Here is a 64,712-nt window from a genome sequence, read left to right on the forward strand (position 1 = left end):
AGAGAGTTCCAATGCTGCTTCTTCCTCAGGGATGTGTTCTGGGTCTATATCCTGCTCCCTTGTTTCTACCACTTTATCCTGTTTCTTTGTGTGGACTGTGATGGTCTGTTGTTTCTGAGACATCATGGCATTGTTGTATTTAGATTTCTGTTAACTTTTCAGTCTTGCAGGTCCAGAGTGTCCTTGGGGCTGCTGGAAAGCAGAACATCTTCTTAAGCCCCAGGAATCTGTGAGAGCAGATTTAAATATCTTTAAATATCCAAAATAGTCAAGCAGCTTTTAAACATTCAAAATGGTGGCGCCCTCAGAACTGGCAAAAGTCCACAGCTCAGGTTGCCTTTCTCTTCACCTTCTCCATTTATTCCCCAGCCACCAGAGCATTACTCTGTGCAGACCCTGGCTAGCAGGGCTGATTTTTAGGTTAATTCTTAGGTCTGACCACCACTCAGGAATCTCCAAGCTGTCTGTGCTGTGCTGTCTGGATTGCTCAGGATTGTTGCCAGATCGCAGCTCAGTCTGTCTCCTTTTTTGGTATTTTCACACAAATTCTTCTGCTAATTGGGGTTTAGTCCACTTCTATATCCTTCCCTTCAAGGCTCAGGGGTTCAGGATTATCTTCTGTGTCTGTGTTAATTGGTTTCCCTTTGCTTTGTTGAAGAGGGTCTGTACAGTCTTTCTGCCTAGTCCGCCATCCAAGCCTCACTCCCTCCAATGCTAGTGAGTTTTGCCACGTGCCCCCCAAATACTTCTTTTTATATACTTTTTTTTTTGTAACTGTTTTTGTTTACACATAACTACCCACTGAAAACATCATACATCACAGGTTCAAACAAGGACAGCATCTATTAGTAGTTTCTCCACTGATGTGGTCACTGCACATTGTCCATTACTTGATTGACATCCCAGTTTTTAGAACCCACATTAACTTTGCTGAATGTAAGAAAAGTTCTGCACCTTTTGTGTTGTATGACATTGGATATCAGTGAAACATGACTTAAAGGGAAAATAGCTGTTTTCCATAAGATAACACTTACCAAACAAAGTTCTGATGAGTTATATATAAGTAGATCAAAAACATACACATTAAATTCCCTTTTAACTACACAGGGATTTGAAAAGTAAGGGGAAAGCTCTTGGCAAAATTGTTATGAGGTTTTTTGTTTTGTTTTGTTTTTGTTTTTAATGTTCTTACCAAATCCAAATCCAAAATATTTGAAAAAATAGTCTAAGATATTTGAAGAATTCTAACTGTCACCAGTTTCACCTCCGAAAACCAAACTCACTGCCACCGAGTAGATTCCAACTCATAGCGACCCCTCTTTGGGTTTCCGAGGCAGTAAATCTTTATGGAAATAGATTGTCCAGTCTTCCTTCCATGGAGTGGCTAGTGGGTTTGAACTGCCATCCTTCTGGTTAGAATTCAAATGCCTTAGGCACTGCACCACCAGAGTGCTTTCCAGTTCTACCTATCCCTCACTTTTATAATTTTACATTTAAGCATGGAATGTGGTAGAATAGCATTGAAAATAGGAGAAGGTAGGTTACTACGTAGTTGCTGCATATTTGACTGTATAACTAACTTTTTAATAAGTTTTAAATCTAGATTCAAAGCAAAGGATTTTCTTGGTGATGGGTATTCTAACTTCAGTTCATTTGTTGCCTCCCCAGTTACTAGTTGACTCACCCTGAGCAAGTAACTTAACCCTTTATGCTTAGATTTCCTTTTCTTTAAAATGAGCATTATTATATACTACTACTATATATAATACCCTAAAGAGTTTCAATAAGTACCTCAATGAATACTAAGTATTATTAAATACATTAGTTACAAAAGATAGTATCAGTACAGTACTAATTGTCATTGTGTCAGTTTGGACTCATGGTATTCTGGTTACCCAGTGCTATTCTGATAAGGGTATACCACAAATATATGTGGATGGCTTGAACGAACAAGAGTTTATTCTCTTACAGTTCAGGAGGCTAGAAGTCCGAGTTCAAAGTGCCAGGCTCTAGGGGCTATGTGAAACCCCCTCGACCTTGGGCTTCGGCTCTGCTCTTGCTCCCAGCCTACTGAAGCTAGAGGCATCTCTTCACTCAGGCAGCTACTGGCTGCTGAGGCTCACAAGCCCAAGGTCGACAAATAAAATGGCACTGTCCTGATGTTACCAAACCACATGACAAGCCATTAATTCAAGTACATTGTTAGTCCTGAGATCAGCAGAGCATGGCAAACTGCTGAACAATGACATAGCTACATGCAGGGTTCAAGTGTACCATAAACTAGAGACCATTGGCAAAGCTGTTTCTTACATACAGGAAGCAGACCACATAACCAAAGCAGCTACTCAGCTGCTCCAATAGATTCCTCCATGGAGTTAATTACCAATCTCATCATGGGGAGATGAAATAGGTAATCAGCTGCTGAGCCACCCAACCAGGCCCAGCCAAGTTGACACACAAACTTAACCACTACACATGGTAAACCCATGTGTGCCAGAGTAGGACTATACTTCATAGTACATACTTGTACTCTGTAGAAGTAGACAGCCAGACTTTTCTTCTGAAGTGCATCTGAGTGGACTGAAGCCACTAGACTTGTGGTTAGCAGCCATGTGTGTCAACCATTGGCACCACCTAGAGAATCCAAAGAGAAGCCATTTAGAAATAACTTTGTTTCTACAACCTTTGGAGAATTAGGAATGAAATGTCCAGACTCTAGTTATGGTACTTGGCTTCAGGGTCCCAGTTCATTGTTTCTAAATTCTCTACTTCCTTCTCTGCCTTATATATTTCTCTTTTGAGGTTGCCCTAAAATTTTGGCTCTTGAGAAAGTGTTGTCATTACTACTTCTATGACAGTAAGTAGCATCGTGTTCTATTCCCCTGATCCTGCAGCTCCATGACTTACAACATCACAGATCTCCATTCTCAATTCTCTCTATGCTCTCTCAGGGGAAGAGGGATGCATCACAATACCACTCCCATCTCCTGAATAAACACCCTCACCCTCTACTCCTTGGCCACCAGTAGAAGCATCAGGAGCAGGAAGGCATTATCTAATCTTGAGAGAATAGCTCTTCCCTAAGATGATCCTCAAAACTTATCTATGGCATTCATTAATTTATTTATCACATATATAATAAACATATAAAATAGCTTGATATATTATATGAATTACTACAATATTAATACTGCCTGTTAATCCAGTACTTGATTGACTTTCAAACCAAACCAAAACCAAACTCACTGCCATAGGATTGATTCCAACTAATAACGACCCCCATTGAGTTTCCAAGGCAGTAAATCTTTACAGAAGTAAATTGCCCCATCTTCTTCCAGCAAAGCAGCTGGTGGGTTTCAATCCCCAATCTTCTAGTCAACAGTCAAATGCCATAGGCACCAGAGCTCCTTCAAGATGAAGTAATTTACTCTTGCTGCTTAGAAGTTTGTAATCTAGCTGATGTGATGATGGACCATAAATCAGAATGCTGGAAAGCAGACTACCTTAATGGTGAACTAAGTGGAATAGGCAGCAGTTGACATAAACAAAAAAACACCAAATTCACTGTCGCTGAGTGAATTCTGATTTGTAGCAACCTTATAGGACAGAATAGAACTACTCCATGGATTTTCCAAGGCTGTAAATCTTTATGAAAGCAGATTGCCACATTTTTGTACTGCAGAGCAGCTGGTATATTTGGGAGAGGATAATAAAGTCTCTGTAAGCTGAAGGGCTCTATCCAGAAAGGTCTTGTGAAGACGTGGTACTTGAGAGCTACTCTTGTGAAATCATAGTTATTATATAAATGGAAGGAGAGGAGAAGGCAAGGGCATTCTAAAAAGTCATGAGGGCACAAGCTGAGAATGAATGGAGGGAATTCTCATGGGAAAATAATCAGACACAGCTAGCTGGAGAGAAAACATAGTAAGAAAATGCAGACTTCGGATTAATGTTTTGAGGATGATTTCTGTGTAGGGAATGCATACAAAATAAATCATACTTGAAGTATACACAGTTCTAGATGAAGCTATTGACTAGTGCTGAATAAGTAAGAACACCCAAAGGAAACTGGTGCACTGGAGCGGCGGCCAGATTTTGAGGACAAAGAGCAGGAGAGGAAGATGCTGGTATCTCTGGTTGTCTTAGTAAGATACAGCATGTGCTTGCCCCTGAATTTCTTATCTATGACATCAAATAATGACAAGTATGTAAACATTCCACAATAACTTGACTAGCTGATTGATCTACCCATCCCGCTGTCTCCCTGGTCAGCCTGAGAAATAGTGCTCCCTGCTCTTCCTCCAGCTCACCTCTTCCTTTCCTCCTTCCCTCTTCACTTATTTCCTTCTAAGCTCTGATCTTCTTTCATTCTTGGTCCATCAGCTTTATTTTTTTTAAGTGAGAAACAAATAGAATATTGGCAGTGTCAATTTCTTTGAGAGTTTTAAGAGAGGAACTGTTCCATTCCTCTCTCTTAGCTGGTATTAGCTGTCAGCAATCCCTGGTGTTCCTTTGCTCTTTGTAAGTGTATCTTCACAAGGATTATTCCTCTGTGTTTGACTCTGTTTATGTATTTGTTACCTTCATTTATAAAAAGTCACTCAGAAAGGGTTAAGGTTAACATTTATGCTACTCTCATATGACCTTATTTAATTTAACCTACAAAAAAAAAAATCTATTTCAAAACAAGGTCACATTCACAGGTACAAAAATTAGAACTTCAACATATCTATTTAAGAGACATAATTCAATCAATAACAGAAATAAGGAAAACAAACATGGCTATATAATTTTTCTTGTGACAATAACTGCTATGAAAAATATAAAACAGGACAAGGGTTGAGATAGTCATCATCACATGCCATGCTATCACTATAGTACCCCTTGCTTTGTTTTAGAAGATAATTCTGAGCTTCTGCTAATAATAAGGAGTCCCTGGTTGATGGAATGGTTGACGTACTTGGCAGCTAAGAGAAAGGTTGCAGAGTTGAGTCCACCCAGAGAAGCCTAGGAAGAAAGGCCTGGTGATCAATGCATGAAAATCAGCCACTGATTTAACAGGTATAAAGTGCCTTTCTATCCTGACACACATGTGTCACCATAAGTCAGAATCAACTCAGTAGGAGCAGCTGCCTTTAAAAAAAAAAAAAAAAAATTACTAATGAGGTCTTCAGTTCACCAGAAAATAGAACTAGAAGAAAGGGTACAAGATTGGCTCACATTCAATTTTTTTCTTTCTAGGAAAGATAACTGTAAAAAAGTATTTCAGTTCTATATAAACTCAGATATATATATATATGTGTATGTGTAAGTACATATATATATGTAAATGTGTGTGTATTGGTATCCAAAGCAAACCCACTTCCGTTGAGTTGATTTCAACTCATAGTGATCTTATAGGACAGAATAGAAGCACCCCATAGGATTTCCAATACTATAAATCTTTGTGGAAGCAAACTGCCACATCTGTCTCCTGCAGACCAGCTGGTGGGTTTGAACTGCTGATATTTTGCTTAGCAGCCAAATGCTTTAACCATTATCTATCTATCTACCTATCTGTCTGTCTGTCTGTCTACCTATCTAAGTACATTAAAAAAAAACACTCCCTGCTGTCATGTAGATTCTGGCCATATCTTGCCCAATCTTCCTTCCAAGAAGTGGCTGGTGGGTTTGAACCCCCAGCCTTCTGGTTATAAGTCAAATAAATACCTTAAGCACTATGCCACTAGAACTCCAATACACACATATACATACATAGATATACATACATTATACACACACACACACATATATATATATATATATATATGTGAACAATAACAATGTTTCAGAAATTGATCTCCAGATCCTTCTTCCTCAGTCTGGAAGTTCTGATGAAACCTGTCCACCATGGGCGATTCTGATAGTGTTTGAATTACTGGTCTGATTACTCCCACAATCATAGCAACATGCAAGCAACCCAGTATGAAAAATTGACAGACAAGTGGTGTAAGAACGTGAAAAACCTTATGAATAGCATCAGAGCATTGCCTTATATAGTGCCAGAAAATGAACCTATCAGGTTGGAAGGCACTCAAAAAATCACAGACATAGAGCTACCCTCTGTCAACCTTAATGATGATGAAGGAGTAAAGCTTTCAGGACCTTCATACACTGATGTTCCGTGACTCAAAATGAGAAGAAATAGCTGCATATATCCATTAATAATCCAAACATGGTATGTATGAAGTATGAATCTAGAAAAATTAGAAGTCATTAAAAAATAAGAGGGAATGCCTAAAGGTGGATATTCTAGGCATTAATGAGCTGAACTGTACTGTTATTAGACATTTTTAATCAGCTATCATATAGTCTACTACACTGGAAATGACAAAGATGAATGGTGTCACATTCATCATCTAAAAAGCACACTCAAGGTCTATTCTGAAGTGAAACACTGTCAGTGAATGGATAAAGTCTATATACATACAAGGAAGACCAGTTAATACTACTTGAAGTTATCCAATCTACAAAAGATTGGCCCAGCCCTGTTTCAGGAACTGTTCTAGGTAATGGGATGTACTTGTTTGATGGTCATCTCCTTGGACAAGTCAAAGGAGGGAGAAAGGCATTCCTTGGACTCTGAGTGTCCTTCATCTAACTCCATCCTTATAAATAGGAGGAGAAAGAGTTTCAACAAAAAAATGTGATTAAAGAGCAACAAAAACAGCCATTGCACACATATAATGCTGCCAATTAGATATTACAGAATTGGTCTAAGCCAAACATTTCAGAGCATAGAACAGTAAAATAGCTGAGCAGTATGAGAAGAGCAGATGTTTTTTTACCAGAACCAGACATCAAACATCTCAAGATATCTTTATCTTAATTCATCCCAACTCACTAACTAAAAAATCTCCAATCCATTTTTTAATCATTTTATCTTGGCATTGATGTTGAATCTATGTGGAAGATGAGAAAATTGTACAAGAACATAGTTTTCCTATCTCTTCTCATGGAGAAGATCAATGTGGCAAATCCTATTTGAAAACTTTCCTAGGTCTCTTCTTCACCTACAACATCAAAAGGAGTTATTTCTGTGTCACAAAGAACTAAACCTTCAGAAGTCTCCTCACAGATAGACCCTATGTAACTGTGTTTGCAAGAAGACGGAAGATAAGGAACAGGGTACTATCTGTAGTACATGGAAAATCTCATGCACTTCTTAGAAGGGTTGTGCCAACACTGACAATACCAAATGTGAAAGGGAAAATGAATAACTAAAACAATATTTGTACTTTGTGTCTGAGAAAGGCTTCCACAACATGTTTAACCTTAGAAACAGAGAAAATAACAGGCATTGAAACACTTTTCTAATCACTCTTTCAATAAAGTAAATGGCTCCTTCAAGAATACAAAGGGCTAATGGCACTTTAGAGAGTAGAGCAGTCCAGTTTTCCATTCAATGTGGTGGAGAGAGTGAAAAAAGGGGGGGGCTAGTTATATTAAAATCAGGTGAGCTCATACCATATCTACAGTGGGAGGCTACAGAAGAACTCCTTTGTCTTTTACAACAAACTAATGTATTAGTATCCTGAAGACGGAGATATATTGTTGTATGTCAAAGTCAGTCTAAATTTTTCTCAAAGGTCTCTCTGAGCCAGAGGCTGGTTTTCTACCTTTTGGGAAATTATTGTTTACAAGAAGGCACTGAAACCTCTGCTTAATAACCCGCCAAGCTACGGGCTGTGGTTGGTGGAAATGCTTATTTGTTGTGGGAAGCAAAACCAGCTGGGGTGGGAGTTGGGGGCAACTTTTGAACAAAATACTAACAAGAAACAGATCTGTGGAATCTGGTGAAACTGAAACTTTTAAATTCAAAGAAGATAATAATGAGTGAATGGAAAATAATCTTCATGACCTCATATTTTGATTTCAAGCACTGGAAATTCTTTTATGGTCTGGAATTGCTGCAATAGTAGTGGATAAATGTGCTTGATCGGCATTTGTTGATTGGAGATATTTTTTCTTTTAACCTCAGGTTAACTGATGGCAGAAAAAGACTTAGTTTGGGAAATTGCTTTTAAAATAATGATTTTAAGTGAAGCCTTCATCAACAAATACTGGAGTCTTTTGTTTTCAAGTGGGAGAAGGATAGCATAGAAAACAAGGAAGAGAACTATACATAGACATGGCTAGTTTCTAAAGCTTATGTAGCAGCTGAACTCGGCTTAGAGGATACTACACTTCCTAAAGAATATTTGGCTTACATTACAGAGGCAATATCATTGTAGATATTTGTCCAGTCATAGTCCACATTATGAAGGACTTTTGGCAAATGCAGGTGAAAAAAAAGATACTATAAATTGAAACTAGAAAGATAGCCTTTTCTACTTCTTGTCCAAACTAAGCAAGGTATGTAGTGTTTTTCTAGTTTCATAGGCTCCTCTTCTCTGGGTGGGTACTTAAGCAGAAATTTTAGTTCTTATCTGAAATCCTCTCTGTCCTCCATGGAAATTTATTGGACCCTTATTTTCCCCTTTTTTATCCATGTAAAACCTTAAGGAATAGTCTAGTGAAATTGCATCCATTATTTTTTTCCTAGTGAATTAGTTTCTGAAGAAAAAAATCAAGTCTCAAGGATCAATATTTAAGGATTCTATGAGCAAAATATTGATCAATGAAGGAGGCATCAGAAGAAGATGGAAAGAATAACCAGAGTCATTGTACCCAAAAAAATCGTTTGATGTTCAAACATTTCAGGAGGTAGCATATGATCAAGAACTGATGGTATTGAAGAAATAAGCCCAAGGTGAACAGAAATAATTCATACCACTATCTCCACTAGGCATTTTATCATATATTGATGAGTTTATTTCTTCCTTCACTTCCCCTCCTGCCTTCCATGCCCCCCACCCATGTTGTTGTTGTTGTTATGTGCCCTCAAATTGGACTCTACTCATAGCGACCCCTCCTTGGGTTTCCGAGGCAGTATCACTATGGAAGTAGATTGCCCCATCTTCCTTCTGAGGAATGGCTGGTGCGTTTGAACTGCCAGCCTTCTGGTTAGCAGTCAAGTGCCTTAGGCACTACGCTACCAGAGCCCCCCAACCATACCTCTGCTAAAATGTAATGTAGGTATTCGGTGGGCAGGTGCTTTGTGTGGTTTTTACCTTGAATAGTACTTGACACATAAAATGTGCTCAATAAATATATGTGGAAGAAATGGATTAATTAAAAGAGAAAAAGGACTTGGTTGGTGATCAGGAGCTGATGTTGGTACATATAGATGGCACATTCATGAGTCCGGGCAGTGAGAGGTTAGAAAACACTTAAGATAGTGACTATTTTTGTGCTGTTCTGTGCTCAACAGAAAAGTGAAAATACAATAGAAAGAAAGGATGACTGAAAGAACATGACCCTTCTGAAAATGGTCCCCTGCTTCTCTACATTTGATTTTGAATAAAGTGGCCAGAATAATCTCTCTGGAATGTATCAGATCATGGCACTTTCTGTTCAAAACTCATGATCACTCACCATTTCACACAGAATACAAGGTGTTGTAGTTATGATTGTATGTCAGCTTAGCTGGGCTGTGGTTTTGAGTGGCTTTACAACTGATGTAGGTATCCCCCATGATGAGATTATAATCACCTCCATGGTGAAATCTGCTGCGAGCAGCTAAGTAGTTAAAGCTGAGTTACCTTTGGGGTGTGGCCTGCTTCCAGTGTATATGGAGAAGCTTTAGGAAACTTCTCTAGCTTTTTGGTACATTTGGATCCTGCATTTGGCCACATCTTCATCTCCAGTTTTGAGACTTGACCAGTGGCCTACTGGGTTGTCTGTTGATCTTGGGATTATGCCATTTTACTTGCCATTCTTGTGTTTGTCAGCCTCAGCAGCCAGCAGCTCCATGAGTTTAAAGAAGCCTCTAACTCCAGTGGGGAAGCTCTGGTAGTGTAGTGCCTAAGATATTTGACTGCTAACCAGACGGCTGGCATTTCAAACCCACCAGCTTCTCCATGGAAGGAAGGTTGAGCAATCTACTTCTGTAGTGATGCCACCTTGGAAACCCAAGGAGGGGTTGCTATGAGTTGGATCTGACTCCACGGCAGTGGGTTTAACTATAGTGGTCCTGGAACAAGAGGCAGAGCTGAAGCCCAAGGTAGAAGAAGGCCCTTCATCCAGTCCTTTCATTCAGCACTCTGAATTCAGACTTCTAGCTTCCAGAACTGTAAGAGAATAGATTCCTGTTTGTTAAAGCCATCCACTCATATTTCTGTTATAGCAGCAATAGAGAACTAAGACAGATTTTAATACTGAGAGAGTAGGATGCTACTCTAATAGATATTTAAAACGTGGAAGCAGGAGTGGAGATCTTGAGATTCCTGTGCTGAGAACATTGCAGAGAGACCAGCAGAGACACCACAGCAGCAGAGCTGAATGCCTTTGGGCAGGAGGCTTCCTGGCAGAGTGGGCTGCCTTTGAGCACTAATTGGTAGAGCTAAAGAGCTTTGCAATAATTGCTGGAACAGGACAGAAACTAGGCTTTTTAGAGATACCAAAGAAATGGGAAGCAGAGCTGCCTCAGTTTCAAAGGGTAGGACCATGCCTCTAGGATTTCAAAGGGTGGAACCTCCACAACCTCCTAGATTTCAAGGAGTCAGATCTTCACCAACTTGGTTCTGGAGTATGGGACTGCTGTTCATGAGTGCCAGTGGCATGGGGCCATATTCACTGCTCAAAAGTGAGGGGAGTGGAGCTGCCACACCCAAGGGGCAGAGGAATGGGGCCTGCCAGGTCAAGGGGGTGAAGTCGCCACTCAGCTGTACTAGGAGACTTAGGCCACCCAATAAAGGTGATCTATACAGCTTCCAAGTTGACAATGGGTGGAATGTATTAATTAAGGTCGTGTGTCAACTTGGCACAAGACACAAGGTAAAGTCTACAATGTTCTACCTGACACAACCAGGCCTTTCTAGTCTTCCCTGATCTTATTTCCTAATTCTCTCTCTGCTGCGGTCAAACTAGCTGCTTTGCTACTCTGGAGACAGCAGAGATGGTCCCATTTCTGGGTCATTGCCCACCTCACTTCCTCTGCCTGGTAAATTCTTCCCCAGAGATCCACATGGTATAAGCCTGGATGCAGGCTCTACATGGCTGTTGTTGCTGTTAGGTGCCATCGAGTTGTCTCCGACTCATAGCAACCTTATGTACAACAAAACAAAAAACATTGCCTGGACCTGTGTCAGCCTCACAATCCCTGCTATACCTGAGCCCATCGTTCCAGCCTCTGTGTCAGTCCATCTTGTTGAGGTCCTTCCTCTTTTTTGTTGACACACCACTTTCCAAAGCATGATATCCTTCTCCAGAAAATGGTTCCTTCTGACAACATGACCAAAGTAGGTGAGATGAAGTCTGGCCATTCTCGCCTCCAAGAAGCATTCTGGCTGCACTTCCTCCAGGACAGATCTGTTAGTGCTTTTAGCAGTCCATGGTGCTCTCAGTATTCTTCACTAACACCACAACTCAAAAGCATCAACTCTTCTTAGGTCTTCCTTATTCATTGTCCAGCTCTCACATGCATAGGAAGCAATTGAAAATACCATGGCTTGAGGTAGGCACACCTTAGTCTTCAAGGAGACATCTTTGCTCTTTAGCACTTGAAAGAGGTCTTTTGCAGCAGATTTTCCCAGTGCAATATGTCTTCTGATGTCTTGAATGCTGCTTCCATTGGTGTTGATTGTAGAACTAAGTAATATGAAGTCTTTGACAACTTTCATTTTTTATCCATTTATCATAATGCTGCCTATTGGACCAGTTATGAGGATTTTTGTTTTCTTTATATTGAGGTTTAACCCATACTGCAGACTGTATTCTTCAGTCTTCATCAGTAAGTACTTCAAGTCATCTTCACTTTCAGCAAGCAAAGTTGTATCATCAGCATGTCACAGGTTGTTAATGATTCTTCCTCCAATCTTGATGCCATGTTCTTCTTCATATAGTCAAGCTTTGTGGGTTATTTGTTCAGCATACAGATTGAATAAGTCTGGTGAAAGGATACAACCCTGACACACTCCCTTCTTGATTTTAAACCATGCAGTGTCCCCTTGTTCTGTTTGAATGACAGCCTCCTTGTCTATGTACAGGTTCCCTATGAGTACAATTAAGAGTTCTGGAATTCCCATTCTTCTCAATGTTATCTGTAATTTGTTGTGATCTACAGCTTTTACATAATAAATAAAACATAAGTAAACATCCTTCTGGTATTCTTTGCTTTGAGCCATCTAACATCAGCAATGATATCCCTCATTCCATGTCCTCTTCTGAACCTAGCTTGCATTTCTGGAAGTTGTCTGTTAATATACTGCTGCAACCATTTTTGAATTATCCTCAGTAAGATTTTACTTGAGTGTGATATTAATGATATTGTTTGATAATTTCCACAGTCTGTTGGATCACCTTTCTTTGGAATGGGTACAAATAGGATCTCTTCCAATCAGTTGGCCAGGTAGCTGTCTTCCAAATTTTTTGGCATAGACAAGTAAGTGCTTCTATCACAGCATCCGTTTGTTGAAACATTGCAATGGGTAGCCTGTCAATTCCTGGAGCCCTGTTTTTCTCCAACCCTTCAGTGCAGCTTCAACTTCTTCCTTCAGTACCATTGGTTTTTGATCATATGCCACCTCCTGAAAAGGATGAACATCAACTAATTATTTTTGGTACAGTGACTCTGTGTATTACTTCTATCTTCTTAAGATGCTTCCTGCATTATTAAATATTTTGCCTATAAAATCTTTCAATATTGCAACTCAGGGCTTAATTTTTTTCCTCATTTCTTTCACCTTGAGATATGCTGAGAAATGTTCTTCCCTTTTGGTTTTCTAACTCCAGGTCTTTGCACATTTCATTATAATAATTGACTTTGTTGTCTCAAACTGCTCTTTGAAATCTTCTGTTCAGCTCTCTTATCTTGTCATTTCTTCCATTTGCTTTAGCTACTCTCCATTCAAGGGCAAGTTTCAGAGCCTCTTCTGACATCCATTTGGTCTTTTCTTCATTTCCTGTCTTTTTAATGACTTTTTGCTATCTTCATTGATGACATTCTTGATGTCATCCCACAATTCTTCTGACTTTCAGTCGCTGGCATTCAATGCATCAAATCTATTCTTTATATGGTCTCTAAACTCATGAGGAATATAATCAAGTTTGTATTTTGGCTATCTTGGACTTCTTTTAATTGTCTTCAACTTCAACTTGAACTTGCATATGAGCAATTTATGCTCTGTTCCATAATCAGCTCCTGGCCTTGCTTTGACTGAAGATATTGAACTTCTCTATCACTTCTTGTCACAGATGTAGTCAATCTGATTCCTGTATTTCATCTGGTAAAGTCCTTTTGTGTTGTTGAAAAAAGGTATTTGCAATGATTAAGTCATTGGTCTTACAAAATTCTATCATGCAATCTCCAGCATTATTTCTACCACCAAGGCCATATTTTCCAACTATGGTGAGTCTACTTTGTTTCCAACTTTTGTATTCTGATCACGTTTGCATGCAATCTTGATTGCATGTTTGGTCAATTTCAGACTGCAGAAGTTGGTAAAAATCTTCAATTTCCTCATCTTTGGCTTTGGTTATTGATGCATAAATTTGAATAATAGTAGTATTAACTGGTCTTCCTCATAGGCGTATGGATATTGTCCTATCACAGACAGCACTGTACTTCAGGATAGATCTTGAAACATTCTTTGTGACAATGAATGTCATGCCATTCCTCTTCAACTTGTCATTCCCGGAATACTAGATTATGTGATTATCTGATTCAAAATGGGCCAAACCGGTCCATTTCAGTTCACTAATGCCTAAGATATCAGTCTTTATGTGTTCCATTTTGTTTTTGATAACTTCCAATTTTCCCAGATTCATACTTTGTAGATCCGTGTTCTGCTTACTAAGGGATGTTTGCAGCTGTTTCTTCTCATCTTGAGACATGCCACATCAGCAAATGGAGGTCCCAAAAGCTTTACTCTATTCACATCATTAAGGTTGGCTCTACTTTGAGGAGGTAGCTACTGACCTGTCATATTTTGAGTGCCTTCCAACCTGAGGGGCATCTTCCAGCACTATATCGGACAATGTTTCAAGGCTATTCGTAAAATTTTCTGATAGTACATCAGACAGTGTTTCACTGCTATCCATAAGGTTTTAACTGGACAGTTCTTTGAGAAGCCTCTTCCTTCTTCCGAGTCTGTCTTAGTCTGCAAGCTCCACTGAATCCTGTCCACCATGGGTAATCCTGCTGGCATTTGAAACACCAGTGGCATAGCTTCCAACCTCACAGCAACATGTAAGCTACCACAGTATGACAAACTGACAAACAAGTTTGTCTCCCTTAGCTGTTCCAAACTCCTCCACTAACTTCCTGGTCCATGTGGTTAACTCCCTTAAATTTTAGACTTTTGCTGAAATGTTACATTAGTTAGGCCTTTCCTGGCCCCTTATGTAAAATTGAAAGCCCTTCCTCTCAGTACTTCTTCTTCCTTATTCCTGCTTTATTTCTCTATGAATGTTTATTACCTCTGACACATTCTCTGTCTTTCTTTGTGGGTGTCCATTTTTGGTCTCCCCCTTTAGAATGTAAGTCCCAAGAAGACATGGATTTTTGTCTTTTTTTGCTCACTATCATGGGTGCAAAACCTACAATAAAGCCTGGCATATAATTAGAACTCAAAACACATAAAAAAATGAGTGACTATGTGCATAATTATAATGAAATAAAGGAAAGAGTAGATCACAGGAAAATTTAATCCTGGAGAGGGTTGTGTAGGCATTTAGGAGCCTTCATCATTTAGGATGATAAATGCCTTTCAAGATATGGGACTGCTCCTCATAAATATTTTTCCACTCTAAAATAAATATGACCCCTATTAAGAAACACTACTCAAAACCATTCTCCTTCTCTACCTTTAAAGATAACACAAAGGAATGGTTATCACTATTGACTGTTTATTAATAAACAGGAAATTATTAATATATATATTATATATTAATTATATATATATATATATATATATATATATATATATATATATAATGTTTTCCTTCAGGGACAATTTAAAATTTATTTGAAAATTTATTAATATAGTTATAGTTTTATATAGTTATTTTATCAGAGAGTATCTTTTGTCACTTTATTTTCTATCTCCAAAAATGTGTTTTATTTACTTAGAATTTATTACATGTGAACATATTCTTCCTTCAACTTTGTTTAATGACTGAAGCTTATAAATGCAGTTGAAATGTGATTCTCATTTTCTTAGTCTTCTGTGTACCAGAACTCATTAAAAGCTCTGCAGCCATGACCTAGGTTTCAAAGAAGCCAGTTAATTCTGTTATTTCTACATTGTCCTATTTGATTTGCATTGAAATTACTGAACAAACTCAGGCCTTAGCATACCTATTTTACCCTTTTCTTCTTTCTCTATCATCTGCTTTTGTTTCCAAACACAAATAGTGTAGGAAGAAGCTGAAGACTATGGTGTTATTCTCCCAGAACTTGCATTCTTCACCTCATTCTTTTCCAAATAAGGGTGAAATCAGGACTAACATAAAAATTTCTCTCTAGGCAATCTAGAGATTGTCATGAGTTGACTATTCAGACTACGTGGATCTGTTCCCAAAAGCATATTAATTTAATTCTGATTTCAGCTACAGGTTTTTTAAAAAGTGACCTAGATGAAAGATGTTGAGAAAACAGGCTTTGTTAACTATTTCTGTTGCAAACTAATTCTGGTAGTACAAACTTGCTAGGGATGTGTATTCCATAGATCCCTAGTTATTCTTCAGGCTTCATGAAAAATTATAAAACCAATCAATTGCAGTCAAATCAACTCAGACTTATGACAACTCCTTGTAAGTCAGAATAGAACTATGCTCCAAAGGATTTTCAATAGTGATCTCTGAGAAGATTGCCAGCCTTTCTTCTGAGGTGTTTTTGGGTGATTTGAATTTACAACCTTTTAGTTATCAGCCTAGTTCACTAACTCTTCACACCCCCCAGGGACTATGAGAAAGGAAAAAAAAAAGTTTCTGTTTATTTTTGTTTTAAAATATTTTGTTAGTCATGAGAGCATAATTGTTACCAGTTAATACATCAAAGCAATTGTTCATCATTAATGATAGCGCATTAAATTACTCTTCCAAATAGACTTGAAAATTTTGACTTCTTTGGCCAATGTGTCAGATCTGATTAGATCATCATCATTTTTACCTCATACTGTGGCCATCAGAAAGATTATCATAAGCAGGGTAGTTATTGGCTGTTCAATTTGCTTGCTGTTGTCTTATGCTTTCATTATTAAATTATCTTGAATTTTGTTTCTACAGGAATTTTCTGAGAACAATTGTTAATTTTGTGAGATTTGGTAGTATCACAATAGTAATACTACTAATAAAACCAAACCAAAAAAAAAAAAAAAACCTCACTGCCATCCAGGCAATTCTGACTCTTAGTGACACCCATTGGGTTACCAAGATGGTAAATCTTTACAGTAGATTGCCCTATCTTCTTTCCTCAGAATGGCTGTAGGTTTGAACTACCAACCTTCTGGTTAGCAGTCAAATGGCTTACACACCACACCACCAGAGCTCCTTAATACTACTAATAGACTACTGAATTAAGTAAAACATTTCTTTGCCACTCTCTTGTCTTTATAATATATTCAGCTAAGGATATATGCTCAGAATACATTTAAAGTCATCTGAAATACTTTGTCCTTTCCTCTCTGTTCTCTTATTTCCTCCAGAAGTATTCATTTTTATTCTCTAAAATTTGTCATTCTATTTTTCCCTTTCTAAGTAAAAACTAGTAAGTATCATAAATGTTTATGTGTGTGGATGTGCATTACTTTCCCTAACATTGTCTTAAGAGCTCTGGTAGCATAATGCCTAAGGCACTTGACTGCTAACCAGAAGGCTGGTGGTTCAAACGCACCAGCCACTCCTCAGAAGGAAGATGGGGCAATCTACTTCCATAGTGATACTGCCTCGGAAACCCAAGGAGGGGTCTCTATGAGTTGAGTCCAACTCAATTTAACTCAGCAATCTGTCCAGAGAGGCAATTCTATGAGTTTACAGAAATTTCCCTCATTCCTTCTTCAATTGTATAGTTGTTCCTCATGTGGATGGACCTTTGCATCGTATGTGGTCTTTTGTTATTATAAACAATGATTCAATGGATTAACCTTATACACATGTCATTTCACTTTTGCCAGTGAATCCTTGGAATGAATTTCTAGAAGAGGAATCTCTGGGTTGAAGGGTAAATTCATATGTAATTTTTCAAAATATTGCCAGATTCTAGAAAGTATAGAATTTTCATATACTTTTAATTTTTAAAATGAAATAGGACTGTACCATTCTCATATACATATTATATTTAGGAAAAAAAAAATCATTTTTGAGGCAATAATTATCTATACTGTTTAATGTAATATATAAATACTCACTAAACAATTTTATCTAGTTTAGGGAAACCCATGTGTTCCTTGATCAGAAGGAAGATTGGGCAATCTACTTCCGTAGAGATACAGTCTTGGAAACCCAAGAAGGGATGGCTATGAGTTGAGATCTACTCAACAGCAGTGAATTTGATATTTTTGTTTTTTGTCAACTAATAAGCTATAAATGAAGGGAAAAGATCAGGAGCTTGCCCCTCTTCCATCAAGGGAGAAAGTTAGAAGTCAGAGAGATTCAATTAGGACTGGTGTCACATCACCAGTTTGTTGTGACAGAACCACTCATTCCTGTATTGTCAGTGCCACAGTGGAAGGATAATATATCAGGAGAAAGTTAGTGCTGCTTGGCATAATCAAGCCAAGGTCACTTTTTCACAAGGAACTAGGTCAGAGTCAGATGAGAGCCATGATAGGATTTCCTCACAAGAGCCTAGGCTGCTGTTTCAGAGAGAGCTCATGTCTGCCTTGTAAAGATGTATTAGTTTCTGATGAGGTCTTCAGCCATATAGAATAGGATCAGGGAATCCATTTGTGACAGTTAAGGTTGTGTGTCAACTTGGCTGGGCTATGATTCTAAGTGGTTTAGTGGTTATGATGTAGTCTTTCCCTAGGGTGAGATCTAATATTATGTAAGCACCTTTATGATGAGATAAGCTATGAGTAGTCAATCAGTTGAAAGGGTGTTTCCTTGGGGGTATGGCCTGCTTCTATTGCATGGAAAAGCACTGGAAAAGGTCTCTGGCTTTTTGCTTGAGATCATGCATCTGGCTCATCGTCATCTGAACTTGACTTAGTGGCCTGTTGTATTAGCTGTCAACCTTCGTATGGTTGCCTTCATAGCCTGTGAACCAACAGGTGCCATTTTACCTGCCAATCTTGGAATCGGCAGTCTCCAAAGCCACCTGCCTACTGTACTGCCTGCTGATCTTGGGTTCATCCCCCCTGCAGCTTCCTGAGTCAGGAGAAACCTCCAGCTTGATGTTTGATGCATTGACTTGGAACTTGCCCGTCTCCACAACTGTGTGAGCCCTTTTCTTGAGATAAATCTCTCTCTCTGGTTTTGCTTCTCTAGAGAATCCAGACACCATTTCTAAAACTTCAGAGATGTGCAAGACTAGAAGGATGGGACTTCATTAGTATTCTGTCAGACATAATAAATCTGAGGGGGAGCTTTAATTTGCAAAACACACATATACACATCTCAATGAATGGAGCTCCACCTCCTGTGGAGAAGGACAGAACTTCCAGGAGGCTACAAAGAGGAGGAAGTGATGTGAACAGGGAAGGAATGGCAAGAGAAAGACAAGCTGGGAGAGAGCTAAGGTGGGCAGGTGGGAGACTCTTTTAGAAAAGGCTTAAGTTAATGAGGCTTTCTCATTTTAGTGAAATGTAATAAGGGGGAATGTAAACAATGTCCTAAATTCTGGTTCTTCTCAATGGAATTGCATTGTGAGATCTACTACTGAGTCCAGTTTTCGATTTTACTAGGAAAAACAATTGAAGAAGTTATCCCCAGGCAAGGTCAAGCTACCATGGGAATCACCAGTGTTGGAGTGAATCATGGTTCAAGATAGTGCTTATTTACCAGAAATGCTTACAAATGTATCTCTTCAGGCTCTCTACATAGAAAGCATAAAAATATTTATGTTAGGTTGAACAACATGATAAACATAATTAATTCTGATGAACTGTACATGTGCAGAATGATGAAATGGTAAACATTTCGTTACATATATATATTTACCACAGTATAAATAAATAAATAATAAATTTGTGCTCAACTGCTGCAATTTTCCTCAGTCAGAACTTCTGGATATATTTTCTTTTCATCGTGTACCGGCTGAATATATTTTATATTGGTACCTCAAAACAGATTTTTGGAGTTCAGTGGAGGAAGGAGGGAAGATTGGGGAAGGAGACAGGGAAAGCAGGGAAAAATATTTTTTAAAAAATAAAAGAAAAATAGAAGCTGGTATGTTTCAGTGATGCATTAAAGATATAATCATGGCCGGTTTAGAGTAGTCCATGTCTTACCAAAATTATCCTGCTTCCTAGTGATGAATGTATTAAAAAACCTTATGGAAAATAGAAAACTCTTAGATATATTTTTTTAAAAAAGGCAATTAATTGTAACCATTTATTAGGAGAAAAAATAATATAGCAGAGCTCAAAAGCCTACCTTTGTTATGCTTCATCAGGACAGAAGATGAGAGATTTTACCCATGCATGCACCACTGAAGGCACTACCACAGGGTTAGGCAATGAATCACATTTAGTCAAATTATTTGTTTTTTTTTTAATATATTATCTAAGCAATACAGTGTATTTAAGACTAAATAAATATTTGAAACATATTTAGATATTTTAGAAACATTGGTCTCATATGGGTATCACAATTATTTCTAATTCTCAAAATATAGGGTACTACCATTCTGTTTGTCAAACAATAAAACACAAAATGCTATAATATGTAACCAAGCACCAGTTTCTCTTAGTATTTTTATTCTGCATGGAAATTTAAAGGCTGCTAGCACATGTAAAGTTAAGTGATCATTTAAAAAAACCATCCAAATAATTTAGTTCCTCAACTTTTTTTCTTTAATTAGCTGACAGTTTTAGGGAAAATGAGGAGGACCTAGATGAGTTAATTCAAAGTTGTTCTGTTCTATGGAATCCTCTGGCTCTGAGGAAAACTTTTCCTAGTCTAGGAGAGATGTGTGGGACAAGAAGGTCCATTTTTTGTGCTTTATATGGTTTTGCATATGATTTTTTTTTGTACAGATTTCTATTGCTTTAAAATAAGTTCAAAAATATGAATTTGTAAATTCCTTCAAACCTTTTTTGTTTGCATATGCAATACAAGTAAAGAAACAACTCTGCTAAAAGCAGATTATCACATCCAGTCAATTAAATGTGTCATTTGAAAATTTACTTATGGCTAGTAAAGGCACTAGCAGAGTTGTTTCTTTAATTATGTTGCACAACCAAACAAAAAGCTTTGAAGGAATTTACTAATTGATATTTTCAAACTTACTTTTAAAGAAAGAAACTCTGTACAGAAAAAAAAAAAAAATCATATGCAAAAATCTGGAAACCCAAAGGAGGTAACTATGAGTCAGAATCAACTCCATGGCAGTAGTTTTTTTTGCTTTGTTTTTGCCTTTATTAGCTACCAAAACCAAACCAAACCCACTGCCGTGGAGTCAGATCTGACTCATGGCAAGCCCTCCTTGGGTTTCTGAGGCAGCATCACTACGGAAGTAGATTCCCCAACCTTCCTTCTGAGGAGTGGCTGGTGGATATGAATCGCCCAGCCTTCTGGTTAGCAGTCAAATGCCTTAGGCACTATGCTACCAGAGCTCCCAGCTACAGGTGATATAATTTCAAGTTTTTAGGTATAACATTCATTAGTCTGGGAGAACTATGAATGTAATTTCATCAGTTAGCTTAGTAGTATGACCTAATAATATTGTTGAATTACAGATCATAGTCAAAAGAGGGAGAGATAATATTTTTTTATGTGGAAATAATTATTATATCAATATATTGTTTTTATCTTATGTACTATGCTAAATGGGAGCTCTGGTAGTATAGTGCCTAAGGCATTTGACTGCTAATCAGAAGGCTGGTGGTTCAAACCCACCAGCCACTCCTCAGAAGGAAGATGAGACAATCTACTCTCATAGTGATACGGCGTCGGAAATCCAAGGAGAGGTCGCTATGAGTCGGGTTGACTCAACGGCACATAACAACAACAACAACATGCTAAATAAAAATAAAACATTACTTTGGGAAGTAAGACACAATTGTAGTTCTGTTTACTAACTATATTGTTAATTTTAATTATGATGTAAACCAAGTGGAAAATATATTTGAGCAATATCTAGTCTAACAATAAAAATAAATAAATAAATAAAAAGGACTAACACCAAACACTTTATTTAATAAGTTCCATGGAACTGGTAAATGATGAAAAAAATTATTATTTAGGAAAATAGATGTAATATACAAGTAACTCATTTAGAAAAGTATGTCAACAGAATTAATCATTTTTAAATGCTGTCATATCTAGGGAGTAGCAGAGAATCCTAATGATTTGTGACATATTTTTATTGAACAGAAATGGTTCATTCTGTAAACCAAGTTGTTGTTGTTGTTGTTATGTGCCGTCGAGTCGGCCCCGACTCATAGCGACCCCTCCTTGGGTTTCCGAGGCAGTTATCACTACGGAAGTAGGATTGCCCAACCTTCCTTCCGAGGAGTGGCTGGTGGGTTTGAACCGAGTAGCCATCAATAATTTGTTCCATAGCCACCAGAGGGCACCAGTGCCTGCATCATGATTGATGTTGTTCTTGAACGTTGCCAAGATTAAAAATTAAAAACAATAAAATGGATAACTTCTAAAGAAATATATCTACAAGATGTAATGCCTAAATAATGCTAGATGTTGGAGAAAAAAATAGAGTCCACTACCATGTTTTTGGTTAAAATTAATTTAACACAGGATTTTATTTAGTATTTCTGAATCAGGAATTGAGTGGGTAAACCTAATACTTTTAACAATGAGTAAAGAGAGCATCAGTAAAGCCATTAACACTAGCAATTCATTTAGCACCGTATATTTAGCACCAAAACAGATATTGGTAGTTCACACTTAATAAAAACTTCGATTGTAAAGAAACCTCAAAATTGCAGCAAGGATAAGGTGGTTACAATATATTTCCAGCACCACTAACCAGTGAATTGTTAAACTCTCTAAGCTTTTGATTGACCTCTTATAAGTCAAACTTAAACCATGACATAATTTTTAGAAAATCATACATTTTACATGTGTTAAGTATGTTTTGGAAAATACAGTCTAAACTTGAATATCTTGCCCAAAACACACAATGACAATGTAGGAAAAAAAAAAAAAAAACCAGCATATAAAAGCAAAAGTTATTTTAAACATTGATAGAAATCTAATTTTACACTTCGGTAGGTAATGGTTTCCACACATATCAAGGTTTGCATCCTATGAAACTGTGGTACCTTGAGAATATTGTTACACAAGGACAATACATAGACCAAAGTGGAAGCATTAGTTTCTTTCATCAACTAATTCAAATTATCTATTAAGATTAGGCATTGATTTAAGAAACAAGATAAGAACGCGAAACATCTAAACTGGCTTGAAATATGTATTCTATTTATTTATGTCAATGTTATAAGTTGACTTAACAAAAACATGTATATTATTGTTGTTCTGTGTTGTTGAGTCAAAATCGACTCATAGAGACCCCATGTGACAGACTAGAACTGCCTCCCAGGGTTTTGTAGGCTGTAATCCAAATGGAAGATCTTAATGGTTGATCACCAGGTGAATGGCATCTCCAGATCTCCTGGGTAATCACTCAGTGGGTTCAAACTGCTCAGTAGCCAAGTACTTAACCATTGTGCCATCAGGCATCCTTCAGAAAAATGCATGCTTTTATTAAAATGTTCTGGGTAAATTGCATTGGTTGAACTCATAATTTTTGGTCCTCTGTGATAGAACTGCAAGGAACTTTCAAATAAACTGTCCTTTTACTGCCAAACGAATCTGCAGGGAAATTCTGCTGGGCCACCAAAGTGATGAGGCTTACAACACTGAAAAGATGCAATACTGATAATGATAACCATTCTGCCATATTTAAGAGCAAGTATATCTATCACAACCAGGAATGTTTAAACTATGTCCACATAACTCTCACATGCTATGAAAAAAAAAAAATCTATCAATTTAGTAGCTAAAATAAAAATTTTTCTAGTCCTTTGATGATGTGGAGGACAAAATATCTATATTATGACAGATTAAAAGAAAAAATTTCTACTGACTAAAGGGTGGTAAGGAGCTCTGATTGTGTAGTGGATAGGGCACTTGACTGTTAACCAGATGGTCAGCAGTTCAAACCCATCAGCTGCTCCATGGAAGGAAGACTGGGAGATCTACTTCCATAATGATTTACAGCCTCATAAACCCAATGGGGGGTCACTACGAGTCAGAAACAACTTGACTGCAGTGAGGGTTTTTTTTTTTTTTTTTCCAGTTTAAAAGGTGATAAGGGAGCCCTGATGGCCTGAAGGTTAAGCTTTTGGTGATTACCTGAAAGGATGATGGCTTGAATCCAGCCAGAGGCTCTTCCAGAAAAGGATACCTGACAATAAAGACTTCTGTAAAGATTACAGCCTAGAAAACTGTAGGGAACATGTTTACAGTGCCATATGGGGTCACCATGAGTTGGAATTGATTTGACAACACCCAACAACAAGGTGAAGTTTGAAAAAATCTATAGCATAGAGAGAATCAATGCTGAAATGTATGCCAACCATAACTTCTTTTGAATGAAGCCTTTTCAAATGAAAACTTCAATGTTGACTATTTAAAGCTGCTCTTAGGAAATAGCTTATACCCAGACCCTCTGCCTCTGAAATGACAGTGAGAAATGGTTCTCCTAGCACCATTGTTATATACTGTGAAAAGTATCACACACTGTTGAGATTAGCAAACTCTCATTTGCTTTAGTCGAGAGAAATGAAACATTTCACATGACCATTTTGTATTAGCCACCTTAAAAAGTTCAGATAGAATAACAAATATACCCGTTATATTTTCATCTGACTTGTTAAATTATAAATAAACTTACAATTCTAGCCTTAATCTATGTTTGATGATTTATTTGGATTTTTGATATATTCAAAGCTTTATATTTAAGATATTTTTGTCTAAAGAAAGAATGTAAAGGTGGGATTTCTCTAAATTGTTGCAGTTATAGACTTTTTTTTTTTTAGCTAATTCTAAAAATCTATTCACATAGATATTTATTACATTACTGCCAACTATCTGGGAAGCTGGGATAAGTACAAAATTGAAAGAGACAGAGTTCTTGCCAAAGAGGAGCTCATGAAAAATTCAATTTTATCTCAAAAGTTGCACAATATTAATGATAATTTATCTATAAATTTCTATCAAGATGGTCATTTTACCTTCATAGAAAATTCTTTGAAATATGTAGTAAATATCATTATTCCTTTCTAAATCTGAAAAACCAAGCCAAACAAGCAAACTGAAACAAACAAACAAAATCCATCTTCTGTTTAATAGTACTTACTGCTCCTGTGTTTTCGTGTAACAAAGTTTAGGATGGAAGTACTTTTCTAGATAAATTAAGTGAACATCCCACCTATCAGCTTCCCCTTCAGTTGCCTAGATACATTACAGAAAAGCTGGGCTGGGCCTGAATTGTATAACTTTTTCAGTTTTCCTTTTAATTCTCCAAAAACATTTACTTGTAATAGGGGCTACACATGTGCCCGCAAAGGCAAAATAGTATGATATCAAAGCATTTGGTCATCATACTTGACTTGTAAAAGTCATCAGGCCAGTTGTTTGTCATCATGTAACCAATCTCCACATGACTGATTCTTCTCCATCAAATGGATTTAATTAGCTAGCAGTCAACTTTCTATGCACCCACCCTAAGAAATTGCAAATACGTAGGGAATTTTAAACAAGTAGCTTCCTCTTGCTATTTACCCTCTGAAACTAATCATATTTTCTTGTTCTGCAGTTCTATGGAAGCATTACATAACCTAAATAACAAGCACACATACATACACAAACACACATATAAACACACTCACACACACATGCATTTGAAAGGCAATGTGGTAAGGGTTTTGTCTCAGATGAGCTCTCCTCTCTGAAAGAGATTTTCTGAATGAGGAAGTTTTATATTTCCAAAATCATGAGTGAAGTTTTCACAGTGACTTTCACTTAGTAGATTTTCATAGTCAAAGTTGATGGAGAACAGAAAACTTATTCTTTTACTTGGGTTAGAAATATAGACCTTTAACAATCTAGGCTGATTCTAATATGAAAAAGATTGTCTGCACAGCCACTAAAGTATTGGATTCAGTGGTTCTAGTCAAGAGCAGTGCACAGATGATTTGAAAAAAAGGGAAAAAGCAGAAAAACTGTATCTCGTAGCCAACTCTGAAGAGCAAAGCCACTAAAATTAACTTTAATTTATGAAATCTTATCGTTAATCAATTTTCTTTATCCCAGGGGGAAAAAAGGTATATATCCAAAAATGTCCTTCTGATCCCCTTCTTGATTGAACTATTACTGGTCTAGGCAGTAGTCATGGGGAATGGTTACTGAGCTAAAGTCTCTGCCTTGAGCTTGAGAGTCAACTGTTGTTGTCAGTAGAAACAAAGTACTGTAATCAGTCCTTAGAAGAGCATCTGAAAAGGACTTCTTTGAAATCATTACAGTATTTGTTGTGGACAGCATCTTTACTACAATATTCAAAGACCCAAGATGGTAAATAGATTCTCACCAATGAAGACAAGCAAAATAATGAAGCAGATGGAAAACCCTCAGAAGCCCCACATGTTTCTTCCTGGCATCATTCACCTTCTCCTAATAGGTCTCAAGTTGTCCTAGACTCTCAGGTAAGCCCTACTGACCCTCCTAACCTGGTGTTTCTGTGTAACCACCTCATTTCTGTAACATTTCTTACCCACTCTTCAAATCTTACCTGTCCTGGCCCTCATCAGCTTTCTAATATCTTGCTTTTTGTTTTCCAAAGTAGCTTTCTACTTTGATCTAGTGTTAACTGGGTGGTTGTTAATCTTCCCTTGCCCTTCTAGTTTCAAGTACTGTAGCTAAAAGTTAATATTGGTTAGAAGCTTCAATATTACGTAGTATGGTATATCACCTCTTCCACCTACAAGTGTATACTTACTTCTTCAAAGCTACATGGAAATCTATTTGTTAAAAAATAAAAATTTTATAGCCAACTACTGGGTTGCATTATTTTCTGATTATTTTTCTGAGCTTTTTGTGGGCAGGAACCATATCTCATTATCTTTGCATTATCTTAACAAAGCTGTTGTTGTTGTTGTTAGGTGCCATCGAGTTGTCTCCAACTTATAGCAACCCCATGCACAGCATGTTTCACATGCTAGCAGAATGCTTTGTACAGTGTAAGCACACAATACATGATTACTGATTAAAAAAAAAGACTTAGCAAAAGTCCTAATTTGAAAATTTACATTAAGTTGAGCATATCCTTCCTTGACCTGTATTACTTACTTCCAGAGTGAAATCCTTCATTGCTTAGTTTAATTATTATTTTCAGATATCTCTGAGTGCTATTTTGCAAACTATATTGCTGTAGGTATTATAGAAATGGGGAACAATGTCCACCACCTCATACATATCTTATATATTTTTAAAATTTCCTTCATATTGACTATTAAATCATATTATTATCTCTGTGTTACTGCATATATGATGTGTGCATGTGAGACACCCATTGAAGGTTATTTTAAGAACATAATAACCTAATCCCTTTGGAAAGTAAGTTGGAATAGGATGCATCTGCTATGTCACCATGACACTTACAGTATTTTAACTTAGGCTTGGAGTTCAGAAATAGAAATGACATTTGATTACCTCAAAGAAATAAATGAGCATACTAAATAAACATTAATTTATACAAATGAATACCAAAAGAAAAAACAGATTATTATAAAATATGTATAATATGTGCAAAATTCAATATATATATATGCCTATGATTCCCAGAAACCACTATATTTCCTGGAGGAAAAGTTAAGCTTATTTAAACCAGTATAAGTAGTTTGACGTTACTCCTGGAAAACAAAGATTGTCAGTACAAGATCCTCCATAACTTGGAGGACAAGCTGAACATGGCACGCCTACTTTATATGGTGCTTCTCCAATCCAATTGCCCCTAGAAGAGAAAGAAAAGAAGATAGTATCAGTGCTTTTCACTCATTAAATTTTTTTAAAAATTAGATCACCCTTAAACACATAATCATATGTGATCATTTTTTGAGAATTTTATCGTTTTACAGAGGCACTAACAATTGTATCTATTTCTTTTTTAATAGTAACTTGTTCTATACAACTTCCACTCTAAGTTATTATCTTACTTTACAAGTAATGAGTTAAGACCCTACTATTTTGATGACGTTATATGTCATACGATGCCACACATTCTATGCTCATTTTCTCAACAGATTTGTCCCTTTCTACAGCAGCCTTCTGGAATGCATTAAAAATTTAAAAACACCAAATTAGCATCTAGTCGATTTCAACTCATGACAATCCCATGTGTGTCAGAGTGGAGTTACACGTCATTGGGTCTAGAGAACAAAATCGGATTATAATCACGTAAACTTACTTCTTCTAAAATCATGCTGATTCTCTAAAGATGCTAAAAACTACTCAATGTATCTTAGAAAAGATGGCATAAATAGGAAGCTATGATCCTACTGTCAACCAATTGCCATCCGGTTGATTAAGACACATAGCAACCCTATAGGACAGAGTAGAATTATCTCATAGAGTTTCCAAGGCCGTAAATCTTTAAGAAGCAGACTGCCTCATCTTTCTATTTGTTACATAACTTTTGCAATTATAAAGCACATACTTTTGGGAATCCAAGCTTAGAAATATACTTTATTATATTTAAAATTATTACATATGTTTATATTATACACTTTTACATAAATTACAAATTTTTGTTGTATAGAGGATAATTATATTCAGCAGTAAATCCATCAATTGATAAAATTATATTATTTATTTTTTTCTCTTTATTTTTTTCTGCCTAGTTAAATATTGTTTCTCTTCTTTTTTACTCCATAAAGAGTTGGGCGTAAGATATTTTCATTTTGACATTTGATTGAAGAATCATATTCAGCTATCAATCATGATTTCAAAACTTTCCCCACAACTTAGATTCTGGAAAAATGGTTCTTTATTATAACTATTATTATAACTATTAAAATGGTTCTTTATTATAACTATTATAACTTTATTATAATTATTAAGAGTTGGTGGTGCAGTGGTTAAGCACTCAATGGTAAACCAAAAGTTTTGTGGTTCGAACCCACCATCATTTCTGCAGGAGAAAGATGAGGCAGTCTGCTTTCCTAAAGACTTACAGCTCTGGAAACCCTCCAGGGCAGTTCTATTGTGTTCTATAGAGTCACTATTAGTCAGAATCAACTTGATGACAACAACTTTATTGTAATGTAATAATAATAATTAAAAAACTCACTGCCATCAAGTCATTTCCAACTCACAGAGATTCCCGTGGGGTTTCCAAGGCTGTCAATCTTTATAGAAGTAAATTGCCCTATCTTCCTTTACCAGAGCAGCTGGTGGGTTTGAACCACTGACCTGCCAGTTAGCCATCAAATGCTTTATCCACTATGCCACCAGAGTTTGTTAATGCATTATCTTAAGTTCTTGGACCAATGCATCATCAAACATTATCTTTATATTTTAATTCAAAATATTAAAACAGAGACAATTTAAAATCTGACTATTGTTAGCCTTGCTGTAGTGAATATCATGAATTATCTAGTTTACCTCAAGCAGTATTTTGCCAGGAAATTTAATAATAAATTTGTTTTCTCCTATTAAATCATGCTAACCCATGTTGAATACATTAATATCAACTACACTTACATATTTTCTTTTCTTTAAAAACTTTGAATATACTTAAAATGTATGAACTTTGCCACATTACAAATAGTTAGGCTAGGCTAGTGTCTGCTGTCTAGTCAGATCCGACTCACAGCAATCCCTCCTCGGGTTTCCGAGGTGGTATCACTATGGAAGTAGATTGCCCAATCTTCCTTCTGAGGAGTGGCTGGTGGGTTTGAACCACCAGCCTTCTGGTTAGCAGCCAAATGCCTTAGGCATTATGCTACCAGAGCGCCCCACAAATAGTTAATTGATTTTTTTTAACTTGCTCAATTTTCTTATTTTACATTGAATAGGATCCAGCTCTTAAACATGTTTCTAGAATGAAGATCTCAAAGCAAACATGAACTATTCCAGTCATGAACCAAAAACTAAACACACTGCTTTTGAGTCGATTCCAACTCATAGCGACCCCCATTGAGTTTCCGAGACTGTAAATCTTTATGGAAGTAGATCGCCCCATCGTCCTTCCACAGAGCATCTGGTGAGTTATGAACTGCTGACCTTCTAGTTAGCAGCTAAATACCTTATCCACTACACCACCAGACGCCATATGCATGAATGACTGTAGTAAATGCTTTTACTATTATCATAACTGCAATTACATGCAATTATTATCACTCCAGTGTCAATGCTGATTGTATCTAGAGGTAAATGTCTTCCACAATATATCCAGTGACACATCTTTTTGCTTTATTCGACCATGATTCAAATTATGAATATTGTCTGACTGAGTGAGAGGTGGAGCATAAGATTAGTCTTTTTGCTCAATTGACCAAATAATAATTTCTAAAATAATAGAAAAATAATTATGTTAAATATCCATAGAAAAACCTGGATAATTTGTGTCTGCTAACACTAAATAGAAAAAAAAAAAAAAATGATCAGTGTTACACAAGTGTGATTGTAAGGTAGTTTTGTAAGATAGTTTAAATCTTCAATTTTGCTGGAAATCAAATATTGTGTTCTGCCACATAGGCTACTTTAATTAGAGAAATTATTATAAGGATTGACCTAAAAGTAGTATTTAAAATCAACCACATAACTCAAGAATATTAGAAAATTCTAGCCATTGAACCAAGACAAAATAATTGAATGACTGAAACAAAAATCTCTTTGACCATTTGACCTGGCATCTGTATATTAGAGGTAAGAGTAAAGGCTTAATAGGAAGAGACAAGGTATACAACAAAAGTATAGAACAAATGCATAGCTTTATTATTTTTTTAATAAAGCAAACACATTACTTTCTAAATATTCCCATTTTAATAATTATGAATAGGGGAGCACCAGGAAAATTATATATCCTTTCTAAATTTGTAAAAATACTGCCACTGGCATCCTACCATATGAATGAGTAATGCAGTTATTTGTGAAACAATTTCTCATTCCCTCCCCATGTTAGAATAGCTGGAGAAACTCTTTGTTTGGGGCTTGCTTTGGAAGACACCAGAAGTATCATAAATCCTTTGCACATTTCTGGTATTTATTCCAAATGGGAACAGAATCATGTATAAATATTAGAACACTTTATGATCTGAAGAGTTAGCGCTGTCAGGAAGGCATTTTCAAATGTTGACAAAGGTTTATCTCCTGTTTATAAAGAATGTTCATAAATATAAGCATATTTGATAATTCTTGATACATTTTCTTAATACTTTTTTAGACATGTCATGTGATGAAATTTCTGTGTAATTTTTACTGTAATGGTATTTAAATCAGGGCAAAGTTTTAATTAAAAAATCTCACAGGATTTAAATTTTCCCATCTGATAGTGCTACCTTCATTATCTGTGAAATTGGCAAACTACGATTTTTAAACTAAGTCTAAAAATAGTAAAGGAAAACTTCATTCTCAATATTTTGCTTCTACTGAAAAGGAAAAGCCAACATTTTAGTACTGATAGATGAAAATATTATGATGTTCATAAATTGCCCAGAAGATTTGTTTCTGATGTATTTTATATAGCTATCCATGTCAGCCTGTGAATTAGAGTGTTTATTTTACATTTACCTTGACCAAATGAAGATGAGGAAGTGGGTTTTGTGAATATCAGTATCTGCAGTTGTTTTGTCTACAATGTAGAGGTTGGATCCTTGTCCCTGTGAAAAGGAACCTTTCAGCTCATTATCTTTCAGGCAAACAGGAGTGATGATGGGTATGAGGGTTAGAGATCGTTGTAGCTAAGATTTACTCATATTAGTTACCTGTCAAAAATACCTATCAGACTGGAAGTATTTGACATCATTAAAGGATCCAGGAAGTAGAATCAAATCAGTACTTACTTTGGAGCATAGTTGCATACCAAATAAACTGCACGTCTCCATACAGATCCCCAAACATTCATGTTTTGGCAAGTGTGAATTGCACATCCAATCCGATTGGAAGTGGCCCAAACCATCTGTGAAATAGACAAATATGCTATCAATGAAGTTAGAGCTAAGAAAACGCATGCCCACCAAAATAGCAAGATGATTTATTTTAAAGTATAAATCAAAAATTAACAAAGCAATCAAAACAACCTGTGTGTAATGTGTGCACATGGGCCCATAGCACCTCATAGGACATCTGGGGTTGCAATCCTGGGGATATGGAAATGCATAATCCTTCACTTCATCATACCATGGTTTGACCAACTGGACGATAGAACGGTATCTAGATATCAAGAAAATAAATGAGAACGTTCATCACAGCAGTGGTTATATATGACGGACTCATGTTAAATTGTGAATTAATTATTTTCTTTTTAAAGTTTACTCATGAACATACAAGAATATATCCATCCCTCATCATTACCATCACCACCTTGTAGAGTCCTCAATTCTTCCAAGCAGGACAGGCATGAAAATGTCCAGGGCTGGAGCATGTGAGTCTGTATTTGTCTAAGTATGATTCATTTTATTTTGAAAATAGAGATGCAAATATTTCAGGAATCATCATATATATTGAGTTCAATCCATGTCAAATTTTTCCTCCCTCAGAACTTTTCAAGCAATCAAAAATTATATATACAAATGTAACAAGACAGAGATACTAGAGAAACTTTGTGTTCTGGTTTTTTATTTTATTTTTTTTTTCTCCCCTTAAACCTGAAACACTCTAATGTTAACAACAAAGAAGCAAACTCACTGCTTTTGAGTCCAGTCAATTACAACTTATAGCCACCCCTCCTTGGGTTTCCAAGGTGGTATCTCTACTGAAGTAGGTTGTCCAATCTTCCTTCTGAGGAGTGGCTGGTGGGTTTGAACCATCAGCCTTCTGGTTAGCAGTCAAATGTCTTAAGCACAATACCACCAGCAACCAAAAAACACAATCATCACTGCCATGGAGTCGGATCCTACTCATAGCAACCCCTCCTTGGGTTTCCAAGGCAGTATCACTACGGAAATAGATTGCCCAATCTTCCTTCCGAGGAGTGGCTGGTGGGTTTGAACCGCCAGCCTTCTGGTTAGCAGTCAAGTGCCTTAGGCATTATGTCACAAGAGCTCCCAAAATTCCCCAGTTTTTAATACCAGCACATCTGAATTTCTTTCCTCAGTGGAAGAGAATGGGTCTTTGGAATGCTAAATAAAGACCTTCCACAGGAGTAGAAAAATTATCCTATCAACGACAACAGATTTTTCCATAGTTGCATATACCTTGTATTAGACTGGATGTAGTGCATAAGGCATTTGTCTGCTAACCAGAAGGTTCAAACCCACCAGCCACTCTGTGGAAGGAAGACTGGGCAATCTACCCTATAAAGATTTACCCCCTCAGAAACCCAAAGAGAGTTGCTGTGAGTCAGAGTCAACTGGATGGCAGAGGGTGTGGTTTTGTTTTGGTTTGTGTTGGACTGAGCCATCTCGCTGTGAGCCAAAACAGAAACAGAGTGTATACCTAGTTAATATCTATTGCAGTTTTACTAGGGAGCTCTGGTGGTGTAGTGCCTAAGGTATTTGACTGCTAACCAGAAGGCTGGTAGTTCAAACCCACCAGCCACTCCTCGGAAGGAAGGTTGGGCAATCTACTTCTGTAGGGATACTGCCTCAGACACCCCAGGAGGAGTCTCAAAGAGTCAGATACAACTTGACGGCAATGAGTTTGGTTGAATTGAATAGTTTTACTTGTTTTCTCACCTCACCTCTTCCCTCAAATCCATATTTTAGTACATTGAACACAAGAATGGCTCTTTCCACAGCCTACACATGTTTCCTAAGATGGAGGAGCCCGTTCATGTCAAAGATTCCACGAGGGCAGTGAAGAATGCAGGCTAAGAGAGGATGTTCCCAGAGTCAGAGAGGAAACTAGTCTTACCAGGCCCTTTTAACGAATTAAATAATTAAATAACTAATTAATAAAAACAATTAAATAATGTTTGAAACATCAAGAATATTCATAGGAAAGCATCAGCGCTTGAAACATAGTGAACACTCAATAACTATTTGCTGATACTACTTAAAATTGGTGTCCCTCCACTTTGGGCTTCATGAGTAAAAAAGTATGTGGATGAATTGAACCAAAGAAACTGCTACCTACCTTCCAGTTCTCACAGATAGATTTTGGCCCAAAAATCTCAGCAAGTAAGAAGGTCCGTGGTCCCAGATGCAAGTAGCTGCCCAAGCCTCTGCTGATTTTGCAAGATTTTCATCCCAAACCTGTGGAGGGAAAAATCTTCAGTTTTACAAGCTTTGCTAGTAACAAACAAAAAGGAAGGAAAGAAACAACGGGACCATTCTCTGGAATTATTTAATTCTGGTTTCCAAGACTATTTTAACTAAATAAGAGAAAATTCATACCACTGTTATTCCAAGTTCCATGAAACAATAGGAGTTCCAGGGTGGCACAAACGTTAAGTGCTCAACTACTTGCCCAGATATTAGTGGTTGGAGTCTATCCAGAGGAACCTCAGAAGGCAGTGCTAGAGATGTGCTTCCGAAAAGGTGCAGCCTTGAAAACGTTATGGAGCAGTTCTACTCAATGGCAACTAATAACAGTAACAACAGGGAGAGGCAGATATGCCACAGAAAAATCTCACTCTCTTTGTCATCTGCATCCAAAGTCTGGACATCAGTTTCAGTAAAGGATTTAATCAGTTCACTTTAAGTTGATTACAATTAATGACAACCACACATGTGTCAGAGTAGAACTGTGTGCCTTAGGATGCTCAATGCTGATTGTTCAGAAGTAAATTACCAGGTTTTTTCACCAACTCATCTCTAAGTGACTAGAACTTCAAACCTTTCAGTTAGCAGTTGAGTATAGTACATATTTTTGTTGAAGAGAATACTTTTAAATTAAGTTTTATATAGTTCAGTGGTATTATTTCCTATTGTTTATAATATTTTTATGTTTTATATCTGAAAATTATTTAAATTGTGACTAGTTGATGATTATTTTATATTTCAACAAGTAAGAATTTATGTGCAGAAAGAAGTGATAGTTTTATAATTACTCAAATTCACATGGCGCTTCATATGAGAAGGCATACACACACGCCCTTCCTTGATCTTAGTTTTCCTGTCTCATTTTTTTCATTTTTTGGCAACTCTCTCCACCAGCAGGCTGTGTGGAGCTAAAAAAGGCTTACCTAAATTAAAGTTAATAACCATGAACCATGAGTTCACTATAAGTTTTAAGTTTCAAGCAAACTTGTGGGACTGCTTGACCATGACACTAAAAAGGGCTTAATTTATCCCCAAGGATAATGGGATACACATAGCTTTATTTAATATTACAGTGTATTTAGGTCAAAGAAAATTGAGTGACTCTGAAATAATACAGAAAATAAAAGAGACACTTTCACCCCAGCAGGCTGTGGCAGCCAGTCTCGAAAGAAACATGTAATTTCATTACTCAGAATTTTTATTGTAATTAGAAAACAAACAAGCTTACAAAAATTGATGCAGTTTTGAATTAAAATGAACTCACAACATTTATATAAAATCAAAATGATTTAGAAGGATCTAGAAGACTTCTTGAGTCTCTGGGTGCTGCAAACACTTAAGGTTTTTGGCTGCTAAGCAAATGGTTGGGGGTTTGAGTCCACCCAGAGGGACCTGAGAAGAAAGGCCTGGTGATCTCCTTCTGAAACAACAGCCACTGAGAGGCCGAGGGAACACAGTTCTAATGTGACTCCCATTGAAGTCACCATGAGTTAGAACCAACTTGAAGGTAGTTGGTTTTTAGAGAAATTCTTTGGCGACAATGACCAAAATTTCATCATCCATATTAAAGAAAAAATTACCCGAGGAGCTTTCCTGAACTATCCAGAATATAGTCTGCCTGCCCTTCAGATTAAATTAAATGTAGTAAAACAACATGTGATTGCACTTTAATAATAAGAATCAATGTTCAATACATTATCAAAAATGGAAAACACAAATTCTATAAAATGTAAAGAGCTAGTGTCCAATTCCTTATGTATTTGTCTTTTCTTTTTCTTTGGGTTGATATTATGACTTTTTTAATAGTTATGACAAAAAGTTTTATCTTTTTTTTTTTTAATCAGCCAGCAAGTTTTTCATACTAAAATTAATTTTTTATTTACTTAGCTTGGTAAAATAAGCATTGATGTAGATTTTATGAATTATTACTTCAAATGTCTTTGTTTTTTCCCATAAAAATCTGAGCAAACTATATCAATGATAGAAAATATATTTATAATGAAAATCACAGCATTCAGGGACTAAAATCAACCTGAAAAAGCATTTTTTCAGCTGATATTGTATTTTTATAGTACTTATTCTTCTTATGTTGATATTTTTTGGAGTATTGATGAAATATGGAAACAACTCATAAAAATACAAAATAGCACATTTAATCCACAAAAGAATTTCAGATGTAGTAGCATCAACAAATCATGTTCCCTGAAAGGTTTTTTAACAAATTGCAGCCCTTTGGGAAGAAACACATACAAGCATTATTTGCTTATTTTCAAAGTATGCATTCAGATAAATAACTGATTTAAAAAAAAAACAAAAAACTTTCATATAGTCTTGTTCTAAAACATCCTCACAAAAATCAGCTGCTGTCAAGTTGATTTTGACCCCTGGGGACCCTTTGTGTGTCAGAGTAGAATTGTGTTCTATAGGGTTTTCAATTGGCTGATTGTTCACAAAGGATCACAAATAACCCTGCTCGAGAATCAAGATTCCTATATTCTAATCTGAATCCACAGTTAAGATCATCTGTGACTGAGAACATATCATTTATCGTATCTGTCTTTCAATTAACTCATCTTTTACATAGATTGCATGAGATCATCTCTAGGCTCCTTTCATCTTCAGATTGTCATTTTTTAAGAGAGGTTTCAGCATCAGGGCCAGAAAGAGTTAAGTCATATTGGTCTATGATTTGCTTAGTTCTGGCCCTTTCCACACCATAGCAAATCCACACCATAAATAAATCTGGATCATTTTCAAAATAATTAAAGATATTTAATGTGCAAAATTTAGAAAGGAATTTAGCACACATAACCCTACTTTTGGTGTCCCGGGTGCTGCCAGATGATACTCTTGGCTGCTAACGCACAGGTTGGTGGTCAAATCCACTCAGAGGCACCATGGAAGGCCAGGCCACGTACTTCTGAAAAATCAGCTACCAGAACCACATGCTTCATAGTTCTACTTTCACACACAAAGACTTGCTGTCAGTGAGAGTAAACAGTAACTGAGATGATAAGAATACTATCTTTATACTCATTTATACATTTAAAAATTTAATATTGTGGATGTAAAAAACAAACCGAAAGGTTCCAATTAGAAAAATGTCTTGTAATTGCATCCTTTGTTGACTTTTTCAGAAGAGATTTTGATACACAGAAAATTTGGTCAGCATTATTGATTCTCAAGTAGGTTGACCTTGTTTAAATATCGTGAATAAAATTTTGGAAAATATACTGAATTGGTGGATGGGGGTTGAGGTAACCTCTTTCTCCCCCATTGTAGGGAAGTAAAACCACTTGCTATGTAGTCAATTCCAACTCCTGGTCACCCCATGTGTGTTAGGATAGAATTGTGCTCTGTAGGGTTTTCATTGGGAAGCAGATTGTCATGCCTTTCTTCTGAGTCACCTCGGCCACTCAAACTGTAAACGTTTGGTTAGCAGCCAACCACATTAACCATTTGCCTGCCTCTACCTCCTTGCAGGAAAATGCTGTAGAGTCTGATTGGCTCCCACAGATAGTGCATCACTTGTCCTCTATGTGGGAAAAGTGATCTACTCTCTTCCTGTAGTGCCCACTGCTGGAAAAGGTCATAGGGCACTGCACTTTTTCTTGTCTTTTTGTCTCCAGGCAGGATTCAAATCTCTCATAGAGAGAGGAACTCCAGTAGCAAACACAGAAATTTGAGGGTTACACTGTATCCACTGGTAACATTGACAGTGCATTTGCTGTCTTTGTTGCTTAGAACTCCCAGGAGAATATGGGTAAGTGATTTATCCTCTTAATCTCCAGTAGTATATGAATTTATTAATATGATGAGGTGTTTGTGGTTTGAAAATAATAAGCAATTATAATTATATTTAATAATTATAGGAATTTACAGAAAAATCTTTGGATTCTGGAGGAGTGGACCAATATGAAATATTCTTTCATCTCCAGTATGTCAGGAATTCCTAGGTGGTACAAATAGTGATGTGATGGACACTAGTTGGCAGTTTGAACCCATTCTGAGGTACCTTACAAGCAAAGCTGGCAATCTGCTTCTGACAGGTCACAGCCTTGAAAATCCTGTGGAGCACCAGTCCACTTGGACACACGTAGGGTCTCCGTGAGTCAGAATCCACTTGGCAGCAGCCACCAACCAGCTGAAAGATTGGTGCTTTGAACCTAGCCAGCAGTGCCTCAGAAGACAGGCCTGGAAATCAGCCTGTGAAAGGTCACAGCCTTCAAAACCCTATGTGGCAGTTCTAGTCTGCATACATGGGGTTGCCATGAGTCAAAAGATACTAGAAATATTAATTTTGCAAACTAAAATTATCTCTGAAAGATCTATTCTTCACATGGAAACCAATCCCAAAGACATAAAATACTGGTAATAAAATATCACACTTAAAATTTTGGGGGATTTCTAAATTGATTTTGTCATGAATGTTATGATAGCAATGGTATAGAGGAGAGTGTAGCATATTCAGCAGACATTTATTTCCTTGGACATTTATGTAATAATTTCTCATATATCTAGTAAAAAGTAAGGACATTCTACATAAGCAGGCTTTTTAAGCTTTTTACATATGTTGTTGTGGTTGTTGTTTTTAAGCTTTTTACATATGTTGTTGGAGTCATCTCTGACTCATAGTGACCCTATGCACAGCAGAACAAACACTGCCCAGTCCTGTGCCAGCCTCACGATCTTTGATATACCTAAGCCTATCATTGCCGCCACTGTGTCAATCCATCTTGTTGAGGGTCTTCCTCTTTTTCGTTGACCCTCCACTTTACCAAGCATGATATCTTTCCCTAGGGAATGGTTCCTACTGACAACATGACCAAAGTAGGTGAAACAAAGCCTGGCCATTCTTGCTTCCAAGGAGCATTCTGGCGGCACTTCCTCCAAGACAGATTTGTTAGTCCTTTTAGTAGTCCTTTTAGCAGACCATGATACTCAGCATTCTTCTCCAACACTGTGATTCAAAAGCATCAGCTCTTCTTCAGTCTTTCTTATTCATTGTCCAGCTCTCGCATGCATAAGAGGTGATTGAAAATATCATGGCTTGGGTTAGGTGCACCTTAGTCTTCAAGAAGACATCTTTGCTCTCCAGCACTTGAAAGAGGTCTTTTGCAGCAGATTTGCCCAATACTATATGCCATCTGATGTCTTGACTGCTGCTTCCATTGGTGTTGGTTATAGAACCAAGTAATATGAAGTCCTTGACAACTTCAATCTTTTCTCCATTTATCGTGAAGTTGTTTATTGGACCAGTTGTGAAGATTTTTGTTTTCTTTATACTGAGATGTAATCTATACTGCAGACTGTAGCCTTTAATCTTCATCAGTAAATGCTTCAAGTCATCCTCACTTTCAGCAAGCAAAGTTGTGTCATCTGTGTATAACAGGCTGTTAATGTGTCTTCCTTCAATCATGATGCCACGTTCTTCTTTGTATAATCTAGCTTCTTAGATTATTTGTTCAGAATACAGTTTGAATACCTGGGAAACCGAAGGAGGGGTCGCTATGAGTCGAGTCTGACTCGACATCATATAACAACAACAACAAAAACAACATGGTGAAAGGATATAATTTTGATGCATTCCCTTCTTGATTTTGAACCATGAAGTATCCCCTCGTTCTGTTTGAAAGACAGCCTCCTGATCTATGTACAGATCTAAGTGTGTGTGTGTGTATATATATATATATATATATATATATATATATATAACTTAGCTCAGGATATTTAATCTTTTTCTGGGTTAGTCAGTTTGCAAAAGTGAAAAACAGCCATTAAAAAAAAAATTAAATGATGACAAAATTATTTCCCCTGAGGAAGCCAAAAGCTTTTAAACAATTCATAGGCATGATTGTGGTTCTGTTTTAATGTTAGTGGATTTATCCCCATCAAATAGTAACATCAATGACATGGCCAGTAGAGGAAACTGAGAGCTGAATATGGAAGAACCAGTGTTAAGGCAGACAAGAGAGCAGAGAGGAGCTTTGATAAGAGGAGGGAAAAGGTAAGAGTACAAGAGAATATTAAAGAATTGTCATCAAAAACATTCCCTCCAGCCTGCAAAATAACTACAAAATTTGGGACCACATTGCATCATAAAATATCAAGATGGGGTCCTCAGCATTTTTAAATGATGATGACTCCTTCCCTCAGGTAAGATGAGTATACTTCTCATGTAGACAGGAAAGGTAAACTTGTGTGACTAGATGATGTGAAGTGTTTTTACAGGACTTCTGAACTGTATCATTGCCTGCAGCATACATATCTTAAAACAAAGAAAGAAAAAAAAAGCCCTCTCTCAGCCCTGTTTCCTCCTCCAACTCTGTACCATTTTTTGCTTTCCTTTTACAACAAACGTTCTTTAGAGTTTTCTTAATTTGAAATCTCCAGTTCTTCACTCCTTCAATCTTGAACATAGATACATTTTCTTCCACCACTCTACTCAAAAGCTTACAACAAGGTCATCAGTGGTCATTTCTTGACCATTGTCTTACATAATCTATCAAGAACTTTTGACATACCTAATTCCTCTTTCTTCCAAAATACTCTTTCTTCCTTTGGTTCAATGACACCACATACCTTGTTTTTCTCTGGCTGCTAATTCTCTACGCCTTTGCTGATTCCTCCTCATTTTCCCAACCTCTAAGTGCTGGAGGGCTCCCAGGGCTCAGTCCTTGTTCACTTTTCTTTTGTATCATTTACATTTACTGCTTCATAAGCTCAGTCGGTCTCATAGATTGAAACAACTCTTACATGCAGATGGTATTATTTCAAATTAGATATATAGACCTCTCCCTTGAATTCCAGACTAATTTATCCACCTATTTACTTTAAAGCTCTACTTAACATGTCTGAAATTGATCTCCAGATATTCACACTTCCACCCCTACCCCAAAACCAGCTACTCCTGTAGTATTCCCCCATCAGTGAGTGTCATTCTTTTAGTTCAAGGGTCACCAAATGATGGGGCACAAGCCAAATCTATTCTAAATATTATCTACCCCTTTTACATTGCCTATTTACATATTGTCTGTGCCTATTTCTATGCTGTGAAGGTAGTTGCAGTTGCAGTTGCAACAGAAACCATAAGCCCTGAAAATCTGAGCACATTTACTATCTGGCTCTTTAAAGAGAAGTTTACTGATTGTTGTTATTAGTTGCTCAGGCCAAAAATCTAGTAGTTGTCCATTAATGCTTCTTTATTTCATAGTCTATATCTGCTTCATAAGCAAATCTTGTTGGCATTACCTTCAAAATACTATCTATCCAGAATATAACCATTGATCACTACCACTGTTACCACCTGCTGGGTTAAACCCACCATCATTTGTTACCTGGTACATTGAAAGAGTTTCTGTAAAAATGGTGGTGGGGCAGCATCTGACCTCCTCTAATTGCACAAGTGGGGAAATGTAACAAGATCAGGAGTAACAGCCCAAAGGGGCTAATTCCTATGAGACAGAGGTCAGACATGCCACCACCCTGCAACCATTTTTAAGGAATTCTGACACCAACGGTCCCTCTCATGCCACTCACTGCTTCTCTACTGGGTTCAGTAATTCATTGCAATGGCCACAGAAAGCACACAGACAATAGTCACAATTATGGGGGTTATTAGGGAAATAACATTCAGGAACAGGAACACTCAGGATACAGGACAGTTTCTTCTCAGCCATGCTGCAGGCATGCTTCTCTCTGGCACTGGCCTCTGTCCTGCTCTGGCAAGTGCTACAAAGCTCTTTTAACACTGCAGATAGTTTCCCAGAGAGGGACCCTACTCTGCTACCAAGTCTTCTGCCTGAAGGCACTCAGCTTTCTCGCTCAATGGGCCAGGAAGCCCACCACTCTGTCTCATGCCAGTCTCTTTGTTCTGCTGTCTCTGCTGCCACCATCTCTCTGCCATCTCTCTGCTGTCTCAGTGTGGGGATCTCGGATCCAAAGACATACTCCCTTCCTGGCTTTTCTTTCTCGATGACAGTAAGATTCCTCCTTTTCTGCCTCTGAGGTGGCTCATTTTAAGCCTAGTGAAATGGCAAAACTGATCAATCCCCATGTTAGGGATCCATATACATTATTTGTATGGTTCTTCCCCCCAAGGTTGCCATGCACCTTATTTACATTGTTACCAAGCTGTCCAATCCCCTTGGTGGGCCATGGTCTTCCAGCTGGATGACTGGATTGGACAATGCAAATGTGAGGTGCTCGCCCACCAAGGGGATTGTATAGCTTGGTATAGTCCCACCCAGTCATCTTGTGGGAGTCACAAGTAATTCACTGCACCATAGCCTCTGAACTGGAGGAATGTTCAAGACCTTAAGATGTAAATTAATTATGGAATAGCTAAAGGAAAAGTATTTAGAGGAAAGAGTATTTATATAGTATTGATAATTAGGAAAACAAGGTCAGAAAGTTTCAGTGCTTTGAACCTAGGAATAGCTGAATCTGCACTGTGGAACTGTACTTCAGACAAGTGCTATATAAATATAATCAAACTCAAACGATTGAGATGGGAGAATATTCTGGTTAAAAAAAATGAGTAAATCACCTTTTGATTTACTGAATTTTTATTAAATTTTGAATAGATTTAATAATAAATAAATAAATAAATAGAGACTGTGGAAATAAGTAGATTTGCTCCACCAAGAAAACTACTCCTCTCCAGCCAGTTGCTGACAAGTAGGATGTGAGTCTCTAGATGTTACTGCTTTTCAGGATGAACTAGAAATGTAGATGCATGTGTGAAATGTGTCAATTTTTAGATGGCAGTGAAAAATATTTAAAAATGTAAAACATTGTACAGTTTAACATTATGCAAAATAAAATAAACATGCTTATTGATTTGGGTAGACCTGCAGGTCATGAGCTCTGATGTAAGGTATCATTAACAACATTATGCTGACACTGATAAGCTGTCCTCCCTCTTCAGGCATGATGGCAGAAAAGAGAGAACCTGGAATTATCATCAGGCAGAATTGATGGCTTATCCCAACCGTCCTTACATAAAACTTAACCTAATGAAGACTGCCGCTCTGTCCCAAGCAGTGGAAAAATATGAGATGCAAATTTCCAGGTAACCAATAAGACCCTTGGGAAATTCATTCAGTTAGGCTGTCAATAAATGAGTATTTATAGAGGAACATTGGGTACTGTGAATTCAACAATAAGCAGTATTGACAGAGGCTCTCTATATGAAATTTACAGTTTAACAGGGGAGGCAGACAATAAAAAAACAACCAAACAAGTTAGCAATCAATAATTATAATACACTATATAAAGATATTCCAAAAGAAGTACCTGTTGTTGTTGTTTGCTGTCGAGTCAGCCCCGACTCATAGTGACCCCTCCATGGGTTTCTGAGGCAGTATCACTACGGAAGTAGGATTGCCCAACCTTCCTTCCAAGGAGTGGCTGGTGGGTTTGAACCACCAGCCTTCTGGTGAGCAGTCAAGTGCCTTAGGCACTATGCTACCAGAACTCCTTACTAAGTAAAATTTTATTTCTTAAGCCCCTCCACATACAGAGACCATTCCATGTTGTAGACATCTGTATTTCACCCACAGTCCTCACATGATAATTTCTGAATGTGCTGAATGGATACCAAACAAAACTGAATCACTTGCCATTGAGTTGAGTTGACTTTATGTCTGAATAGAACTGTGCTCTGTAGAGTTTCCAATGGCTGATTTTTCAGAAGTAAGTCACCAGGACTTTCTTTCAAGGTGCCTCTGGATGAAATCAACCACTAACTTTTTGGTTAGCAACCAAGTCCTTAACCATTTGCGCCACATAGGGATTATTAAAAGAATATCCAAGTGAAATTAAGTGATAAAATGATAAAATAGAAATTATCCCTAGAATATCTCTTATTTTTGCTTAACTAGTAATTCTTTCAGTGTATAGGACTTGATGCATAAGTGGGTAGAGATTTGAGTCATATAATATTTTCCTTGGCTCTAGCCTGGAATGTTGTGCCCTGAATTATGATCTTGGGAAATTGCTCCAGAAACTCCTGGGAACTACTGAAAAGGCAGATGCCTAACCCAATCCTGGACCTATCAAATCAAAATATCATGAACCTGTACTTGCAAAGACATTGCTCTATGCTCTTTTGGTTAGATATAATTGTAATGTAGCCTTCTACATGAGTGATTGCATAGAACTTGAGATCTCTTCTCTAATTCTTGCCGTCTACTTACATGCTCTCACAACACATGGAAGGCTTAGGAAAACAAGAGCATTTCTGGTAGTTAATACTGGTTAATTTTCACTTATAAGCACTTTGATCAGTATCTTTCCTTTCAACTCTGGCCTATAGGTGAACCAAGATTGGAGGAAAAATAAAAATAGCATTTCATCAGGAAAATAGTTGTCAGGCAGCAGGTGCCAAAGTCTGTGAGAATGTTTGTTTTATTTATTTGTGGGACATAGGATTATGAGTGAGAGATGTAGATAAATAATCTTGTATAGTTTTGTACAAATAAATCAATATCATTCACTCTGAGAGTGGGAATTCCCATAAGAGTGAGCATGTAGTCTGTGGCTTTGTGGATCTGAATATAGATAGAAGATGGTGTTTGGATGTCTACAATCAGCCCCCCATAGGCTGGTTCTACATCCACAGGTTCAGCAAACCATGGATTGAAAACATTGGGTGGGGAGAAATTAAGTGGTCAGAGCAATCCCTCAAAGCCTGGAAGGGAGTGTAAAGTGCTGTTTACATAACACTTATCTTGTACTAGGTATTATAAGTAATTTAGAGATGATTTACAGTATATGAGAGGATTTTTGTAGGTATTATGCAGACACTGCACTATTTCATGTAAAGAATTTGAGTATCCATAGATTTTGGCATGGGTGGAGGTGTCTCAGTATCAATCCCCCACAAATACCAGTGAACTACTGTATTTAGAAATGATGGAAACTCTAAATGGCTTAATTAACTGAGCTCACAGATACGTCATGTAGAAGAAATATATGCACAACTTTCTGAAATTCCAAACCCTTGACAAAAAAAGAGTTTAAAAGAATTTAAAAAGTAACTCACTACCATTGAGTTGATTTCTACTCATAAAAACTCTACAGGACAAAGTAGAACTTCCCTCAAGGGAAGGGTTTCCAGGGCTGTAAGTCTTTACAGAAGCAGACTGTCTCATCTTTCTCCCATGAAGCAACTGATGGGTCCCAGCAGTCAACATTTTGGTTACCAGATGAATACTTTAATCACTGCACCATCAGAGTTCCTTTTTAAAAAGTAAGGCAACCTCTTTAATAATAATATCAAGCCAGTGTTCAATGTTCACATTTAGGTGATGAACACTTTAACTCATGAGAATTTGAATCAATAGGAGACTCTGCCCACTGAATTCACTAACGGAACTTTAGGATGGTAATACAGAAGTAGAGCAATTGGAGAGTCACGTGTCACCTCTTCTTTACTTTGATAAGGTCACCGCAATTCCAAGCATCTCACTTTCAGAAAACATGCATGTTGGAGTCCAACCAGGGAGGATAACCAGGGTCAAGGTCTTTGCTTGCTCAAAGCCACATTGCTTGTCCCTTTGATAGACACCATTTATGTGTGTATGCAGAGCTCTTGGGTGAGTCAAACAGTGAAGTCAGCTGCTAACTGAAAAGCTGGAGGCTCCCATCCACCCAGAAGTGCTTTGGAAGAAAAGCCTGGCAATCTAATTCTGAAAAATCAGTTGAAAACCCAGTAGAGCTTAGTTTTACCATAATACACGTGGAATTGGTGTAAACCAGGACCAGCTTGGTGACTACTAGTTATGTGTGTGTGTATGGCATTGAACTTCCATTCCCTTAATTTCTTACCATGTCCAGGATTGTCAGAACACAACTTTCCTCTTATAGCCTGAGAGACTTGACAATGTTCTAAATGAGAAAGGTGGAGTGTACAGATTTTTAACAGAAAAAAGTGGGAGGCTGAGAAAGAGCTTCTGTGACTGGGAGCCAAGCATCTAGGACATAGATGTTTCACAGCTTTCAAAGACTTGTAATGCAGAGATTTCCTATGCAGTTCCTAAGGATAGAAATAGCACAGGAGGAAAGATTCAACTTTACATTAATACGTTTTAATACTTGATCATGCCCTCAGACAAAATGCATGTAGGGAAATTTCTTATCCAGTGGGCTCAAGAACAGGAGAGATGAGCACGTAACGGGAAGCACGTACTATACTCTCATACAAAGCATTGGCTTTGTTGCCAGTAAGAACTGGTTTCTCATCATTTTGGTTTTCTTGCTGTGTAATGGTGAGGAAGTTACTTAACTTCTCTAAGCTTCAGGCTCCTTGTCTCTAAATGAGGAAAATCATCCCTCCTCTTATGCCTCTTGGGAGGGTTAAGTGAGATAGTAATAGCTCTAGCAGTGCAAGGGTGTGGTTAATGGTAACTTTTATTTTTGCTGGGGAGAAGTGATGGTTCTCACCTTCCACACAGGAAGCTCAGGTTTGATTTCCAGCCAATGGACCTCATGTGCAGTCACTATAGGCTTGTATGTTGCCATGACATTGAATAGGTTCCAGCAGAGCTTCTAGACTAAGACAGGCTAGGAAAAAAGGCCTGGTTGTAGAGTTCTGAAAATCAGTCAGTGAAAATCCTTTGGATCACAGTATTTTGATTTGCAACCTATCATGGGTATGGCACTGGACCACGCAGTGTTTTGTTCTATTGTGAATGAGGACTTCATGAGTTGGGGCAGCTAATAGCAGCAGCAAAATTACTGTTACTATTATTATTGAGAATTTTAGAAAACCACTTAAAATGGGAAGTAGTGTGAGGTGTACTTTTGGTCACATTATATAATAGCCTGATATTTAAGAGACATTGAGCTTTAATCTCAGAGTAGAAGGCAGTTAGATGAAATGAAAATGGATTAATCCTGAAACAGGTAAATAATTAGGAATAGAATTGCGCATAGATAATAAGGAGCTTGCTTATAAGGGAAATAATGTCAGTCAGTGGGCGCTCTGGTGGCGTAGTGCCTAAGGCACTTGACTGCTAACCAGAAGGCTGGCGGTTCAAACCCACCAGCCACTCCTCAGAAGGAAGATGGGGCAATCTACTTCCGTAGTGATACTGCCTAGGAAACCCAAGGAGGGGTCGCTATGAGTCGGGTCCGACTCGACGGCACATAACAACAACAACAACAACAACAGTGGAATATAAAAATTATAGAATGTTTTTAAAGTTTTAAAACTAATGAATTCCCTTATTTAAATCCCTCTTTATGCTTTGTCTTTAAATTATAAGACCATCTGTCGATGGATTCTAGCAACAGTCCTACTTCTCAGAGACCTATAATGCCCATCTGTTAGCCCTTAATACTGGTAACATGATCCAGGATGACACTTTCATGTGTGATTAATTCTTTCTTCACCAACTCTGTATCATAATGTTCTAAAAACTGATTTATTGATTGCTAAAGTATTCTGATATATACAAATCCCATATCTTGCCATTGCCTACTTGGTCAGAAGAATTCAAATGCTTTTCCACCTACCTACTGCTGCTGAGAACATGATCTTGCTGGCATGCAGAGAGAATAATTTGGTAAAATAGTCATCTTTAACTAAATTATGAAATATGAATTTTATGCACTTTTTAGTAGAAAAAATACTGTGTCCTTAAGTAACATTGCTGGACTGTTTCAGTTTGGAGAATGTGGTGTGAAATTTTAAGAGATTTCATGAAAAGTTTAGTTTAAACATACAATTTGTTGGGCATTCTTCCATATCCGTGTCAAAAAACAAAACAACAACAACAACAACAAAAACTTGGTACTTGATTCTAGATGCTATGGGTAACACAGACTGAAAACATTCTAATCTCATTCCTCCAAACCTCAATCTAGGATGTATTTTGTGCCAAACATTTATCTTGACCAGTCTAAACTGTTAGTTTTCATCTTCCCTCCTTACTTCCCACATCATTCTTCAGAAATTCTCACACACAACTAAATACTTCAAGTTTATAACCATTTAATGGCCATTGACTGATTATCACATGGTTTTCAGATATTCTAAATTCATGATAAGAACTAGCCAGACTTGTCAACTTCTACTTTTCTTTCTTAAATTCTTATTTAGTTTCTATAAACAATTTAACCCAAGTGTGTCAGGAGCATCTGTAGGGCCTAGTGTTACATAGGGCCCTAAAACATATTTGGATTACTGATGACTTATGTCTCTGCACTTACTCTAAAAAGTTAATATGTGAAACTTTCTTACAAAATTTGTTGAGTGGATACTCACATACAAAGTCATCCATCCATGCTGTATCCTTACTATTACCCTAAGGCCTACCATGCAAAGTGGTCCATTTGGACTTGCAAAGGATTTTCTTATCCAAAAATCTTTTTAATAGAAGAATATTCCCTCCCACCCAGCAGCTACTTTTTCCATAGATGTGCATCCTGGAGCATAAAACCCACAGCAACTGAATGACTCCTGAAATCTATTTTTTTTTTTTTTAATCTTTTATTCTCTAACTCAAAGAAAACCAGTTGTTGTGTTTTGTTTTTGTTTTTTTTTTAAAAAAAGGCAGGGGGGCAATCCTCTTTGACAACTTTTTCATTTCTACTTATGGTATGAATCACTTTGCCCCATTGATTTGATCCCTAAACATTTCAAAGTGTTAATTCACTTTTTCACATCCTTAAAAGTTCAAACTTAGTTTAGGCTTCAATTCTCTCTCATCTAGACTATTATAACTGTCTGTTGACTCATGCCCTGCCCTCATCCCTGCTCCCACCAGTCAGTCCATTCCTTACACCATAGCCAGAATGACCTCGAATGAAATATAAATGTAAATATGCTACTTCCCTACTTAAAACCCTCAATAACTTCCCTTGATTTAAGAATGAAATGTGATGTCTCTGCTTGTCTCCCCAACCTCATCCAACAATGCCCTGTCTTTTGTGCAGTAAGTTCAAGCCATAGGGCACTTTTATCAGTTCCTTGAATGTAGCATGCTCCCTCTTGGTTCTGCATCTTTGTGTGTGTTATTACACCTTTCTCCTCCTTACAATACCCTTCCACATCTATATACTTCCCTCCTCTTTCCTTACCTTCCTCCTGTATTTTATCCTGAGTTGCTGTAGAGTTGAATCTAACTCATAGTAGCCCTACGTGTGTCAAAACAGAACTGTGCTCCAGAGGGTTTTAATGGCTGATTTTTCACAAGTAGGTTGTCAGGGCTTTCTTCCAAGGTGTTTCTGGGCAGACTTGAACCACCGACCTTTCAGTTAGCACGTGAGCATGTTAACTGTTGCATCACCCAGGGACTCCAAAGCAAGTAACTGTAACTCTTAATTATTTTTCATATTTACTATTTGAAATCATTTTCTTCTAGATTCTTTCCCTGTGCCTCCCAGCCAAAGTCTGGGCTAGATGTTCCCCATGTCATCCTGACACATGCTGTGTTTATTTCTCTAAAGCACCTAGTACATTCCTTTGCCTGCTGACTTGTACACTCACAGTATTCTCTGCCAAAGAGTGTTTCTTTGCTCATGACTGAATCAACCAGCACAGTACTAAGCACGTAAAAGCACTCATTATTGTGTGATGAGTGACTGAATATTGAATGACCCTTGCCCATCAGAGCACCACAGCCAAAAAGCCTTTACCTGGGATGCCTGAAGAAAGTTAAAAGACTTCATTCAGTTACCCCACATATATTTACTAACTGTTTATTATCTATGGGACAGATGTGATGCTACAAATACATGGAAAGAATCCCATAAAATTATTTTGCTTTAATGTAGCAAATATCATCTGCCACAAAAAAAGCAATGTTGAATATGAGGTAGCACAGTCATTCTATATGTGGTCTAAGGAGCTGTGATGACATAGTGGTTAAAGCATTCGGATGCTAACCAAAAGGTTGGTAGTTTAAACCCATCAGCCAATCTGCAGGAGAAAGATGAGGCCCTGGGAACCCTATGGGTCAATTCTACTCTGTCCTACGGGGTTGCTATGAGTCAGAATGAACTCAATAGCAGTGGATTTTTTTTTTTTTAATATGTGTTCTACTTATGATTTTACAGCTTTTCTATCAACTAATGGTGAGCTTCTGAACCACATCCTGAGAATGCTCTTACATTTTCATTTCTTAAAGTCTATTTGCAAAGTGGGAGCTCTGGTTGTGTAGTGCCTAAGGCATTTGACTGCTAACCAGAAGGCTGGTGGTTCAAACCCACCAGCCACTCCTTGGAAGGAAAGTTGGGCAATCTACTTCCGTAGAGATACTTGGAAACCCAAGGAGGGGTTGATATAAGTCGGATTTGACTCGACAGCAGTGAGTTTGGTTTTTTTTTTAATTTTCAAAGTGGTGACAAACAGAATGTTTTTTCTTCAGCTGGCTCTCTACATGCAGAACTGAAAAACAGTAAAGTAACCTTCAAGGTTATTACCTTATCCATTTGTATACAAGTAGTACTAAGCAAAGAAACCCTGATGGTGTGCAGCAGATAAGTTTGTGCGTCAACTTGGCTGGGCCTGGTTGAGTGGCTGGGCAGCTGGATGTAGTATTCCCCATGATGTCATTTTCCCATGATGTCATGGTAGCAGCCTACAATGATCTGCCGATCTTGGGACTTTCAGCGGACTTGAATTAATGGCCTGCTGTGTGGTTTGGTAACATAGGGACTGTGCCTTTTACTTGTCAACCTTGGGCTTGTCAGTCTCACCAGTCAGAAGCTGTCTGAGTGAAGAAAATACTCTAGCTCCAGGGGGCCAGGAGCAGGAGGCAGAGCTGAACTCCAGATTGAGAGGCTTTCACCCAGCCCCTGGAGCCTGGCACTTTAAACTTGGACTTAAAGCCTCCAAAGGTAAGAGAATAAACTCCTGTTTGTGAAGGCCACCCTGTTTGTGGTACATTCTTGTCAGAGTAGCACTAGATAACCAAAACATGGCATAACACATAAACACTTGGCTGCCAACTGAAAGGTTCAATCTCATCCAGCAGCTCCATGGGAAGAAGACCTGGTGATCTGCTCCCACAAAGTTTATGACCTAGAAAACCTTATGAGGGCAGTTCTACTGTCACATGGGATCACTATGAGTTGAAATTGACTCAACAGCTTTTAACAAAAGCAACAACATTACTAAGCAACTTGCACCTTGGAAGAAAATGCCTACAAAATGTGCCCTGTCTCCATCTGAAGCCAAGACATTTAAGAGGTTCTACATCTAGAGAACAGGAATGCAGAGTTCTGAATGTGCTGAACAATGCTTCCCTGTCAGCAATCTTTCTCAGTTCACTGCTTTCTGGCAACAGTTCTCAGAAGGCTTTCTAGTGGTCATAAAAGCATTCATTGAAAAGATTTAGGTTAGACACATAACATTTCTCATGCTTATAACAAGAAAATTGAGTTGTTCTTCCCAAATGAGAGGAAATGTGTCATGTAAGACAATATATGACTTGATTTAAAAAAAAAAAAAAAATGACAAGAATAGGCACCACAAATGTTTAGTCAACTAATTAATAAAGATAGAAAGAAAAATAAGTAGTTTATACTATCTACATCCACTTCCATATGAAGTCCAAAAGAACAAAATCAGCATTTTTCCTTATTTCTCAGTCACAAATTATTACTCATCTTAGGCAAATAGTTTATTGGCTATTTCCAAGGATGGATTAACATATTCTTCATTCATTCATTTGGGTCATGGTTCTAGTACTTTACTATCTGCTATAACTTGGTAACTGGTATTTTTTCTTTTCTAAAAAAGTACTGGAAGCCTTATTCCTTTATATCTACAAGGAATATTTGCAGGTATCAAACAAATAAAACAGGTCGTATTATCAATATAAGGAGGCCTGGTTGCATAATAATTAAGTGCTTGGCTGTTAACTGAACTGTCAGCAGTTTGAACCCACCAGCCACTCTTGGGCAGATAGACTGGGCAATGTGCTCCCACAAAGACTATAGCCTAGGAAACTCTATGGGGGCAGTTCTACTCCATCATATAGGGTCACTGGGACTCAGAATTGACTCATTGACACAAAACAACAACATTATCAATATAGCTTTTTTGGCTTAAAATCACATTATAATAATCATTTTTTTCCTTTCAGTTTTAAGTTGTTCAGTTCATTTCCATCATCCCTTTACTCTATCCATTGCCTTTCTTTCTGCCATCCACACCATCTGTGAAGTTTACCATCTTACCTGCTACAATTCAGTCAGTCACCCATGTCCATAACTATCTTTTTTTTCCCAGTAGGTATGTGGGCCTACCTTACCTTTGCCTAAAGGGATGGCATCATTTGCTCAATGTCACCACCCCCTGGTCACTTTCACTGTCTACTTCAGCTCCAATAAATGACAGGGTCACTTTTCTAAAATGCAGTTCTGACATGACTATAAAATCCCCAGAGTTTCCCTCTGCTTTTCTATCAAATGGTCTTCAATCTGTGTCAAACTCCTCAAAAATCTGGCTAAAATGTCAAACTTTTTCTCTCCTGAGATGTTGCTCATCATTGCATTTCCTAGCATAACACCAACTCTTGCCATTCCTGGGCATTCATCTCAAATGCCCCCCACCTCCTAAGGAACTTTCATGATTCAAAACAGTTGCAGTGGAGTTGATTCCAACTTACAGAGACCCCATGTGTGTGAGAGGAGATGCTCCACAAGGTTTCCAGTGGCTGGATTTCAGGGGTAGGTCACCAGGACTTTCTTCCAGGGCACTCCTGAGTACACAAGAACCTCCAGTTTTTGTTTAGCAGCTGACCATGTTAACGTTTGCACCACCCAAGGACTCCTGCTCTCAGGGAGGGACTGAAAACCTATGGACATTAATTTATTTAGTTGACATAAATTCAGGGAGCATTCTACAAATTTCACTGTATGTGTGAGTCTTGCAATTCTATCCTTTTGGGGATAATTCTTACTCTAAGAAACTAATGTGGTTTGTGGTTTAAGCTGCCCTTAAGAAGAATGAAAAACAGCTGGTGTTCCAGGAGCTCTGGAAATTAGTCAAAAAATTAATTGTAGAATAGAAGCCAAGAGAAAAGAAATTTGACTTGCATATCTTAAGCTCTATCTATATTATTACTTCTGTGAAAATACACTATTTTAGAAAATTGAGTATTTCAAATGTTGTTTGTACTAAAATCAGTAACAAGAAATGTTTGTACTAAAATCAGTAACAAGAAAAGAATACAAGGAAAATGTAATACAATCATAACATGAATATCAACAATTTTGTGTGCAACTTGTTGTTGCAAATGCAAAAAGCGGTGCACTGCCATGGAGTCGAATCCTACTCATAGCTACACTACGGAAGTAGATTGCCCAGTCTTCCTTCTGAGGAATGGCTGGTGGGTTTGAACCGCCAGCCTTCTGATTATAAGTCAAGTGCCTTAGGCACTATGCTACCAGAGCTCCTATATATATACATAACTTAAAATATTTATACTGCTGCTGCTAGCCCACAACTCACACTGACCGCTTACCCCATCCCCATGATCAATTGTGGATCTGACTGTTGTGATCCATAGGTTATCACTGGCTGCTTTTCAGAAGTAGATCACTAGTCTGTCTTAATCTGGAAGCTCCACTGAAACCTGTTCAGTATTATCGTCGTCGTCGTCGTTATGTGCCGTCGAGTCGGCCCCGACTCATAGCGACCCCTCCTTGGGTTTCCGAGGCAGTATCACTACGGAAGTAGGATTGCCCAACCTTCCTTCCGAGGAGTGGCTGGTGGGTTTGAACCGCCAGCCGTCTGGTTAGCAGGCAAGTGTCTTAGCCACTATGCTACCAGAGCTCCTTTCAGTATTATAGCAACACACAAATCATGATGGGGAATGGCTGTGCATGAGGTGAATTGGCTGGGAATAGAAACTGGGATAACATCAAAATTGATACTATGTGTGTAACCTTATGATAATTGATACCAAAAAAACAAACCAAACCTACTGCCATTGAATCATATCCAACTCATAGTGACCCTTCCTTGGGTTTCTGAGGCAGTATCTCTATGAAAGTAGATTGCCCAATCTTCCCTCTAAGGAGTGGCTGGTGGGTTTGAACTGCCAGCCTTCTGGTTAGCAGTCAAATGCCTTAGGCACTATGCTACCAGAGGAGCTTCAATTAAATTTAACAAATAATGGTTGGCCATTGCCTTTATGTGAGAAATTACTTAATAGAGATACATCAATAAATTAATACAGATTTAGTACCCTGAAAGCATAAACAGGAAGTTGGCCAAAAACAAACCAAAAAAACCCACCAATAACTATAAATCAATATTTATTGCAATGAGGGACACATGACAGATGTAAGGAGCTACATCAGTCAAAAAGAGAAAGTACATATGGTTGTTGTGAGTATAAGAAATATGGATCAAAGACATAGCATTTTAATATAAACCTTGGAGGGCAGGATTGTAAAATATGAAATAAGTTAAAGAGGAGATATTAAAAGAAGATAAAATAGCATGGGAAAGGCTCAGAGAAAAAATTGTTGATGAAAGGAATGACAAATCAGGTTGGCAAAATTAGGAAGACCTCTGGACAAATGAGCATGTTCTTCAGGCTCCCATGGATGATAAACACTCACTGAAGAGGTTAATTTGAACACAGGGCTAGCGATTCAGAGCATAAGTATTTTTGTAAGGAGGCTATAATAAGATGAGTGTCCTAAATTTTTGGAGTACATAGTATAGATTAAGGAGATTTGTAGTGCAGTGGTTAAGGCATTTGGCTGCTAACCAAAAGGTCAGTGGTTCCAGCTCACTAACCACTCCACAAAAGAAAGATGAGGTAATCTGATTCTGTAAAGATCTATAGCCTTGGCAATCTTACGGGGCAATTCTACTTTGTCCTATAGGTTCACTACTGAGTTGGAATCGGCTGGATGGGAGTGGGTTTGGTTTTGGTGTAATATGGGTCACTATGAGTTGGGAGCGACTCAAAGGCAGTGGGTTTTATGGTCTGGGTTCCTACTCCAGACTAACTGTTACATTGTACTGCCCCTCAAATCTCTGAGTCTTTGCGAGGGATGCCAATGAACTATTTTCATTGGGCAATTTACTCAAAAAATCCTTTTAATTATGAGTTTACTAAATTAGTCATATTTTTTTCTAACCAAACTAACCAGTTTTCTCCATCCTCAAAGCCTTCACCCTTGCTCTTCCCTTTGTCTGAAAGCTCTTCCCTTTGTCTGAAAGCTCTTCCCTTTGTCTGAAAGCTCTTCCCTTAGCCAGTAGTGTGACTCATTCGCTCATCACTTTCTATGCCTTCTCAGTGAACTCTTCCCTCAACAACCTTTTAAAAACTCACAGTCCCATGACTTGCTTTATTTTTATTCATCATCTTATCACCTTCTCACATACAACCATACCAAAACCAATGCCACTGCTGTCAAGTTGCCTCTGACTTATGGAGACCCATGTGTTAGAGTAGGACATCTCCATAGAGTTCTCTCAGCTGTGAGCTTTATGATGACAGATTGTTGGGCCTTTCCTCCAGGCATCACCGAGTGGTTATCAACAGCCCACCTTTGAGTTAGCAGTTGATCACAAACATCTTGCACCACTCATGGAACTCTCTGACATATTATATAATTTATTTATTTTGTTTATGTTCTGTCCCTCTCCCTCCTTCTACAAGATACATGCTCCAGACAACAGGGATTTCTGTCTGTTTTAATCACAACAGTACCTCCAGTGCTTAGATTAATGCCTGTTATATGATATCAAATGAATAAATATATATGCAAGTGAAATATATGCATGGTATTTACCTGATAATTTGACAGAGCCTTTATGTAAATTACAACTCTAGCTATTGTTTCATGTTGCATTTAGTCCTTACAAAATAAATCATATGTAATAGTCCCTTTATTTTAGAAGCAAATAATAAAGCTGAAATGTCAAAAAATATGAACACAGTTTCAGCTGCTATTTTAAGGGAGGAAACAAAGATATCCTGATATATCCAGGGCTACCTGTTTCTCTCAACAGGACATTTGTGAAATCTGGCAAATTAAAAGGTGCTCCCCAACGAGAGCATAGAGTTTAGAATTGTTGCTGTACGCCATTGAGTTGATTCCAACTCGTAGTGACCCTAGAGGACAGAGCAGAACTGCTCCACAGAGTTCCTAGACTTTAATCTTTACTGTAACAAATCACCAGGTCTTTTCTATCACAGAGTCGCTGGTAGGTTTGAATTACCAGTATTTTGGTTAGCAGCCAAGCACCTAACTACTGCATTACCAGGGCTCCTGGGTTTAGATTTACACAAGTCTAAATTGTAGAACCCTTAAGTGGCTCAACCAGTTACATGTTCAGCCTCTGATTAAAATATTGACAGTTTGAGTCTACCCAGAGTTACCTCAGAAGAAAAGCCTGGTGATCTACTTTCAAAAACTCAGCCATTGAAAAGCCTACGGGTCATAATTCTACTCTAACACATATGGGGTTGCCATGAATTATAACTGACTGATGGCAATATTGGTTTGGTGAAATTCTAATCCCAGTGATACTATTCACTATTCATACGACCTTGGCCTAATAATTAGCTTCTCTGGGTCTAAGTGATTTCATTTCTAAAATGAAGATAACAATCCTTACTTCATAATGAGAATGTGAACTATCAGATGAGATCATCTTCGGAAACAACTAGCCAAGCCCTTGGCACATAGAAACAATTAAATTAGTACATGTGGAATGAATTAATTCTTGACCAGCAGGGAGAGGCTTTAACTGGAAAAAAAAGCATGGCTTTTTAAAAATCTATTTCTCCTGTGTTTTATCCACCTATGCTTTCACTCATTATGATCCCTCTGCTTGCAATATTACTAAAATAATGAAGAGCATTGTGTATTGATTGGTTTCTATTTGGTATGCATTATCTGTATTATTATTCATGTTTTACAGATTACAAAAGTTGAATCTTTGGCAAATTGAGAAATTTGTACAAGGCCAAAGAGAAGGCAGCAGAGTAAGTAAGGCTTTGAATCTCACTTGAGACTTAGTTGTCTCAGTCACCACCTTCTTCATCTGGAGAGGAGTGCTCCAACAACCAGGAAGTGGTCTGTAAATTCACAACCTGAATATGTATATGTCTGTGTTCCTATGGAATCTTACCCACATTTCTCTCACAATACATAGTCTAAGTTTAAACTTATTTGTTCTTTTCTACATCTGCACCTAAACTTCTAGAAATACCTCTTCTATCGTGGGTTGTTGTTGTTGTTATGTGCCATCAAGTCAGATCCAACTCATAGTAACCCCTCCTTGGGTTTCTGAGGTGCTATCACTGCAGAAGTAGATTGCCTAACCTTTCTTCCGAGGAGTGGCTGCTGGGTTTGAACCACCAGCCTTCTGGTTAGCAGTCAAGTGCCTTAGGCACTACCAGAGCTCCTATTGTGGCTTACTATTTCTATTTTAAATCTTGAATTGGTTATCACTGGGCACCTTTCTTAAGAAGCTCAAAGAAACCAACATAAACTAATTTATATTGTAGCTTCTTGTCTAATTGCTTCACATGGCGGGAGGAGGGGGGTTACTGTTGATTCAATTCCAACTGATGGCGACCCCACGTCTTTCAGAGTGGAACTCTGCTTCATAAGGCTTGCGATGACTGTGATCTTTTGAAAGTAGATGGGCAGGTCTTCTTTCTCATGTGTCTTTGAGTTAATTTGAGGTATCAACCTTAATACCTGAGGACTTAACTGTTTATGCCACTCTAGGACTTTCCAATTCATACATTCCTCACAAGAATCCTATAAGGCAGATACATCTTTTACCATCATATTTAAACTCTAAAACCAAACTCACTGCCATCGAGTTGGTTCTGACTCATAACCACCCCCATTGGGTTTCCAAAGCTGTAAATATTTGTGGAAGCAGACTGCCTTATATCTTACTTCTGCAGAACAGCTGGTGAGTTTAGAGGTGATGAAAACGAAATACAGTGAGATTATGAATTCCCACAGTTTATATCCTAAGGCTAGGAATTGAACCCAAGCAGTTAGATTACAGAGTGTATATCCTTAGCCATGAGACTATGTTGCCTGCTATAAACCAGGAAAAGTTACATTTTCTTTTCTTTCAAGAAATCCTAGGACAATGAACTTGCATATGGTCTAAATTCTAATTCTGCAGAAAATGGCACTTATACATCTGAAAAAATCTTTATAATTTTTTTTTGTGATGCTGAAATCTGTTATTAGTCAAACTCAAAAGTTTATTTGAATAAAATAGATTAATTTAGAATCTTATAGAAATAGCAAGTTTCAGGTTGATATTTATAAAAATTGTTAATGGTACTACCTCCTACCACACCAATTTAGAAATACCATCTTGGTGGTCTTCATTGACTTAAATAGGGTCCTAGCCGTCCTCTTGTAGGATGCTGGACTTTTAACCATAAAGTTTCATAAATTCAAAACCAAAAATAAAGAAAGTTTTAGAAGGCATCTTTCCTTTCAATATCCACTTCAATTTTTTACTTTCTAAGTAAAGTAACTTAAGCACAGAGAGCCTATTTTTAACAGAGAGAGCAAAGTATTTGTTCTCTGTAAGTTGGAACAGTGTGCAAGTGTTCTGGCTTCACTGTTATCTGAACGACAAAGCATTAAATCATAACAAGGGAAAAGTCAGCTTATTCTCTTAGAATAGAAAGAGATTAGTGTCGACAAGAGCTTTGTCCAAGAAAGGAAAAAAAAAAAAAAAAGAAAAAGAAAGAAAGAAACCTACCCAGAAAATAAATTATGCACAAGAAACCTATAATTTTAAGAAACATTTTCAGAAACTGATAACTATTAGGTAATGAAAGCACAGAAAAGGTTCCATATGAGATATGAAAAAAAAAACGTTTTTAGTCAACACAACTGACTGTTTATGTTCCTTATATAAAGTGTGCTTCATCAATGAGTATGGAGTTCACAGAATAAAAATTCATATGGATCCTCCCTCCTTTAATTCCGTAATAAAACAGTACTTAAGATTATTAGGCACGTAGAAACTTTTCTTAAGTTAAAATGTATAAAAAGCCCCATATTCCTTGACATATATCCCTAGATTCTTTTGTACAACTTAAACAAAACTTCCTCCCTCCAAACTTAAAGAAACAACGTCTTCTTACCATATATTCCATGTTAGCTGCTGGTGGAAACACTTTGCCCCGAACTTGATTATGATAATCAAGAATGGCGATCATATCATTCTGCGAAATGTAGCGCTTCCTCCTGGCTTTGGGAATATCCGCAGAATCTAGTTGTGCTTCTAGAGCTGCTTCAATAACAGTGAAGTTATTGGTTGGCGGGGATGAGTCAGTGGAATTGAGTAAGATGACGGCACTCGCTTCACAGAGTAGGGAGAACAGGAGTGCTCCACTGACAGCAGAGATGGCTATCATTTTGAGGGGTGGAGAACGAGAAGCCACTGAGTGTGTTTTCTTTGAAAGCAGAAAGGCAGAGTTATGGACTATGAAAGAAAAAAAGGGGAGAGGGGCAAAAGATGTGAATTTACAGTCATCCTTTGGAAGCAATGCTTGATGTAACTCTCTCCAAAAATCCAGGCAACTTTTGAAGTCAAGCTTAGAAAACAATCTATAGTAGAGATGCTATTTATTTTGCTTAATGTTATGAGACATACCCCTAAGAGTAAGGCTGGAGAAAAAAATCAAGCAGCATGACAACTAAACCCAAAATGAATGTGAACCACTTGCCCCAAATGCCTAACCACAGACTGGATTACTGAATATTTATTGCAATGAGAAATCTCTAGAATAGAAGTTCATCTTGAGAATGGAAATGAAAAATGCATCATAGGTAACAGAGAATGTGCTAAGAACATCTCTCAGATATAGATCTATATATAACTATATGTGTGTGTGTATATATATATATATATATATATATATATTCCACTCTCAATTCTTAAGAAAAAAAAAATGAGTTACTTTAAAATCAATGCATGCAAAATAAACTTGTTGAGCTGAATGGCTTACCTCTGCACAATGCCAAAATGAGTATATTGTTCTTCCAAAAATTTAAAGTTCTTTGCTATGTTGTTCTATGCTACTCTTGTAAGAGGACTGTGTCTTATTACAAACTCTGAGAGCAAAACTCTGCAAGGTTTGAATGCTGCTGGCTACAGAAGCTGCTAACAGCTTTTATATGTCAGTGTGCAACTCCAGAAAGGGCAGTCTTTCTTAAGGTCTCTCCTAGCCAAGATCAAAGGGGAGGGGTTTTGGATAGAAAACACAGTGATTGGGTGGCAACTTTTTATGTGGGTGGTGAGGAAATTGAGTCACACCCACAGCTTACAAAGTACAAACCATAAAAGACAACCCCCTTTTTCTCTGGGCTTCCACCTTTTTTTCTGTGAGTGGTTAATTTTCCCTATTGAATGCTTTTTAGTTCCTGGTTCCCATACAAAAAGAAGAAGAAGAAGAAAAAAAAACAGAAAAAGAAGACTGTGAGTTCTTGGAAATACAGATGGCTGAGTAACAAGCAGTACATTTTTTGAAGATAGTAAATGACATGGGAGATGAAAAGAGCAAGCTGATATAAAATCAAAAGATCAGCTCACATAGTTAATCTGAGTGGCCACAAATATGATTCAAAAGGGATGCCAGGCAAATAAGTAGTCACCAAACTATAGCATATGATATTAGGTAATAGATGCTTAAGTGGTTGTTCCTCCTTGTCTCTGTGTGGCTTTATTTCTCTACTTTATATATTTATTTTCTCTTTCTTTCTTCTTTTACCCTTCCTACATTTTCTCTTTCTCTAGAAAATGAGGCCAGGAAGTAAGCTGCCTTATACCTGCCTTGCCTATAATGCAAATAGAGAAGTCCATGGCAAGTCACAGCAGCCAAGATAACATCTGTTTCAGGTTTAGAAGCATATAGCTGAAATGTTAAGCAGAGAATGGCTCAGCTTCTCAGGAAGCATTTGGAGGGCAAAGCACAGAGGCCATGAAGAATTTAATAGTAGCTGCCACCAACAAGAGTCAAAAATGCCTTGTTAGGAGTATGCTTTCCGAACAAAATCAGTGTTAGACAGAGCAAGAGCCAAAAATATGAAAGTTCAATTCAGTTTTTTGTAAGACTCTCAAAAAATGTCACACACAGGGTCAAAGCAAGATGATAGAGTGCGTGGATGCTACCATTTACTCCCCCAGCAACTAACTCACTGAACAATGAAATCAAACAAGTACTAACATCTCAGAATGACAGAGGGTACCTGAAATATTGGTGAGTAGAGATGAGTCCAGAAGTGGTGGGGAGGAGGAACGGGAATGGCACAGAAGTGGGGAGAACCTACCTGCTAACATTGGGAGTGCTCACTCATAGGAGCCATTTTGGGCTGGGGCTGGGGAACACCTAAAGCAGGGAACACAGAAAGGGAGCTACTCTGAGCAAGCTGTAACCTGATTTTTAAAAGACAGCACGAACTGGCTGTCCAAAGTTCACAGGCCACACAAATGGAAGAGGGTAAAGGGAGACTGTGATACTGCAAGATAGTGCTATGGAATCTCTCTGAGGCCTGAAATAGATAGGCACTAGGACCAGGTGGAACTGCAAGGTCAGCAGTGTGAGAGGAAAACTTCAGACTGACAGGTGACACAGAGAAAATGGCCCACACATGGACACTGTAGGAAAGCCAGTGCAAGGTTGCCTATGAGGGAAAAACATAGAAAGCCCCCTACATTCACCACGGGAAAATCAAGCCCCACTGGTGTATTAGCATCTGCCACCAGCTGAACTCTTCCTCCTGTGTATATATAATGAACTCCAGAAATCCTGAATCAGCATGGAAAAAAAATTAAGAGGGCTCTCTAGAGATTCTCAAGAGAAGATACCGAGCCTGCTGCCACTGGATCAATTCTGACTCATAGTGACCCTGTTGAGATCAGGGGAGGCTGTCTCATAGAGTTCCCAGTGTAGTGAGTCTTTGTGGCAGTGGGCTGCCACAACTTCCTGCCACAGAATGGCTGCTTAGTGTGGGCCCCAGCTTTTCAGTTGGTAGGTGGGCACTTGGTTACTGCTTCACCAGAGCCCAGAGCACTAAATCAGAAAAGTTTCCCACAAAAACCAGAGTATCAAATTCAAAATAACAATTTAAAAAATATAATAAAATAGCCTAATTTCAACAAAAGAATAGTAAAAGGTACAAAATCACAGGAGAATCAAAAGCAAAACATGAAGAAGAGGAAATTACTCCTATGGAGGCCAGACTATGTTTAAAGAAAGCAAAAGAACATAGAAAACAAACTAGCAGTGATCAGCAAACAAATGGAGGAACACAGTGAAACATTCAACAAGGAAATTGAAGACATCTAAAAAAAGAGATAACTACTTAAACTGAAGAATATAGCAACTGAAGTGGAAAAGCAAGAGAAACACTGAACAACAGAATCAAATAGAAAGAAGATAGAATAAATGAACTAGAAGACAAAATAACTGACCTTATCAAGTCTCAAGGAAAACAAGATTAAAAAAAAAAAAAAGAAAAATGAACAAACGCAAAAGGAAATATGTGACTCAACTAAAAGATCTAACATTAGAGTTATTGGAATCCCAGAGCACCATGATAATAGTAAAGACACAGAAACAATTTTCCAAAAGATAACCACAGAGAATTTCCCTAATCTGAACAGAGAATGAAGTCTGCAGATACAAGATGCTACTCAGATCCCAATCAGAAGATACACAAAAAAGTCATCTCCATGCCATATCCTAATAAAATAATTGAAAATCTAAGACAAGGAGAGGATTCTGAAAGCAGGAAGAGAAAATCACTAAACAATATACCAAAGGTCTTTTATAAAAGTCAGTGCAGATTTCTCCACAGAAACTCTAGAGTCTAGAAGACAAGGAACACCATATATAAATACATGATGAAAATAATCACAAACCAAGAATTCTTTATCCAGCAAAGTTGTCATTCAAAAATGAGGGGGAAATCAAGCCATTCTAAAACAAGCTTTGAGAATTTGTCACTACCAGACCAGGGAGCTCTGGTAGCATAGTGCCTAAGGCATTTGAATGCTAACCAGAAGGCTGGCGGTTCAAACCCATCAGCCACTCCTTGGAAGGAAGGTTGGGCAATCTACTTCCGTAGTGATACCACCTCGGAAACACAAGGAGGGGTCGTTATGAGTTGGGTCTTACTCGATGGCACATAACAACAACAACAGACCAGTTTTGCAAGTATCACTCAAGGGAGTACTTCACATGGAAAAGCAAAAATATTAAATAAGTACTCATATCTGTATACTGGGAAAAAATAAAGAAGAAAAGAATGAGCTCTAAAAAATGCAATCATAAAGAGCAAGTACATGATATTTTCAGGGGATAAATTCAATAATTAAATCCCATGAACAATATAACATCAAGTGTAACAAGTAAGAACAAAGTACACTGATCAAATATAGATTGTATATTGATGTTAATGGAAACAGACTGATAAAAATAGGGGAAGGAGGAGCATATCAGGAATAGATTGATTATGTTAAATTTGTATGTTAACTGTTGTTTATTGTTAATCATTATTGCAATTGTAAGTTGTGTGATTGGATATATGTAGTAACCACTAAGAAATCACCAAGAAAAAATATTCAGAAGAAAAGAAGGAAGAAAGTAAAAACGTTCATCACAAGAAAGCAGCCAAATACAAACAAAAACAGAAAAATCAAAATAATAATAATAAAAGAATATATGAAACACTCAAAAAACAAATAGCAAAATGAGTGAGGTAGAGATATCATTTTCAGAGATAACCTTAAATGTAAATGATCTAAATGCCCCATGCAAAAGGCAGAGCTTGGTAGAATGAACAAAGAAAACATGATGCTGTCTACAAAGAAGCACAACTGAGACATAATGACACAAACAGACTGAAAATATGTATGGAGAAAAGTATTCCATGCAACCAGTAAACATAATAAAAGCAAGAGTGACCATTGTTATACCAGATAAAACAGTTTTTAAATCAAAATATATCATGAAAGATAAATAGGACATTCCAAAACCAAAACCAACCTCACTGCCACCGAGTTGGATCTGACTCATAGCGACCCCTCCTTGGGTTTCTGAGACAGTATCACTATGGAAGTAGATTGCTCAATCTTCCTTTTGAGGAGTGGCTGGTGGGTTTGAACCTCCAGCCTTCTGGTTAGCAGTCAAATGCCTTAGGCACTACACCACTGGAACTCCCAAGAAAGACATTACATAATAAAAAAAAAGTCAACTCAGTAAGAAAACATAACAATTATCAATATATATGCAACAACAATGCACTAAAATTATGCAAATACTAATATGAAAGGAGAACTAGACAACTACTCAATAATAGTAGGGGACTTCACACCAGTTTCAATTCTAGGCAGAACATTTAAAAGATCATCACTAATGACACTGAGAACCTAAATAAAACCATAAGCCAATTGGACCTAATAGACATATATAGAACACTCCACCCAACATCAGAACAATACACCTTCTTTTCCAGCACACATGGATCATTTTCCAGAATAGATCATATGATAGGACATAAAACAAATCTGAACAAATTTAAAAAGATTGAGATCATATAAAGCACCTTCTCTGACAGTGTAACAGTATGAAGCTAGAAATCAACAACAGGAAAAATAAGTAAGTACATGGAAACTAAATTATACCCTACCACAAAACTATTGAGTCATAAAAAAAATCAAAAGTGAAATTTAAAATTGCTAAAGTAAAAAAAAATGAAAACACAGCATATCAAAACTCTTGGGACAGAGCAAAAAAGTTCAGAAAGTTACTTAACAACTTGAGCAAATAGCAAAAGAAGACCAAAAGAGGCCAACATCTTTCAGAAAAGAGAAATATTGATGATTAAGAGCTCCAGTAGCACAGTGCTTAAGGCACTTGACTGCTAACCAGAAGGCTGGTGGTTCAAACCCACCAGCCACTCTTCGGAAGGAAGGTTGAGCAATCTACTTCCATAGTGATACAGCCTCAGAAACCCAAGGAGGGGTCTGTATGAGTTGGG

The 64,712-nt window shown here is 37.5% G+C and overlaps 1 protein-coding gene across 1 annotated transcript; it reads right to left on the bottom strand.

Moving 5' to 3' along the window:
• Positions 1-27,144: 27,144 nt before the first annotated feature.
• On the bottom strand, positions 27,145-59,083 carry PI15 (peptidase inhibitor 15). The gene is made up of 5 exons (XM_007954626.2): positions 58,811-59,083; positions 33,565-33,683; positions 31,569-31,701; positions 31,332-31,447; positions 27,145-27,280 (listed from the first exon to the last, which is right to left on the bottom strand). Exons 1-5 carry the CDS (start codon positions 59,081-59,083, stop codon positions 27,145-27,147), a joined length of 777 nt encoding a protein of 258 aa, XP_007952817.1.
• Between the last annotated feature and the right edge of the window lie 5,629 nt (positions 59,084-64,712).

This window comes from Orycteropus afer, unplaced genomic scaffold, assembly GCF_000298275.1.
Source record: "Orycteropus afer afer isolate SDZICR_OR568_19922 unplaced genomic scaffold, OryAfe1.0 scaffold00467, whole genome shotgun sequence".
Taxonomy (NCBI): domain Eukaryota; kingdom Metazoa; phylum Chordata; class Mammalia; order Tubulidentata; family Orycteropodidae; genus Orycteropus; species Orycteropus afer.

Excerpts from the sequence above, each read along its gene's own strand:
- PI15 (XM_007954626.2), bottom strand. The coding sequence starts at position 59,083 with ATGATAGCCATCTCTGCTGTCAGTGGAGCACTCCTGTTCTCCCTACTC. Across the intron at positions 33,684-58,810 it reads CAGCTAACATGGAATATATG|GTTTGGGATGAAAATCTTGC; the intron begins GTAAGAAGACGT and ends TTCCCTCCACAG. Across the intron at positions 31,448-31,568 it reads TGTGCACACATTACACACAG|ATGGTTTGGGCCACTTCCAA; the intron begins GTTGTTTTGATT and ends TCTATTTCACAG.